Raw genomic sequence first — 72,089 nt, 5'->3', positions numbered from 1 at the left:
ATGTCTGAGCAGGTTGATTAACAATACCAACTTATACAAAGGTTTCACATGGATTCTATGAAGAAGAAAAGGTTTATATAACACAAATAATATATAAGCTGCTTCCTGGAGTGTTACAAAGGAAATTTGACACTGAACCATTTCAAACTGTAATAGCACAGATGCTGAAAAATATGGTCAAAGAGGAAGGTTTTGAGGAAGGTCACAATGGAGGAAGACAGTGAAAGGTTTGGGAAGTGAATTCCAGAGCATAAGGGCTCAGAAAGCACTGCCAGCAATAGTGGAGCAATTAAAATGAGGGATCCTCAAGTGGGCAAAATTAGACAAACACTGATATCTTTGAGATTTGTGGGGTTGGAAGAATGGGAATCTCAGTGTTGAGGCATTATTTAACTGGGAGTTATCATAAGTCAATAAATGTAAACTTGTTTGGGCCAAACTGCAATGAAATGACAGGTGAAACATAGAAACTAGGAGCAGGAGTAGGCCATTCGACCCTTCAAACCTGCCTCACCATTCACTATAATCGTGGTTGATCATGCAATCTCAGTATCCCACTCCTGCTTTCTCCCCATACCCTTGATCTCTTTAGCCACAAGGGCCACATCCAGCTCCCTCTTGAATGTATCTAATGAACTGGCCCCAGCGTTTCCTGTGGGAAAGAATTCCACAGGCTCACAATTCCCTGAGGGAAGGAATTCTTACTCGCCTCAGTCCTGAATGACTCACGCTTTATTCTTAGACTGTGATCCTTAGTTCTTCCCCAACATTGGAAGCGTTCTACTTTCATCTAGCTTGTCCAGTCCCATCGGGATTTTATATTTTTCTATGAGATCCCTCCCCCCCAATTCTTCTAAATTTCAGCGAGTACAAGTCCAGTCGATCCTTGTACTTTCTTTATATGTCAATCCTGCCATCCCCAGACTCTGGTGACATCTATATTAAAGTAATAGGAAAGCAATCATATCAAGTTAAAAGGAAACAGGTTTCAGCCAGATGTCCCACACAAACAGGGGATATCAGGGCTGGACAATAAATGTTCCGCTTGCCAGCAATGCTGACACTGCATGAACGGGTATTAAAAAGTTTGGCAAATTCCTGAGATAAAACTACCAATTGGGTACCATCTCCACCTCCCCCAAGTATACAATAAATTTCAGAGCAGCACAGAGCCCAGGTGGTGCCTCTGATAAATGATGGATTGCTTTGAAGACCACATTTGAAAGCAAGATAACTTTCCTCAATGACACACAGTCAAACATCTCACTAACATCTGTGCTGTGCTTCAAATGATTCGATCTTTTTAAGCATATCTTTAATGGCATTTGAAATCCATGTTCTTGTGAGAGGCATTAAATGACTGAAGAAATGCCAAAAAAACATCAAAATGTATAAACAAACAACATGCAGTCATATAGTTGTTGCTAGGGGCAACCCTCACTGATGAAGAAATCAGAACGTGCAAAATTTTCAGCATTTTTTGGTCTGCTGCAAGATTGTGCAGTCAGATTTCAATTTCCTGTTCCATTAGTTGTTATTTCTGACAGGCGTGGTGATTACATCCATTTAGAGGTGAATTACTCATTAAGATTTGTGATGAAATGACAAAACAGCTATTTGGTCCATTTCACAGACCAGCTACAACACAGCCTACAGCAGTCTCCACCCCATAGCATTTAATTGCCTGAGAGAAGTTATCATTGAATCCAGGAAGGTGGTACAATGAAGCTGCTGCTTCATTTTCTTTACTCTGTTCATGGGTTTCTGAAGAGGACAGTTTTGCTTCCTACCTCCAATTCTTTTGAACCCAGTGGCTTGCTGAATCAGGACAGAAGGAAGTTAAGATTCAGTCGGATTATTGTCGGGACAATAGGCTAGGCAGAGATCTGTTTTATTCATTCATGGGATGAGGACATCTCTGGTTAGGTCAGCATTTATTGCCCATCCCAGAGGACACTTTAAGAGCCAAGTCAAGATTAGAGTGGTGCTGGAAAAGCACAGCAGGTCAGGCAGCATCCGAGGAGCAGGAAAATCGACATTTCGGGCAAAAGCCCTTCACTAGAAATCGGGCAGAGGAGATGACCTGGGGGTTGCAGTGAGAGAGAGACTCACTGAAATCCTTGTAGAGAGAGGAGACTTCTTCAATGTAGGCATCCTTGCAAGTTTAAGAGCCAACCACATTGCTGTGGGTCTGGAGTCACATCTAGGCCAAAAATGGCAGTTTCCTTCCCTAAAGGACATTAGTGACCCATATGTCTTCTTTTCCCCTAGCAATGGTTTCATGGTCATCATTAGACCCTTAATTCCAGATTTGTTATTGAATTCAAATTCCTCCACCAGCCATGGCAGGATTTGAACCCAGGTTCCCAGGACATTACCTACGTCTCTGGATTAATAGTCTAGTGATAAAGCCACTAGGCCATCACATGACAGATTTCCTTTCCTAAAGGATGAAAAACAGGCAGGATTTCATGAAAATCCTGGTCTCTATTACTGAGGCTACCTTTACATTTCAGATTCATTAGTTGAATTTAAATTCTATCAGGCTAAGGCAGGAACTGATAATCCCTGAGCACTGCAGGATTACCAGCCCAGATCAATGCTATACCAGCCATTTCCCTGGCTCACATGCAACTATGTCTTACTAGCTGTAGCAACAGGTTTCTCCCCATTGTTGCCATGGAAGAATATACCTTTCTCCTATTCCTGTCTGATCCCAGCAGTCTATTGAATAATGCATTATTTCTTCAGCCCTTTACTGTCTAGAGATTTGGGTAAATCTCCTAGCTCCTCCAAATCTGATCTTGAGGTTGACACTTCAAATGCACCAATTAAAATCCAGGCTCCGCACCCGAAACAGCCAATCCAATGCCAGCAGGAGGATACGTTTATAATTAAATGGCTTTGTCAAACAGGGAAGCTGATGTAAGGTCTATTCTTTAACATTGTTCTGTTCAGCTCCACAAATACTGTCACTTCGTGACATTCATGCCCCAAATACAATCTCTGTATATTTATAGTACAGGACAACAGGCAGGACACCAGAAAGCTCAGATGAACAGAGGGATCTTGGGATGCCTACCCACAGAATCCTGAAGGTGGTAGGGAAGGTTAATAGAGTGGTTAAGAAAGCGTATGGGACACTTATCTTTAACAAGAATCGAGAGTGTGGTGCTGGAAAAGCACAGCATGTCAGGAAGCATTCCAGGAGCAGGAGAATCGATGTTTCAGCCATAAGCCCTTCATCAGGAAGCCAAGGCATAGCTTACACGTGCAGGGAGGTGATGTTGGAACTTTGGTTAGGCCACAGCTGGAGTACTGTGCGTAGTTCTGGTCACGACGTTACAGGAAGGATGTGATTGCACTGGAGAAGATTCACCAGGATCATGCCTGGGATTGAGCAGTTCAGCAATGACTACAGGCTGGGTAAACTCGGGTTGTTCTCTTTAGAGCACAGAGGTTAACGGAGGGACCTGGTTGAGTTGTAGAAGATTACAAGGGATGTGGATAGGGTGGATAGAAAGCAGCTGTGCACCATAGTTGAAGGGTTAAGATCAAGGGGACACATTTCTAAAGTGAAAAGTGGGAGGTTTAGAGGAGATTTACTGAAAAATATTTTCACCCAGAGGGTGATGGGTGACTGGAATATACCACCTCGTCAGGTAGATGAGGTGGGTAATCCCACAACCTCCTTGAAGCACTAGAAATGGAATAACATTGAAGATTATGGGCCTATTGGTGCAGGAAAGTGGAACTAGTGTAGGTAGTAGGTTTTTTTAAATGTCATAGACTCAATGGGCTGAAGGGCCTCTTTTGTATGATTCTCTACTTTGTTCATTTCAAAATGATGGTGCAGGTGAGTAAGGACTAAGTGATCTCTCCATAACTGAGTAACCAACAGACCTATTTGTTCCAATTGTCGTCAGAGAGCAACAGCCATGAGAAGAATTTGCACTTGCTCAATATCTCTGGATAGCTCTGATGATTAACTGGACAGTCAGAACAGTGCAGGCATTGGGACATTGAGTCAGACGTACATTGCCCTGTCAGTATAAATGCCATGATGCAGTCATGTAGTAGGGAAAGGGTAAGTTTGATCAGTGGTCTTCCTGTTGTCTCTTCCCCGCCGACTGCTTTTCTCACTCTGGTCATTCTATTGACAAAAAGTCATGAAACTCACAGCCTCCAGCTCCTTTCTGATTGATGGCACCAGAGTGCACATTCAGCAGCATTGCAGCCACTCGGATCAATACAGTTACAGCAGACGTGAAAGGCTACAGGTCAAGAAAGGAGTCTGCATTCCGATTAAGTATTCCTGAGCGCAGGGAGCAGCAAATGGAGAGGAGAGATCAGTAATAATTTAATATCAGAACATAAAGTGATAGCTATATGCACTGTGAAAGAGTTTAATAGATTGGCTCATGAGATTGGAGATGAGTGGATTGTAAATGAAAACACTTCAGTTCTTTTCCTGAGAGACTTGCCAAGTGAATCCCCACACAGTGGGGGAGCTTTTGAAAGCAAGTATTCTATTAAGCAGAGACAGCAAGGGAGATACAATCAAACTTCAATGCTTTGTAGCCTATCCACGTAGCGACCTCTGCTTGCTGACTGGCTAATCGTTAATCTCACCAGCCAGGGAAAATGCTACAAATCTTCACTTTGGCCTCACTGAACCATTATTGCAAGAATTGCTTTATCACTCTCCTTTATATTGTTTAATTTAATCTCATTTATTGCCTATCTCTGGTTCCCCTGAGATGGTTAGGGGGGCTTTCTGTAGCAGTTGTTTTTCAAACTCCTGTTGAATGAACGGAGAGTCAGCCACAACATGGCCATGTTGAGGAGCGATGACAGATTGTCTTTCCTGAAGCACGTGAGTTTTGATCTGAATTGAGCTTTTCTGATAATCTGGCAGTTTTCATGGTTTGTACTTTTATAACATCAATCCACAGTGAAAGGGTGATGTGATTTATTCTCAACATTCCCTTACCCTGGGGTTTTTCCACACAAACTGCACGTCTGTCAACAGAACATTGCTGTGATCTGTTGAACCATTTCTCTTCGTATCATTAGCTATAGAACTCATTCAAGTAGTCCCCTTTGGGCATCAGCAGTTGAAATAGACCCAAGCCGTGGTTAGACCAATGCTGGCCTATTTTCTTTGATGTGGCTTTTCAATAATAAAATAGAGCTTGGGTTCCCCCCAGAATTCAATCATCGTTAGATGAACATGTGATGCTGCCTGTGAGACATTACCATGTGCCAACTGCCTGCCACATTTCCCACATGGCAACAATGACGACAATTCCAAGTTTCTTAATTAAAAGAACAAACAAAAGAGAAGTACAGCGCAGGAAGAAATTCTTCGGCCTGCTAAGCCTGTGCTGACCATCATGCCCAACTAAAGTAATAAACAAACCTTCTGCCCTTATTTGGTCCACATCCCTCGACTCCCTCCCTGTTCATGTCACCATCCAGATGCCTCTTAAATGTCACCCATGTGCCTGCTTCCACTACTTCTTTTGACAGTGTGTTCCAGGCTCCTACCACTCTCTGCCTGATAAACGTACCTCACACATCTCCCTTAGACTTTCCCCCCTCACCTTGAACCTGTGCCACCTTGTAATTGAAACTTCAATCCTGGGAAAACGTGTCTGTCCATCCACCTTATCATAATTTTGTGGACTGTGAACATGTCTCCTCTCAGCCTTGGTCTTTCCAGTGAAAACACTCCTGGTGTGTTTAACCTTTGCTCACAGCCAATGCCCTCGGGTCCAGACAACATCTCGGTGAACCTTCTCTGCACTCTCTCTGTGCTTCCACATCCTTCTGGTAGTGTAGCGACCAAATCTGCACACAATGGCACCTAACAAGGGTTTTTATTATAGCTGCAACAATTGGCTGTAAAATATCTTTTGAACTTATGAAAATGTGCTATAGAAATAAAAATCGCTCTTTTCCATGCTTTAGCGTAGACATCCAATTCTCTTTACTCAATTTGATGCCAGTTCTTCAACTGAGACTAGATTGTGTTTGCCTTAAACTGTTTGGTAAAACTACATTTAAATAAAACATACTTAATTGTACTTTTTTTCACTGATGAAAGGTATGTGCAGTCAGCTAATCCCAGCGGAATCCCCATTGCAATACCTTGACCAGAGTCTATTTGCCTGCTTTAAATTTGAAATTGGTTAATCAAGACAGGTAACAGTTCAATAAAGAGTGCAGGAAGTCATACCATGAAAAATATGTATGCCGAACAACGTAAGACAGGGCTTAGCAATTCCACAACCAGATCTGCAGCTCTGCCACATCCAGTTGTGAATGATGGTAGACAATTAAAAACTCGCTAGAAAAGGAGGCTCCACAGATATCTTCACTCTCAATGGTGGGGGGAGACCAGCACATCAGTGCAAAGGATAAGGCTGAGGCATTCAGCCAAAAGTGCCAAGTGGATTATCTACCTCAGCTTCCCCCAGCAGCACAGGTATCACTCTTTAGCCAAAGCAATTGACTCCGTGTGATAAGGAAATGGCTGAAGGCATTGGATATTGCAAAGACTTTTGAGTCCTGACAACATTCCTGAAGACATACTCCAGAACCTGCTGTGCTCATGGCCAAGCTGTTCCAGGAAATCTATAACACTGGCATTTATCCAACGGCATGGAATACTGCCCAGGGTATCCTGTGCACAGGAAGTAGGTCAAATCCAACCTGATCAATTAACACACCATCAGTCTGTTCAATTCCAATTTCACCATCTATGTGTGGGATTTGAACCCGTGGCCTCAGAACAGTATCCTGGGGTTATTGGTTTGCTAGCCCTATGGCATTGTCACTCGGCCATGGCCTCTCCCTCAACCATCCATTTACTCTCAATCAGTAATGTGATGGAATATGTCATTAACAGTCCCATCAAACAACACTTGCTTAGTAATAACCTGCTCACAAATGATTATATTGTGTTCCGCCAGTGCCACCCAGCTCTTGATGTCATCAGTTCAAACATGGACTAAAGTACTTAATTCCAGTGGTGAGGTGAGAGTGACCACCCTTGCCATCAAGGCCGCATTCGACCGATTGTGGCATTAAAGAGCCCAAGCAAAACTGGAACCAGGGAAAATCTCTCCCCTGGCTTGAGTCACACTTAACACAAAGAAAGATGGTGGCGCTTGTTGGAGGTCAGTCATCTCAGATCCAGGACATCTCTGTAGGAGTTCTTCAGGGCAGTCTCCTAGACTCAACCACCTTCAGCTTCTTCATCAATGACCTTCTCTCCATCACAAGGTCAGAAGTGGGGATGTTCGCCAATGATTGTACAATGTTTAACACTGTTCACAACTCCTCAGATACTGCAGCAGTCCATATTCAAATGCAACAATATCTGGACAATATCCCGGCTTGGGCTGATAAGTGGCAAGTAACATCTACACCAGGCAGATGCCATGTTCAAGAAGAGAGGATCTAACCATCATCTCTTGACATTGAATAGCATTACAATTGCTGAATGCCCGACTATTGACATCCTGGGAGGTTACCATTGTGCAGAAACTAAACTGGACCAGCCATATATATATGTGTGTACTGTGGCTAAGGTGCAGGTCAGAGATTTGGAATCTTGCAACAAGAATCTCATCCCCTGCCTCTCCAAGCCTGTCCACCATCTACACGCCACAAGTGAGGAGGATAATGGGATACTGCCCACTTTACTGGATGGATGCAGCTCCAACTAAACTCAATAAGCTTGACACTATCCAGGACAAAGCAGGCTGCTTGATTGGCATCACATCCACAGGGATTTACTCCCCTCACCACCAAAGCACAGAGTAGCAGCAGGGCATTCCATCTACAAGATGCACTGCAGAAATTCACCATGACCCCCATACAGCACCTTCCAAACCCATGACCCACGTGATCTCTAACACCTAAAAGATTATGCAAGTGGAATTGCTCCCCATGTATGTTTCCCTCCAAATCACTCACCATTCTGACTTGGAAATACATCACTCTTCCAGCAGTATGATTGGATCAAAATCCTGGGATTCCCTCTCTTACAGCATTGTGCATCAACCTGCAACACATGGATTGCTGTGGCTGAAAACCACAGCTCATCACCATCTTCTCAAGGGCATCTAGCAAAGTACAATAAATGCTGGCCCTTCGAGCAACGCTCACACATATTGAGTGAATATAAAATATCCATGTCAACCATTGTCCAAAACATTAGCACCCTCTTTTCCTGCTGTATGATTTTCTCTATCCTTTCAAAAATTTGTCTTCTTGCGTTTTAATCCTGATGAGCTCAAGACAAAAGACTTCCACTTAGAACCCCTACAGTGTGGAATCAGGCCATTCAGCCCATACCAACCCTCCAAAGAGCATTCCACCCAGTCCTGTAACCTCATTTCCCATGGCTAACCCACCTAGCCTGCACACTATGGACAATTTAGCAGAGCCAATCCACCTAACCTGCACATGTTTGGACTGTGGGAGAAAACTGGAACCTACACAGACACAGGGAGAATGTGCAAACTCTACACAGTCACCTGAGTGTGGAATCAAACCCAGGTCCCTGGAGTGGTGAAGCACCAGTGCTAACCACTGAGCCGCCATGAACTTCAGGCCTTGTCTTGAAAAATTGCAGTATCTAATATTTATAAAGCTGCCAGCATTGTGTTGGTTATTCATCACATGAGAAGTTTTAATGGTTAGCAAGGTGCTAGAGCATCGTGAATACTTTTTCCATCATGAATTCTTCTTTAAAATTAAAAATGAACACATTTCTTTGGAAGTGCTGTTCTTGGTAGACTGATGAAGAATCCAGTGAGAACAGTGCAGTTTCTCACTGCCTTTTTATCATCCAAAAAAGCCTATTGCATTTTTCAAGCAGCTCGGTTGGTGGAGAAAAATGTGGCATGCCTGAAACAGGCCTCAAAATAAAAAGATCCAATGGGGGAATTCAGGAGAAAAACTATCACCCAAGCAACTTGTAAAAATGCAAAACTAGCACATGGAGCAGTTGAGGCAAATGGCACAGGAGCATTTAATTGGCAGGTTATCATTATTTCAATCAAAACTATTCAGATATGTTACAACACACCTTTGGGAAGGGGTGGGATTTGAGACTCTCTGATTCACAGGTAGGGACATTACCACTGTGGTGCAGAGAGCTTTATAGACAGCTCATAGTGTGCGGAGGAAAGGAGTGGCTGGATATGATGATAACATAGCTCAAGTCAGATTGGTAGGAGCATCAGCAATCAGCCTGATTCTGCCTGCTATCCCTGTACCAACGGACAACCGCAAAATCACTGAAAACGCAACTGGGAGATGCAACCAGTACAAGATATAGAATCCCTTGCTGAAAACATGGTGGAAGCAGAATGCATAGTTATATCATTTAAAAAAAAGACCTGGATAAATATTTTAAAAACAATAAAATGTAAAATAAAGGCAAATGGTTTTAATTGGAAAGATCTTTTGGAAATCTAATGAACTGGCCTGAATAGCCTCAATTCTGCTCCTATGTCTCTTGGTCTTATAGATCTTGTTGCACAGAAGGAAGCCATTCAGCCTGTCGAGTCTGACCCAGCGTTCAGTGAGATCATGGCTCACCGAATAATCCTCACATCCACTGTCCTACCTTATTCCCATGAAACAACCGCACAGAGGCTGTTATCCCATCACCAAGTCACCCTTTATTTACACGTGCACTGCATACTGGCTCTGACCAGCCAGCTCAACGCCAGTCCCTAGACTGAGGAGATCTTCTGAATCTCCTGTTTATGTCTGTCAGTCAGGGCTCCCTGATTGGCACAGGTTAACAACCCCAATCAAGGATCTCACAGTCAATGAGATCTCCGGCCTCTACAGCTCTTTGCAGTAAAGAATTCCATAAATTCACTATCATCTGAGAGACGAGATTCCTCCTAATCTCAGTCTTAAATGTGTGTTGCCTTATTCTGAGATTATACCCACTGGTCTTAGACTCTGTCACAAGAGGAAATGATGTCTCTGCACTGATCCTGCCAAGCCCTCTAAAAAACAGACATGACTGTAAATGTTTAAAAACTATTTATATTTCAAAATATATATGTTACATATTTTTTAAATAATTAAAACTTTTGAAGTAGTTTCCAATCAGACTGCAGCATAAATGTTACATTTAGGAAGTTAGTTTCTCATATCTGTGACAGTTTCAAGGAGATTAATTACTTTCCTAATATTATATTAAACATTCACTTAATCAGAAGTAACAGATGGTCATGAAAAATATTCTACAGAATATTAAACTGCTCGGCATTAACTATGCCAAATTAATTTCAGAAAATTAGCATATTCCTAGCAAATTAAAACTTGTCTTGTTCAGAATGCTAAATGAAACGACAAATCTTGATAGATTGAAGTATGTGAACCATTTTAAAGTGGTGTTACATCATCTGTCAAAAGAGAAATATTCTCTCACTGGAATTAGTACTAGAGTCCATGACTATGAAGTGCAGCAGTTCAGATAGATTGAGATTGGTGCTCCATTTGAAATGATCTTACTGCTCTGCATTGCACACCCACACAGATAATCCACTGAGGATACAACAGCAGTTTGCAGAATTTATACTGCTTGTTGAATGTTGGTGGTTTCCCTTGGGGATTATTGTTGTCTCAGTAACTATTGGAGAACTTAAGCAAAATACTCCAAAACTCAGCTGCCTGGAATTTATAAATAGTTGGAATGCTCAGGGCTAGAAATTTCACTGGTTTTTGGATTCAACCCAACCCCCTGAAACACAATATTACAAGAGTCTGAGGGATGTGGGCTATGGCAGGACAGGTGGTCGAATACGACACAAAGTCCACAAGGCCAGTCTGAGATCATTCTCGCTCCAACTTTTATGCTTTTCACAAGCGGCTTGCATGGCGCTCGGCAGTGGCGAGATGCTAACTGAAGGGGATTAACACTTGTCAAAGGCATTGTTAATGCCACTCAACTCCTTAGCATTCAGCATCCCATCTTACTAAACTTACCAATCATCTGTTCAATCAATGTGAAGTTATGTGCTCTGCTTCTATCTGTGCCCAACGATCTCTCCAGTTAAATCCAGAAAGACTGCCACCAGAGAGAGGGCATAAAGGTAGTAGCAGTTGGTACTCTGAGGAGTGGGCACAGATGGGCCAGGTGACTGTATTTAGCTCCTTTCTTTGCCCTTTCCACCTCAGACTATAGAGCATAAATCCCACTGCCCATGCCAAAGTAATATCCACTTTAAGACCAGGTCTCCTACTTGAAGAGGGAACCAGATAGAGTTAAACAGTTTTGGAAGCAAAGGATGAAGTTGTAGTGCTGAGACTGGTACAACATAACCTACTGTCTGAGTTGACAGGCATGAGTGGGCATCCTGAGAAACAGCCAAACCCTGTAAGATGTGTCAATTGTTTTCTATTAGCACTTTGGTGAAATTATAAACAACTTCTCAGTGGATATTAGTGACAGGAAGATCCTGAGTCAAATGTACAAGAAACCAGAAGTGTAAGTGGAGTTCAATATTAGAATTTAGAATTTATTCAGTATGTGGATGAACTTAAACCGTAAGACATAGGAGTGGAAGTAAGGCCATTCGGCCCTAGAGAAACGTACTAGAGATGGAGCAAAACGCGATCTATTCTTGGGAAATAAGGCAAAGCTAGTGACTGCAGTGTCAGTGAGGGAGAACTTTAGGGCCAACGATCATAAATCTATTAGTTTTTAAAAAGCAAAGGAAAAAGATAGACCCGATCCATAGAGTTCTAAATTGGAGGAAGGCCAAATTTGACAGTATTAGGCAAGAACTTTCAAACGTCTAATGGGCAGATATTTGCAGATAAAGGGAAGGCTGGAAAGTAGGAGCCTTCAAAAATCAGATAACAAGAGTCCAGGGACCGTATACTTCTGTTAGGTAGGTGTAGGCAATGCTGAATTATTAAAGAAATTGAGGCACTGGTCAAGAAAAAGAATGAATATTACAGAGGAGGAGCTGCCAGATGTCTTAAAATGCATCAAGCTGGATAAATCCCCAGGTCCGTATCAGGTATACCGTAGAACTCTATGAGAAGCGAGGGAAGTGATTGCTGGGCCCCTTGCTGAGATATTGAATCATCGACAGCCACAGGTGAGGTGCCTGAAGGTTATTTAAGAAAGGTGGTAAGGAAAAGCCAGTGAACTATAGACTGGTGAGCCTGACATCAGTGGTGGGCAAGTTGTTAGAGGGGATCCTGAGGGACAGGATGTACATGTATTTGGAAAGGCAAGGACTGATTGGGGATAGTCAACATGGCATTGTGCGTGGGAAATCATGTCTCACAAACTTAATTGAGCTTTTTGAAGAAATGACAAAGAGGATTGATGAGGGCAGAGCATTGAACATTGTCTACATGGACTTCAGTAAGGTGTTTGACAAGATTCCATGTGGTAGACTGGTTAACAAGGTTAGATTACATGGAATGCCAGAATAACTATTTGGAGCAAAATTGGCTAATAGGTAAGAGACAGAGGTTGGTGGTGCAGGGTTCATTTTCAGACTGGAGGCCTGTGACCAGCGCTATGACACATAGATCAGTGGTGGATCCACTGCTTTTTGTCATTTATATAAATGAGTTGGATGAACATAGAAGATATGGTTAGTAAGTTTGCAGGTGTTAAGAAGGTTACCTCAGAGTACAACAGATGGGCCAGTGGGCAGAGGAGTGGCAGTTGGAGTTTAATCTAGATAAACGTGAGGTGCTACATTTCATTAGAGCAAATCAGGGCAGGAGTTATACATTTAATGGTAAGATCCTGGGGAGTGTGGCTGAATAAAGAAACCTTGGAGTGCAGGTTCATAGTTCCTTGAAAGTGGAGTCACAGGTAGACTGGTACAATTTCAACTTTTAAAAGGCACCTGGATGGGTACATGAATAGGAAGGGTTTTAAAGGGAAATGGGCCAAGTCCCAGCAAAAGGGACCAGATTAGTTTAGGATATCAGGTCGGTATGGACAAGTTGGACCAAAGGGGTCAGTTTCTGTGCTGTACAGCTCTGTGTCTCTATGTGTTGCAGTTACATAAGTGCCAGCAACCAAACCCCAACAATCACTTAATCACTCCTCAAAAACACTCTCAGCAAGCTCGGTTAATGAGCAGTTCCTGTTTGATGTTACTGAATTCCATTGACATCAGAAATATCCTATATTGTATACATACAAAAGCAAAAGCACAATTAAATAAATTGCATGTTTTCCAGTGAGTCTGCAACGCAGGAAGTCTTTTGAAGTTTGAGTTGCAGGTTTCAAACACATTTTAGCTACTGAGTACAAAAAGAAGTTTCCTCTGTGTTGATAAAGAGAAGAAAATTCAATCAGACACTGAAAGTATCTCATTTCCAATGCAAGGCGGAGCTGTATATGACTCTGTGACATCACTGGCATCAAAAGCTCAGTGATTCTCAAGAGTGGGCAGCAATTGCTATGAAGGCAGTCTTTGAACTTTGACGAGTTAAATTGAATTACTGGGTTTAGCTGCCAAACAAGACATGGACTGACGCTGGTCTTTATAACAAGCACAAATAGACTCGCAGTGAGTCAGCAAGCTTTGCGGGTGGGAAGAGAAAGAATTAACCAGCAATTCATTCAGAACGAAAAGGCTTTACACTGAGCCTCTCATGACACCAGTATCCTGAAAGGCATTAGAACCGATTAGACAATTTTCGAATTGCAGTTTCTGTTTTAACGCAGGGAAAGCAGCAGCCAGCTTGTGCACAGCAAGCTCCCACAACCAGCTTTGGGATACGAGGCATGAGTGCCTTTTGTGTCCAGACTAATTCCTCCCACCAGTTTGCAGATTCTTTAACAGCTTTTGAAATACAGTATGTCATCAGTTTGACTGGGCCTCAGATCAGCCTGAAATATCCCTCAGATTTTCAAGTGATATCTGTCCAGAGTTCCCAGAAATTGGATCGGGCTGTTCTCCCTCTTCAACAATAAATCTACAAGGCAACTTTATCCTGTGAAGATCTGACTTATTGGAACATCTTATGAGGGTGAATTCATTTGCGAATTTGTTGATGTATTGTGCTAACATTGTTATATCTAATTTAATGCGATACTGGTTGGTCGGTTAGTTCAGATGATTAGAGCGTGGTGCTAATAATGCCAAGGTCAGGGGCTCAATCCTCGCATGTGTAGCATTGGGGTTCGCAAGTGGCAGGGTTTGGGGTAGCTCAGTGGTTAGCACTGCTGCCTCACAATGCTAGGGACCAGACTCAATTCCAGCCTCAAGTGACTGTATGGAGTTTGTACATTCTCCCGTGTCTGTGTTGGTCTCCTCTGGGTACTCCGGTTTCCTTCCATAATCCAAAGATGTGTAGGTAGGTGAATTGGCCACATTAAATTGCCTATAGTGTCCAGGGATGTGTAGGTTAGGTACATTAGTCGGGGTAAACATAGGATAGGGGAATAGGTTTCGGTGGGATACTCTTCAGAGGGTTGGTATGGATGTACTGGGCAGAAGGGCCTGTTTCCACACTGTAGGGATTCTATGGGGGATGTGGCGACTGATCATCTCTCTTAATTCATGGAAGCACATTCAGTCCTTTAATAAAAGAGCTACAGGTGCTGGAGGTCTGCAACAAAACCAGAAATGCAGCAGGTTTGGCAGCATCTGTGGAGAGAAAGCAGAGTTAATGTTTCAGGTCCAGTCATCCTTCTTCAGAAGATTTTGTTTTTGTCTTTTTAATGTTAGCTGCTGTGTTCCCTATTTTTTAGAAAACAGTCTTTCTGCTTTTGGTATAGATTGCAAGAAAGGCAATCAGAAAGCAACACAGCCCTGCCTCACTGCTCTCTGTTGAATTGTTTAATGAAGTCCTATTGAGCTGACAAAGTTCTGATTCAGAGACAATCATCCTATCAAATGAACAAAACATGACAATTGTCCTAAGAACTGAAAATGTGTTGCTGGAACAGCGCAGCAGGTCAGGCAGCATCCAGGGATCAGGAGAATCGACGTTTCGGGCATAAGCCCTTCTTCGGGCTTATGCCTGAAACGTTGATTCTCCTGTTCCTTGGATGCTGCCTGACCTGCTGCGCTGTTCCAGCAACACATTTTCAGCTCTGATCTCCAGCATCTGCAGACCTCACTTTCTCCTCAATTGTCCTAAGAATAACAGCCATGGGATATTGGCATAAAATCACTTAAAGTCGTTCTCCGAAATTTCACCCTCACTTATTTCTTTTTGTTTGTACAATTATTTCCGAACCAATCGAAATAATTAAAGCCAGGACTGCTCCTGAGAGAGTTACCAGCTCTCATATATCGGGACATGCCACAACATAAACTCCCACCTCCAAATACCCACCCCCGCCCCCAGTAGACAAACCTTTTCCTCCTTCTCCAATACATTTAGAAGTAATAATTCAAAAATTGGTCATGAAAATTTGAAGAGCTGAATCTAACCAGAAATGGGTTAAGTGTCAATATTGCATGAAGGATCTCTCGACGTTAGGCCGAGTGAGCTTTCTTATGGAATTGTCCTGAATTTACCTCACTATCTCCAATGCCTCTGTGCTTCCCCTCTCATCTAATGCTAACCTGATTCTCCCACTCACCATAATGGAAGTACTCCCCACTGCTGTGATATTGTGGGAAATCCTGGGATCTCTGTGGCAACAGCATTGTCTTGGAACGCCAGACGTGTACCCGATGATGTGTTGGCATACTGGGGCTGCCCTGCATCATCAGCATAATGGTGCAGCAGCACAGAACAACTTCTCAGGGCATGTAAGTGGCAAAGCTGACACTTCCTTGCACATACAACTGCACATCCTACACCTATTGCTGTTTAAACAGCAGGCCAGACCTGTCCTTAGCCACATGTCATCTTACCATAAGACCATAAGACATAGGAGCGGAAGTAATGCCATTCGGCCCATCGAGTCCACTCCACCATTCAATCATGGCTGATGGGCATTTTGACTCCACTTACTCGCATTCTCCCCGTAGCCCTTAATTCCTTGTGACATCAAGAATTTATCAATTTCTGCCTTGAAGACATTTAGCGTCCCTGCCTCCACTGCACTCTGTGGCAATGAATTCCACAGGCCCACAACTCGACACGCTCCAGTGCCAGAATGTCCTTCCTGAGGTGTGGGGACAAAACCTGGACACGGTATTCCAGATGGGGCCTAACCAGAGCTTTATAAAGTCTCAGTAGAACAACGGTGTTTTTATATTCCAACCCTCTTGAGATAATTGACAACATTACATTCGCTTTCTTAATCACGGACTCAACCTGTATGTTTACCTTTAGAGAATCCTCAACTAGCACTCCCAGATTTAGATTACTGTTAGATTAGATTAGATTACTTACAGAGATCCCTCTGTACTTTGGCTTTACGAATTTTCTCACTGTTTAGGAAGTAGTCCATGCTTGTATTCTTTTTTCCAAAGTGCAAGACCTCGCATTTGCTCACATTGAATTCCATCAGCCATTTCCTGGACCACTCTCCCAAACTGTCTAAATCTTTCTGCAGCCTCCCCACTTCCTCAGTGCTACCTGCCTGTCCACCTAACTTTGTATCATCGGCAAACTTTGCTAGAATGCCCCCAGTCCCTTCATCCAGATCATTTATATATAATGTTAACGGCTGCGGCCCCAACACTGAACCCTGCGGGACACCACTTGTCACCGGCTGCCATTCCGAAAAAGAACCTTTTATCCCAACTCTCTGCCTTCTGTCAGTCAGCCAATCCTCAATCCATACCAGTAGCTCACCTCGAACACCATGGGCCCTCACCTTGCTCAGCAGCCTTGCTTACAGCCCTAGCTAAGTCACTGCCACTCTTTCTCCAATGCCCAGTGTGGCCCAACATCTTCTCATTGTTCAAGGTGGGGGCCATCACTTACAGGAAAACCTTCTGTCATCTCATAACAGTTCACTAAAAAGTGAGCAGATATCAAACAAACAGAAGCTGCAGTTGCCTCGTGGGAACAGAAGCAAACCAATTGCATGCTGAGCACCAAAAACATTCCAGCCAATTATAGTTCACAGCAGCCAGCTCACGTTGGAGTTCATTAAGACCTGTCTGGCCGGAAGCTGCTGTATCCTATTGTCAGAACTGGTGTTCCTCCTGCTCAATGCCATCATCCTCAGAAGATGAACCTGACTCTCCCAGTGCATCAGCCTCCATCACATCCCCTTTGTTGCCTGTTCTAGCCTGCTGGGGTTGGACAGCACACTGTGTCAAGTCCCTACCCGATCCAAAAAGCATAATCTCATCTTAAGGTTGCGTATCATCTGCTTTACTATGGCCTGGCTGAAGAATGGGCTGTTCTCTACCTCAGGAGGTTGAGTAAAAGAGGGAAAAGCCAGCGTTACAGTGGGAAGCTCTTGTCTCACAGTAATCAACCTTGGAAGATATCTGCCTCCTCAAACACAGCAGAAACATGAAACATCTCAAGAATATAGGAATTATACTGGTTTCTGGGGTGCAGATTTCAAAGAGGTGGGCCCAATGATTACAAAGCACTTGTACGTTGATGGACTGGAATACTCTTCTATTGATGAACTGAACTGCGTTCTGATACTGCCCTTTCAGCACAAGCTGCATATACAGTCTATGGCACCCTGCACTTGGGGGAAGCCAGCTAAGGTATCAGGTAACTACTGCCTGGATGCAGCATGGGGAAACCAGATGAAGTGGTGTGATCTGATACAAATGGCATTGGAAACAACCCCAATATGTTTGTGAGTGGACAATTGAGAGCCCCCACACAGTGGCTCCTGAGATAGTCACAAGGATAGGATGGACGTCCATTCCTTCAGGTCACATCAGTCAGCATAGTTCAGTGACAGAGACCCGGAGCATGTTCAGTCTGTGGCAAGACTGTGCATCACTCATACATGGGAAACTGCACTGAGGACCTCAGACCCTGGCCCTCCTGCACATCCTGATGGGCCCTGCAGCTGCAATCTCTTCACGGTGGTTGTTTTGCAGACACTGGAGGCTGCTGCTGGTTCCTGGATGTTACTGACATATCTGTTCCTCTTCCATTTCCTTTCACTGCATCGCAGCAACTGACATTAACCCCGTGTGTGGCTGGATCCATTCAGCACACTTACAGCAAACCTGCTGTAGGGGAAGGAAGAAACAGAACAAGTTCTCTGTAATGTGAGCAGTCAGCATTCACATCCCCATGCACATGATAGCTCAACACACTCCTCTATACAGTGGGAGGACTCGACTTGGACCTTATTCTGATGAATGCAACACCAGACACTTCACAAAGAGTAGCAGAGTGGGAATGCCACATGAACCCTTCTCCTGCAGTCACACATGACCACAAAAGGCATCATTGCATAAGGCTGTGTTGTGTTCTCCTTACAGTTCAGGTGTTGAGGGAATCAGTCTTGCCCACCCAAGTGGTCTTGCATTAACTGCATGTTGTAGCAGACCTGAGGTACTTATTTGACATATCACCTGGGGAATTATTCTTCTTCATAGAGATGTCTACCTTCAGTCTGGAAGGAGCAGTGACATGGTTGACATTGCCAGTGACCAGCATTCGCATCCCACACACTTGTTCTTTGCGTGCATTTCACGCACACAATGACAAGACTGGAAATGACCTCAAGCTGCACTCTATTAAGCGTAAGATCTTGGTGCGTTAAGCACACCTTAAAGACCATCACATCACACAAAGGTGAAGCCTGTGCTTTTGGACAGCAAACAGGCACTGACTCCATGCACTCTCAGCGTGTTTCCAGCCAGTTTCCATTCGTAAGTCACATTTGGAAATAGGCAAATCGTGGAAAGCAGCGCAGGGGAGGAAATGGCTTATTAGTGCCAGACTGTTAATCCAGGGAACCAGGTACTGTTCTGGCAACCTGGGTTCGGGTGGAACTTGAATTCAATAAATATCTGGTCTCTAATGATGACCACAAAGCCATTGTCTACTGTTGGAAAAACCCATCTGGTTCACGAATGTCCTTTAGGGAAGGAAACTGCTGTCCTTACCTGAGCTGGTCTGTATGTGACTCCAGACCCACGGCAATGTGGTTAACTCTTAACTACCCTCCAGGCCATTAGAAATAGGCAATAAATGCTGGCCTAGCCAGTGACGCTCAAATCCTGTGGATGTATATAAAAACCAGGTCTTGCTGGACACTGTGAATACAAGGTTCTGCCTGGTTATCAAATCCATCCCACTTTCACTCTTAACCTCCATGATTCTTTTTACTTAGCACTCCTGGGAGAATCAATCTCTACTGAACATCCACAGGTCATACCCCCACCACCACCCTGAACAAATGTTTCCAACTCTCACTCTTAACGGCAAAAGCTGCACCAATACAGATTATCTGTAACCGTCACATTGCACAGTCTCCCCCATACTGAGGCTATGGCATCAGTGACAGCCTATAACCCCACCTCCCACAGCGTCCCATGTCCTCCCCACCCACTGCTGGCTCCCCCCTCTTCACCATCCTTGTCCCTTTGTATCTCAGTTTGCTACCTCCAAACCACAAATATTAAGATACCCCTCCAACAACTTCATTTCCAAAACAGTGTCCCCTTGAAAGCATTGCCCCCACCCCCCTCACCATGATATCATTCCACAGAACCCTAGGACTGACCATGCCTGATTGTCTAGACTAGATTGGACAGTCAGCTCTGAACTAGAGCTCCCCAGATCCCTGACTACTCTCTGTGCAGCTCCCCAACAGAGAGCCTATAAAGCCCCTAGCTGTGTGCACCACAGCTCCAGGACTGATCACGGCCCACTTCCCCAGGCTGATGTGCGATGGACCCCTAACCCTATTCCTAACCATCATGAGCACATGTCTGACCATATCCAAACCACCAATTTGATTACAAACTCTGCCTTTTGACCCCTTTGTTAAACTCATTCATGAGGTGTGGGCATCACTGGCTAGGCCAGCATTTATTGCCCATCCCTAATTGCCTAGAGGGCAGTTATGAATAAACCACTTTGCCGAGAGTCTGGAGTCATGTAAAGGCAAGACAATGTAAGGACGGCAGTTTCTTTCCCTAAAGGATATTATTTAGCCAGATGGGCTTTTCTTGATACTCACCAGTGGCCACCATTATTGCCAGATTATTACTGAATTCAGATTCTACCTTCTGCCATGCAGGTTTCAAAACCCTGGTCCCCAGAACATAACCCGGTTCTCTGGATTAATAGACGAGCGATATTACCACTAGGCCCATCACCTACCCTTGGCTGACAGCAGCCCTCTGCCTTGACATGACTGAGGGTTAAACCCCCTCAACCTTGAGACATAACCATTTGGTTGACGGACACATAGTGGCTTGCTTCATAGACTGCTGGCACATGCTGTAGGTATGAGATTGCCATCCACGCCATCAATGTGTCCACTCCCTGGACAGATAACTGCCCGCAACCAGGACCAAACTGCCAGGCTTTGTGTCTGCACTAAACAGCAAAGTGAGGCAGAAATACTGTGAGTCTTTAAAATATTTAAACTACATTTAGAGAATCGCACTTGATGATTTTACGATTGAAGCTATCAAATTTATTAAAGTTGAGAGAACAGTTCTGAAGATGGGTCACTGGACTCAAAACGTTAACTCTGCTTTCTGTCTCCACAGATGCTGCCAGACGTGCTGAGTTTCTCAAGCGATTTCTGTTTTTGTTTGCTTTAGATCTCCCACATCCACATTCTTTTTGTTTTATCCTACTGAAGTCGATGCTTTACATGGGACAGTGTCTGGCCATTTGGCCCAACCTGTCTTTACCAGTAACAAAAACAGAAATTTCTGGGAAAAACTCGACAGGTCTGGCAGCATTCGTGGAGAGAAATCAGAGCTAATGTTCTGGGTCGAGTGACCCTTCCTCAGAACTGTCTTTACCAGTGTTTCTGCTCCACCTCTTAAGTCTTGCCGCCCTTCAGCCAATCAGCACAACCTTCCATTGCTTCCATCCTCATTTACTTGTGTGGCTTCCTCTTCAGTTGTAGCTATATGGGTTACAGGCGAAAATCTGCTATTGTCTATCTTAATGGTTTTAAGTTGGTGCTGAGGGTCAAATATTGAACGTACCCTGAATGAGCTACTAACACAAACTGAAGAAACTGAGAGGCCCACTTCGGAAGAGAAAACTGTCCATTTATTTTTATCAGTTTGAAAGCAAGTAATCACTATCTCCATTTTGGCACTTAAGACACCTCAAAGTGCTGGCAGCGATGTGAAACTCACAAGATCTATAAATACATACAAAGTGTCGCTAAATTAACAGTGTCATACAGTGAACAGTAGCCGTACTAAGACGAATGCTGACAGAAGTGTCACAACAGTATTACGACATTTATTATATTTATTAAAAGCAGCGTCTCATTAGATTTTTAGACAAACAAAGGCGACCTGCAGAAACTTAATTAAAAATCTGTCAGCTCCAGTACTCCCACTCGCAATTGAATGCCATGTACATAAATGAATGGATTAGCTCCACAGCAGGATAAGTTGACATTTATACCAGGGCGTTGAAGCAATGAAGATTTCTTCTGATGGAAGTTCCCCTTTGCAAGTTTATACAGCATTTTGTGTCAGAACTGGCCTGATGAAAATCATTCTTTTAACGTACCCAACAGAGCTGAGGGAGTGAAGCAGACTTAATTTAAACACACAATATTTTGTTGGTACAATGTTCACACGTGGACAGTCAAGTGGAGTGCCATTTTTGAATGCCTTCCTGGATCACAAAGCCCGCTTGCTAATCGGAAAGCAGCCCCCGGTGTGTGCAATCCAAGTTGCCTGTGGGCTTGGAGAGCCCATACGTCACAATGCTGTGCACTCCAGTGAGATCTCGAGCTGAATTTAAAGTATGGATGCTTGGAGCTGCTCCAAATGACATGGTAACTTTCACCCAAACTTTCTAAGAACCCGATTATTGGAAAATCTAGGAACAGTGGCACGGATGAAGTGACTGTCTGCCCAAAGGTCATTCAGCCCGCTTCGAATATTTGCACATTTTGGCAAAGGACAAACCATTCCTTAGTGTCCTCATTATCCTTAACCCCTGGAGGGCACAGCCATTTCCTTACTCCTTGTCATTTATCTTCTGCTCTCCACCATAACATGTAAAAATATAATTACACTGAAAAAAAAGCTTTTGCATTTAGTCTTTAGGAATCTAATATGACTGCAGTTATTCACTCTTCTGACTTATTCAACTTTATACTTTGCCCTACCTGTTTATCTGCCTTCCAGCCACTCATTGTTGAAGGGGAATGTCACCTGGCACACTATATCGTGAAGCACAGCTATAACAGGCTGCATATAATGCTGCTTTGTGTCATCGCTAAAGTATAAAGGTTATAACTTGCTCTGGAGGCAGAAAACTGCACTCAATCACATGAAGTGTCTGCCAATGCACAAATTCTAAAGCAGCCAATGCCATGATATTTGACTTGCCATTTCCAGGACATTGGCTAGGAATTTCATAAACACCCCTTCAGTGATGAGGGCTTTCGGGAGAGGATGGAGTGAGGTGACACTGTGTAACTTCTCTTGGGAAATGCTCCCTCAGGAAAGCAGAGGGATTCAGGATTCCAGCTTAGAGGAAAGAATGATATATCCCTTCACATTATCAGGCTGGAAACCTTTTATCCTTCCATCCTGACAAGGTAACATCAAGTAACTCGGTGCAACAAAAGGAAAATGATGTAAAAAGATGCATCTGGCCATACTGAGGAAATACTGCCAAATCCCGTATTCAGATGAGAACTAATGAAACACCATTTAAAACTAATTAAAATCAAAAGAGCTAAACTGGTCGCAGGTAGCTTCTATTCATAGCAGACATTAACGAGGTTACATTTCATTATTACTGTGCAGCTGTACAATCATTAGAAAGAAATTGTTGCTTATATGTGCTCATCGGGCTGTTTAACATAGTGACGCCACAACTGGTAACTCTCTGAGACTGTGTCTTAGGACTGAAATAATAGTCAAAAGTATATCATCAATGCTATTAATGTGGTGGCACTGTCACAAAACCAGATATCCACTGCTGCGCACACACTAGCTTATTTGAAGGGAAACTAGAATTAAAAAGCAAATAACATTAATCATCTCAATAAAGGAGAGGAGCAAAGCATTGTTACCAGCAGCAGTAATCTTGGGTTCAATCCATTTGCTATTCAGGCAAGTTATTTTAACCATCCCATAGTTTGACAGCTTTAAAGAAAGCTCCCAAATGGGACCATTTGTATTTGAAAGAGCAGAAAGAGGGGGTATGGATTTTGTAAAACCAAATTCAATAATTATTACAAACCTCGGGCTCCAATTTGGAGTCAAAAAGTGTGGACTCTGATCTCCAGCATCTGCAATCCTCACTCTCTCCAGGTTCGATTTGGAGATCACCTTGTTTTCCCAGTTATAAAACCTGGGTTTATCACTAAGGTTATTGATTTTGGGTGCTTTTAGTATTGTTAACAGCCTTTTGCTATTGAATTTTGATGCTAATAATGAATAACAAAATTTGGGGTCATGGGAAGATTAAGATGATAATACTTGTAAATTTGAATTAGGTGGAATGAAATAATTGCAACACAGCTCAGAAATATCTGTGCACATTTCAAAGACACGAGGCCGAAACGGCCATCTTACATTTATATGATTCCATGATTCATATCTGGGAGGCCTTGTCTTAAAACTGGTGCCTCAAGCCTAAACTCCATGAAAATACTTTTCTGCTTCCGTTATCTTACCTTTTGGAGCCAGTTTGGATTTGTTTTTAGGGCAGACTCAATTAGCCTCCATTTTCACCCCAACACTGGCTCAACCCAACTAATCAAACTTAAATATGTCAAACGAAGGGATTGTGGTTTGCACACACATTCACAGATACACACACATGGACGTAGACACGCACACATACATACATATATGCACACACACATACACACACTCTCTCACACAGATATCCCGCACACACATACACATCCTTAAAAGTAAGAACTTTTCTTTGTAAAGAGGATCATGTAATGCTTGAGTACTTCAGAACTTCAATGAACAATGAGATGAATTTGTCTTCCTTCTTTAATCTTCTATTGATGGGAGCTGTTAGGTTCCTCTTTTGATTTTGCTGGTCCTTTCAAGGCAGGAAGCACTGGTAGCCATGGTGATGACAGATCAGGAATGGTTCTCTTAGCCTGGCTTAAGTGGCTAATAACCGTGTAGAGGCTTCCACGAGAACCAGCTTCCTGCTCCGAGTAATACATCTCCAGAGCTGCAGGAGTACAGTGCTTATGCTGCAACAAGAACAAAACGGAGTGTGACAGTTGTACAGCTCGCCAGATGGATCCTCACCACCACACCTCCCCCACCCCTGACAACCGTCCCTCGACCCCATTAAAAATTGCTTCACAATTACATTTACATATCATGCACTAGAAAGGTGCTGGATTATTCTTTAAGTGGGGATTTTTTTGGCTGAAGCCATGCAATTGCCCCCACTTTTCTTTGTCTTTTCAGGAAACGTGTTGTCCAATTATTGGCAAGAACGCAACCCATCCAAGCAAGGCTTTAACAATGAACCCGATGGCGCAGCTGTCAATGGCGGGACGTTTTGACGTAAAAATACTTCAGGGGCTTTGGCTCCCATGGGCTACGCTCTCTACAGGACAACAAAGTGAAAAACTCACTGTGTCCGACTGGTACCTATTAACATGCAAGTAGCACCTCAATTGTGCAAGAAATCCCAGTTCTTCCATCCAGTCCAACAGCTTTATCTTGTCTTCCCTGAGTAATGCATTAAATTTACATTCCGGAGGGAGCAAACCCATACAGGAATGGTTGGGAGCCTTTTGCGTAGCCTGATAATACATCCTATTGCACCGTTGTTGCTATGATGAATCATGAATTTACAACGTGACATATCACATTGGTGATATCACTGCAGTCAGGAACTCTCACATTCGTACAATCACGGTTTAAGTGTGACTGTTTTCTAGGCACAGGAACACAATTACTATTTTTACTCCTTAATAATTTGTCCTTCTAGTTTTAACTGGTTGTGCAGCCAAACTGTGCATTTGAAACAAATTAGAACTTGTATTAAAATTGTTTTATTTTACTATCTTCATTCTGTTGAGGATACTGCCAAAGCTTGCACGAATGAAATTTGATGCATATTTCTGAAATACTGTTGGACTGCTTCACAAAATCCTCAATAGGAAAAAAGGGGTTGGCAATTTCCAATTTGACTCCAGACAAATCTAAACATTTGTCTTGCAAAAACAAAAACAAAACCTCAACAGAAACATCAAAGCTTTAAGTGAACAAAAGCTCAGTTTTTGGCTCAGCTCTGTCCAGACTTTGTGAAATAAATTTCAACTTAGACAGACAACGACTCATTCGAACCCTGAGCAAGGTGGCAGTATTAAATCAGAGCATTTCATCAGATGGTGCGGAAACTAACTCACCAAGGAAATCCATGTACACAGGAGCCTGGATTATCCGAAGGACATGTGTGGGGTGTATTCATTCAGTTACTCGAATGCTGGATAATCAAACGCTGGATAACATAGTTTAGCCAAGCTTCGGGACCTTGCAAACTTGCCGGATAATCTGAAATTCAGATAATCCAGGCTCCTCTGTATTTCAAAATGGGGTAACTTTCCAGCACAGCCAGTAGGGAGACCATAGTACGGGATGGGATAAATAAGCAATTGAAGAAAAATAAGCTAATACTACAGTCAACATTGTAACAATGCTGCTCCTTTAACAAGGTTATGTTGTCCTTCATTTTTTTATATTTCAGAGAGGTCCGAAAAGACACAGACTCCGAAAGGTCTGGGGTTGAAGGCTTTTAGGGCCGGTTTGATAATAGCTAACAGATACTGCCTCAGGAAAAAGGCTTTCAAGTTTTAAAAAAGGAACACTTGTGCAATGAAAGGGGAGTAGCCAGTTCTCCCAGCTCAGCTTTTCTCTGGTTTGGTTTGGCTTTTGGCAGTAGTGTGAAAAAAGAACCAGGCCCATGCTGGTACTCTTTCTCTCTGACTTCTCTCCTATCAAACCCTGTGTTTGATTTTATCTCTTGTGCCAAAGGGTGTTGAGGGATTGTTGCAAGTATTAGGAACACCGACATTAGGTTAGTATAATTTGTTGGGTTTTCGGTGAGATTGTTATTCAGTATTCTGTTCTCTTATGTTTGTGTTTCATTCGGTAATCTTGCAAATAAATTTTGTTTTGTTTAAAACTAAGTGGTTTGAGCAACTTCATCTCCCCTGGAATATCCACTGTGCATCCGTTTAAAAGAACCAGCAAAGGTAAGGTCTGGGCTATTTTCCTGAAATGTTTTGAGGGGGTCTGGCCTGGTCCATAACAGCATGGCTTTGTCAAGGTTGGGTCTGACAAATCTAATTGAGTTATTTGACAAGGTGACACAGGCAGTGGATGAGGCTAGTGCCGTGGATGTTGTATATTTCGACTTTCAGAAAGCACTTGATACATCGCCACACAGAATCCTGACAGTGCAGAAAGAGGCCATTCGACCATTGAGTCTGTACCAACCCTACAAAGAGCATCCCACCCAGATCCAGTCCGAACCCTATCCTCGAAATCACCTACCTTGCGCACTACCAATAATTTAGCATGTCCAATCCACCTAACCTGCATATCTTGAGACCATGGAATGAAACCAGAGCTTCTGACAGGAAGTCTCGCAGACATGGAGCAAACATGCAAACTCCACCCAGACAGCCAAGGCGAGAACCAAACCCAGGACCCTTGCACTCTGAGGCAGCAGTGCTAACCACTGAGCCACCATGCAAATTGGTTAGCAAATTAGAATTGCTTGGGATTAATGGGTCCTTGGCAGAATGGATTCAAAGTCGTCTGAAAGGAATAGTTGGGCATTTCTCAGACTGGAGACAAGTTGAAAGTGGTGTCCCCACTTGCAACAATCGTTTTTCTGATTTTTGTGAACAATTTGAAATGGGTGTTGAGGGCAAACCTCTAAACTTGCAGATGATGCTGAGGTAGGGAGAAATAGTGATTTGTGAGGATGACGATGAGTGACTTAAGAGAGACATTGACAAGTTGGCCAAATGGGCAGTCACCTGGCAAATAAATTTCAATGCAGAGAAATGTGAGGTAATATGTTTTGGTAGAAGAAACATGGAGAGACAACACAGGCACATTGAAGTTCACGTGCATGATTCTCTGAAAGTGGCCAGGCAAGTTCAAACAATTGTTATGAAGGCTTTAGAGGATCTTTGGGTTTATAAATCATAGAATCCCTACAGGATAGAAGCAGGCCATTCCACCCATCAAGTCCACACAGACCCTCTGAACAGCATCCCACCTAGACCCACCCTATCCTGTAATCCTGCATTTCCCATGGCTAGCCCACTTATCCTGCACATTATGGGCAATTTAGCGTGACCAATCCACTTAACCTGCATACCTTTGGACTATGAGAGGGAACTGGAGTACATTCATGCAGACACAGGGAGAATGTTCAAACTCCACACAGACAGTCGCCCAAGGGTGGAATCGAACCCGGGTCCCTGGTCCTGTGACGCAGCAGTGCTAACCACTGAGCCACCATATTGCCCAAGAGGCATACTAGAGACAAAGAGCATAAAAGCAACAAAGTGATGCTATACCTCTACAGACCATTGGACAGACTATGTTTGGAGTACTGCTTTCTGTTTTGGACACTCTATTTAAGGATGGCTGTCAGAGCCCTGGTGAGAGTTTAAAGGAGATTTAGGAGAATGAATATCAGGAATGAGAGATTTTAGATGTGAGGAAAGGTTAGAGAAATTAGGTTTATTCTTCTTGGAGCAGAGAAGATTGAAATGTGATTTTATTGAGGTGCTCAAAATGATGAACAATTTTGATAGGGTAAAGAAGGATCTTCTGTTTTCATGAGTTGGTACGTCAGTAACTAATTTCAAGATTGTCGCCTGGAGAATGAGGATTGAGATGAGGAGAAACCTCTACTCAGAGAGTTTAGGATTTGGAATGCACTACCTGAGAGAGTGATGAAAGCGGATTCCAAAGGAGATTTGAAAGTGATGTATTTCGAGAGCTATTGCGATAGGGCTGGAGAATGGGATAAGTTGGTCGGTTCTTTCAGAAGCCGGTACAGACTCCCGAATGGCTGAATGGCCTCCATCTGGACTAAAAAAATTCTAGATTCTGTGCTTCTAACCACAGTGCAATGTACATTGATGAAATTCACAATAAATTACCGAGTAAAGCTAACAATATTAAATGCAGCCCAATCTTTGATGAAGAGCTGAAACTTGCTGTCATATATTCATGTATTATGAATGATCATTGTATTGCTTCTGTGTGATACGATGCACCTTTGTTCTCTGACCCAGGCAGAAAGAAAGCAAATGATGAAATCACAAGTTGGCTTTATGAAAATCTGCATTGGGAGTTACTGACGTGCTGTCAAATCAATCCTCTCTGAAATCAAAGGCACATTTACACTGTCTGGTTAGCAACAGCTAAACTGAACCTAGCCTTGCAGCAAGGCCAATTTGTCAGCTTGATTTGGCTTTAATTAGTGGAATTAGTGACCTGCTTTTCAGTCAAGTGACTTGAGATTCTTCTGGGTGGCTTGTCTCAACATCACCTAGATTTGATCCATAAACTAAGAGAGGCAACCCACTCACCAACATGCTTGCGATGAGGCTGGGTGCTTTGTGAAACCACCTCACATTAACTTCAATAGAGTTCTCCCATCATCAAACTCTTAAGAATTTAAGCCTCTACCTGTCAAGTACCTGGTCACATGCCCTGCTCCCTCCTAGACCAGCTATACAATTCCAGAAAGACAACAGCAGGTATCCAAGCTAGTCTTCAACCAGTGGCAGTTGTGGCAAATTATAGAATCGCACAGCACAGCAAGTACCTATTGTCTGAATAAAACAACTATCCAATTGGTCCCACCATTCTTTCCTCTTTTGAAGTGCATTTCCCAATTTTCTTTCAAATGTTGTTGTTGATTCCACTCCCTCCAGCTTTCGGACAGTGCAGTTCACATCATAACTCCCATCTGTAAGAAAAAAAACCTCATACCCCTCTGAAACTTCCACCAATCTTTCTTAGCCTTCCTTTGTTATTCATCTTGCCAGACTTCTTCCTACTCTCACTCCATGTTTACAATCAACCTGCTTAGACATGTTCTGATAGATGTCCAGAGGAGATAGGACTTGAACCCAGACTTCCTAGCTTATAGGTAGGGACACTACCACTGTACCACAACAGACCAAGATACCTTGACTTTTTTTTATATATCCAGATATATTTTTATGCACCATTGAATGGTTTTCCCACCACCATCTCACCCGTGTTACTTCTGACCTTTATCATAGAATCTCTACAGTGTGAAACATGCCATTTGGCCCAAGTCCACACCAACCCTCTGAAGAGTATCCCATCCAGACACATTCTCCTACTCCTATTATTCTACATTTCCCCTGACTAATGCATCTAAGCTGCACATCCCAGAACAATATGGGCAATTTAGCATGTCCAATTCACCTAACCTGTACATCTTTGGATTGTGGGAGGAAACCGGAGCACCCGGAGGAAGTGCATGCAGACACGGGGAGAATGTGCAGACTCCACATAGTCAGTCGCCTGAGGCTGGAATCGAACCTGGGTCCCTGGCACTGTGAGGCAGCACTGAGCCACTTTGCCGCCCTATCCTCCACCACTTAATCATCCAACCTTCTGATCCAATTACCAATGCAAACCCTCTTGTTCTATCAACAGATCTGATCATTTCGAACACCCATGTTAAATCTCTCCTTAACTTGCTGCACTCTGGAGGGCTTTTGTGATGTAATGGTAGTACTTTATCTCTGTGCTAGAAGGTCCACATTTGAGTCTCACCTGCTCCAGAGGTTTGTTGTAACATCGCTGGAAAGTGATTAAAAATAACTCTGTGGTCTGAGCTGGACAAGTTCCCCACCATCTCTATTGAGCCAAAGTCATTCATTCCTGAGGAGCATTCTGATAAATCGACACTGCGCCCACTCCAAGTCTCCTTCCTGAAATAGGCTGCTCAGAATTAGATGCAGTATCAGTAAGGCCCACCTAAGGGGCACATTTTTAGCGTGAGATGTAAGAGATTTAAGACAGACATGAGGGACACATTTTTTTTTACACAGAGTGTGACTAAAGCATGTGGAATGAACTTCCTGAGGAAGTGGTGGATGTGGGCACAATTGCAACATTTAAAAGACATTTGGATAAATACATGAAGAGGAAAGGTTTGGAGGGATATGGGCTGGTAGCAGGCAGATGGGACTAGTTTAGTTTGGAATTATGTTCAGGTATGGGCTGTTTGGATGAAGGGCCTGTTTCCATGCTGGATGATTCTAGTCAATGAATCTGAACACTTTTTGAAAAGCTGTGAAAGCATTCAAGAAGTTGCAAAAGAAATGATAGAACTACTGGGAAATCAGGAGCACTGTGAATTGAATGAGCTAATTTCTGCAGCCTGGTCTGTGCTTCCATGATCTGTGATTTACCATTGGCAACAGAGAATTGCTATGAACATCAGAAACCAGGGGGTGGGCAGGGGATTTGCCATTAGGCCTCTTCAGCCTCCTCCACCATTCAACAAAATCTTCACCCACATCTTCACATTTCCACCTTCCCTCCATATCCCCAATTGGCTGTGTGCCTCATTCCCAGAAAAGTAACATAAATCATGCTAGTATTCCTTTCGGCCTGACACACACATATGCTCATATGAACTTTCTTTTTTATATGGAGACTGTAATATTGGCCCAGTCAAAGTTCAAACAGACCTGCATAACATCACCCACTCCATTCTCCGCAAAACATGAGCTGACCACAATGCAAAAACCAAAATTAACTGAGTGTAATGATAAATTATCTTGTTGCACACTGCAGCTACTTCAGAAAGAGTAACAATTATTTCTGGCCCTGCTCTATCCTGAAATGAATCTGAACACCTTTTTGAAAAGCTGTGAAAGCATTGAAAAAGTTGGAAGAGAAATGACTGGGAAAACAGGAGCACTGTAAACCAAATGAGTTGCTTTGGAAAGGGCAGGAATTATTTCTGGTTCTGCTGTATCCAAATATACAGCAGATTAAGCTCCAAAAGGCCAGTTTTATAAAAAGCATTTTTGGCTCTCAGTAGCTTTTTTGCTGTATCTTTTATTCTTATTGTCTATTCTCGATGTAACCTTTATGTGGGAGATAACCAGTTTAAATTCACAAGGTGAAGAAAGGTCAGCAGCACAAACAATCGATGTTATGATCAGAATGACTATTCTTTCCTTGAGAAAAGCCCATGTCATCTCAGCCAAATCTGCTGTAATGTATGTGTTAGAAACAAAGACTGCAGATGCTGAAATCCAAAGTAGACAAGCAGGGGGCTGGAAGAACACAGCAAGCCAGGCAGCATCAGGAGGTGGAGAAGTCGACGTTTCGGGTGTAACCCTTTTTCAGGACCTGAGTGGTTCTAAGTGGGAGATATCAGTTGTGCACGTTGTTCTGTGCAAGCTTTTCCCTAACTCTGCTTGTTCTTAGCAGACTTTTCTCCAACACAACTGGTTCCTCACAGGCTTCCCTCAACTATACAGCATAAAACAAGGACTTCTGCAAGTCAATCACTGGTCAAAAACAGCTCAAGTGGAGTCTACCACATAAAAAGCAGTTATCACTGGTCATATAATTTCTATGCAAGTTAGTTTAAAAAAATCTCCAATGCCCACGTTGAACTTTCAATGGCCCCTTTTAAAGGAACAACACATTCCCCTAAATGCAAAATAAATCTATTTTCTATAAACCTTACAAAACACAAGAGTCCAGGTTTCCCATAACAGTTCTAGGAAGCACTGTTTCAGCTTGCCACTGGTTTGTTCTTTGAGAGTTTGATGGCAAGGTGTTCATTGTGCACATGCTGTACATCGTGTATGGGTTCTATACAGAGTCATTAGCCGTGCCGGCCACAGCTAGATGGTCTTTAATCATCCAGTTGGTCTGCTGACTCAAACATATTTGGCACAGCAGACTGCCAGGATATTGAGGTCTGACCCGCATGATCTATTGTTCAAATGCACAAACTAGCTGGAAGACGAAGGAGATACTGACTAATAGTGAAAAGAACTGAATTGAGATAATCACTCAGAACCTAAGGCAGTTCAGTAAGAGCATGCTCAGATTCATGGAATCGGCATAATACTGAACGCAGTAAAGGATTACCAGAGTTCAGGAAAACCAAGGACATTGTGAACAATTCACTCTTACTCATTTAAAATTCAAGTTGGGCTCCTCATCCATAAACAACTGAAATAACCTCAAGCAAGCAGGAGTAGTTATTCAAAGAGAGGAGGTTAATCTCAGAGCAGGCAAGTTATCATGCTAATTCCTAAAGAAATCCTAAATACAATATATGTGTAAATGAAATCCAGATGTGGTTTAGGTTAATCACAGTTGGAAAGAATCAGAGCATCATGTAGTCTTTTCGGACACTGTACAATGTGCAATCTATTAGTTTTTCAGAATGTCAGTAATGGCACAATGTGTTTCAGTATACTACAGCAACACACAGTGCAGTGTTCATTGTGCAATGTGTTGAATAATGTGTTTGTACATAATATCTAAGTGCATCTTTGTATTGTGCTGTGTATACAATGTGAAGCACGGTGTGTAACTGGGTTGAAGAATGTCAAGCATGTTGTGTCTGTGTTCCCTGTAGTGTTGCACTCTACACTGAAATGTTGCAGTACTTCTCAGTACAGAGTGGTAGCGTAAAGTATGCTTTTCAGAGCATCAATACACTATGGCATCAGATAGCCTAGTGTACAGTGAGTTGGTACACTTTATAACACCAAAATGGCATCAATAGACTGTGATATTGCACATTTGGTTGGTCATTACTGAACATACGCAGATCAAAGAAATTTACTTCTTTCTAAGTTCCTGAGCTCTCTTTATCCCCAAAAAAATATCAATGTTGCTAAATGGGTCAACATGCATGAGGCGAAATATCTCCACTCAGGATGAACAGGGTACCTCCTACTTCCCATTAGGGTTAAATATATCCACACTGCAACGACCAGAATCCAGTCCACATGAAGCAACTGAATTTTAATACCCGTCACACATAGTTTAGAGAGAGTGCCTGTGAGATATTGAGAGTTAGGAATCTGAAGATCTTTATTGCAACAACAAATAAGAAAATTTCCCCCATTCAGCATTTGCAAAGGGCTTTTTTCATTACCTAGTCTGCTGTGTAAAATCTGGAAGTAATAAGAGGAACACTGACTGTCATCTTACCTTAAATACAAAACCCTCTGGGCAGCTTAGCTGATCATACCAGAATGCCTTGTACATGACCAGCATTAACAGGCAAGCCAGGAATGCCATTGTAATGAGAATCAATCCAGTGAGCTAAAGGAATCAAATCACATTGAGAGTGAGAAACTGGCAATATATATTCAATATGAAGTGGCTGCTATTCCACTTTGATGTTTGATGATGAAAAATAAACTTTACTGAAGGTGTATGTAAGCTCTCTTTGCAATGATTTAACTGGATCACCTTGACTTTTTCCGAGACTTCATCATAAAGGTTAATGTTGAGTTTCTTAATTCCAGGGATGTGTAGCTTTTTCTTCTTCTTCTGTTGCAGCTGATATTCTGTCCTGGTCTTCACCACGACCTGCAGGGAGTTGGATAGAATTTAAGAACACAGCTCCTGAGAGTGTTCGAAATGTTGTTGGCAAATCAAATCAAAGCGAAACAACCAAATTTATTTTTTGCATTTTGCTTCCCCTCAGTAATTCTCGTTTGATTTTCCTGTCCCAATTTTAAAGAAAGCGCCCCTCCCCAACTCAATTTCAGCTATTCCAACTGACTGAGTTGCTCTTTGAAATGTCACCACAGATTTGAAGAGAATCCTTCTGCACTGCACTGTTCTCTGATTTGAGCCACACAGCAGACCTTCAAACTCTGGTGTATCCCAGCTTTGTTAGATATTGATCCACCTGCATGAGGTTTCACTATCTCACAGGGAAGGGGGCCATCAGCTAATATTGGAAACAGTCAACTCCAAAGCAAAACAAATCTTTAGCAGTAACAGTTGAAACCTGCAACTAGATTATTTGTTGATGTTGAGCAGCAATTACCGCTTATGGCGATAGTGCTTGAGATGAGATGTCAGGTCAGGCTGCACTTTGAACACCCTCAAGGCTTGTTTACCCCTTTCCTCATCTAGATCTTATCCAGTCATCCTCACCTCAGTAGGGCACGGACTCGAGCTGCTGCTTACAGTTGTAAGCCCTCTCGGACTCGTGTGTTTTAAAGGCTTCATTCATCAGATTCTTGTAATAGCCACATGTTCATCTACTTGTACCCAGAACGAGCTTCAGGTGAGCACATAGAAAAATCAGGGTGTCCACGTGCTCTGGTTTTCCCAGGAAGGCCGTAACATTCAGTGCATATCTTGAGCTATTGAATGGGAAGGTGCTAATCATTACACTCGTCACTCGCTTGATATAGAGGATTACAGAGGAGACACAGCACTGAAGCAGGTCAACCAGTTTATACTGGGCTACCCATCCTCCCTCCCACTAACCACGGCAAACAGAACTCTTGATTCTTGTCAGCCTCTGCTTTGAATAAGACATATGCCCATTACGCTGGTCGAGGGTCCACAGTTCTGTCCAGCCTCACCAGGCACCATCCCCTTACTTTCAATCCCCTTCAGATTAAACTCTTGAGCGCTTCTCTGTGAGGCTGAGGGGCTGTGCAGATTCTACTCTTACCCACAGCAGCGCTCTAAACGTCCTGACCGAAACGACTTTCTACTTGCTCATGGCAACACAATTACACACTTCCCAGCGACGAGCTGAGCTCAGAGGAAGTGCGTGTTGTGGAGGTAACTACTGAAGCATTGATTTGCCAACCTCAGCCGCCTTCTAGACCCTGCTGTCACTGGGAGCCGAATATCAGTCACATTGTCGGCATATCTCGACAGTGCTGTCAACTTGCTCTAACGCACTGGTCTAAAGATACAGTCACAGGGTACAGCAACAGGATCTAGCTAATCCAGCACATGGTGAAAGACTTCCACTTGGCATTAAACGTGAAAAGTTAAAGAGTGGCCTCATTATGAAATTAATTATCCATAAGTGGAGCAGAAATTCTTTCCTGATGATAAAGGTATGACAATGATCCCTGTCTCACACCAGCAGCCTATTCAGCATAGACTCTGTGTACAGTAAATAGGTTATCGTTATTTTTAGGACGAAGTGAGGACTGCAGATGCTGGAGATCAGAGTCGAGAGTGTGGTGCTGGAAAAGCACAGCCGGTCAGGCAGCCCTTCAACCTCCTTAAACGTGATGACACACCTACCTCCGGGCAGGTGGGAACCTGAACACAGACCTCCTGGATCAGAGGTAGGGACACTGTCAATGTTTAATTGGCATGAGGGCCAAGTGTCTATATTGAGTTCAAGGTGTCATTAATGCATTAAACTGAATTATGGTTTGTGCAATGGAGATTGTGCCACTAAGGCTACGAATTAAAAATTCACTCCAACTCAGTAGATGGATTTCCTACTTGTACTACCCGTTGCTCACCAAACACTCAGGCTCTGGTATGTCTCTAGCTTAACCAAGCGTAATGTTTGACAATAGGATCACTGGTATTCGAGCTATTTGCAGAAGTGTCATTCGCAATAGGTCCACTGTTAATAGGATAACTGGAAGAGGATCATTGGCTAAATGATCATCAGTGATGGGATCCTTGGTCACTTTTGAAAACACCTGAACAGTTCAGCATGTCACAAGGTCACCTTTGGCGAAAGTGAGTACTGCAGATGCTGAAGATTAGAGTCAAGATTAAAGTGGTGCTGGAAAAGCACAGCTGGTCAGGCAGCATCCGAGGAGCAGGAAAATTGACGTTTTGGGCAAGACCCCTGTTTACTGCTGCTCAGATGCTGCCTGACCTGCTGTGCTTTTCCAGCACCACTCTAATGTTGACAAGTTCATCCGTGATGACACTCAAAGGAATTGGAATTTCGAAACCAACTGAGATTGCAGTAATCAACACTGTTCACTTAGCAGCCAGCAAATAGAAATCTGTCTGGCCAATGCCCACAACCAGGAGGCCTCAGCAGCTATAAATATTGACCCTCCAGTTTTATCTGTATCTTCCTATCATTAGTTATACCTCCACAGGCAGCTCTCCATATAAGATACAACATCTCAGGCTTGTCCATGCCTCTGGCAACAACCACCCCTCCGGCCCTGTCTGTGGAGGAAAGGGGTGTGAATAGGCTACTGCTGGAGGACAGAGATGAATGTAATGCCTTTAGATATTTTCTAATCAACATGTTCAGAGATATTATTCCACAGAGATGTTTGAATTCAGCCTTTACTTTAAAAGCATTCTGCTCCACTTCTGGATAATTAATTTCACAATGAGGTCCCTGAATGGGCTCTGCATTAACATTGTTAAGTTTAACACCATGTGGAGGCCCCCTTATGGCACCGTGGTAGTATCCGTACCCCTGAGCCGAGAGACACTAGTACAAGTCTCACCCACTCCAGAGGGGTCTGATAACATCTCTGAACAGGTTGATGAGAAAAATAGGTTAAATGAAAAGATTAATATCATGTGGATGTCTTAAAAAGAGTCCCTAAGCTCTTGTGATGCACTGGTAGTGCCCCTAGCTCTGAGCCAAGAGGCTTGGGTACAAATTCTGCCTGCAATTGAGGTGTGTGACAAAGTTTCTGAACAGGATAATTATAATTTTTTTTTAAAATAGCTCCCTGAATAAAGGATACCTGTGACACAGTGTTATTGTCCCTACCTCTCGACCAGGAGCCCCATGTTCAAGCCCCAACTGCTCCTGCAATGTGTAACAACATCTCTGAACAGGTTGATTAGAAAATATCTGCGATTATCTTAACTAGGGAGTTTGTTTAACCAGGATGGTTAGATTTGTCAAGCCCTGGACCCTGGAGGGGGTCTCCCGGGTTAATACGGGTATGTTACAATGCTCCCGTTCCTTTGTTTGGGAGCTTTGCACCGAGCATAGCTGTTCTGTATTTTGTGGGGTTTTTTTTGTTTTTTGGTTTTGTTTTTCTTTCTTTTCTTTCTTTTTTTGGTCTTGCTTTGCACAATGTTACGGTTTGCTTTGTATTCTAGGGTAGGTTAGTAGTTAGTAGATAGTAGTTGTATTGTAATTTATGTTTTTTTTCTTTTTATTATACTGATATGTGGTATTGATTGATTTTTTCAATAATTTTATATGTCTGTAAAGTTAAAAAAATTTGCTAATAAATATATTTACAAAAAAAAAAGAAAATATCTACGAAAGGCCCTCAAGACACAAGAAATTTATTGGTGGTTGTTAGATGAAAAAAAAAACCATGAGTGATGGGGAAAAAAATATAGTTGTGTTTAAGAGCACTTCTGGATTAAAAATAAACAAAAAACAAATCCCTGTCAATTAAACAATGCCATTGCCATGCAGATTGGTCACAGGCTGTCCCACTCCTATGTTGATTTACCTTACCTTTAGCTTATGCTAAATAAAACCAGAATCCAGACTAATTTTCACCCATTAGTAGCCAGAGCCATTTAAAATTTAAATACTTACAAAGAATTACATTTTGCTTTTTGCCTGGCTCTATTGCCTGGTGTTTGGTTCAGTTGATTGCTTGCTGTCAAAATTGCAAGTGTTGATGATGTCACCAGGAAGCTGGTTAGGAGAAGTTTAAACTGAATTATATGTGGGAGACAGGTGCAAATTGAACGGTTGACTGTTTCAAAGTGATTCTAAGCAGCATCTGCAACTGTCCTTTTGTTTTACAGGTCCTGTAAAACTGATTTGACTTTATTAATGTGTTTAATAGCACAACAAGGCACAGAGAGATCTTATGAAGCAATGATAGTGTGCCACTTCTTCCAGAGATATGTCATAACATCTCAGAACAGATTGATTAAAAATATCTGCAAGAGAGCTCGGTTTCTATCTGCACAGAGATAGTGCAGGCCCTTCAACACAATGGGTTCACCTTCAGCTGTACAAATTTTATTCAACTACCTCCCACCACTGGCTCAGTATCTGCTGAAGATATCGTCTATGACACCATGTGACTGGAACTGCAGCATTGAAAATCCTATTTTAAGCTGTGAATTCTTCAGATACAAATGTTGCCACGATACATAATTTATTTTTCAGTTTCTGAGACTCACATTGAAGAATTTTCACAGCTCCCTGGCAGTTTAATGCTGAACAGCATTCAGTGACAAATTTCGGAACCAAAAGGACAAGATTTAGTCTTTCGCGTGCAATTTTATCTTAGTCCAGATAACAACAGGGTCTTTGAAACTGAGCTCAGTATCCCCGAACTGGATGGGAGTATTGGGCATGGTTTCCACTCTTTATTTTAAAATTTGTGCAGATGCTTTGTCATTAACATTTTTTTAACCACTTACTTCTTCATGAAGCCTTGAATCTGCCGAATTCTCAATATTTTTCAATCAACCTGTTCAGATATATATGAGATGCCTTTGGAGCAGGTGGTACTTGAATCTGGGTCTTCTGGCCAGAGACACTGCACTATGCAAGTGGTAGGCCATAGTTTCTGCTCTTCATTGCCATTATCTTTGGATAGAAGACCCAGTCGAGACTCAGGTTTGGTTTTGATGATGCTGCCCTAATGCTACATAGCCTGTAAAGCAGATTACACATGAGGAAGGCTCATTACAGGAAAGTGCCAAAGTCATTTGGAAGTTTAGAATTTGAGCCTTGGTGAAAGAAAGATATTTTGTCAAAAACCTTTTCATTTTGTACTCATCAGGACAATTCGCAAGAATATCAACTTAATATCTTGTACAAAACGTAAGTGGTGATTGGTTGGCAAGTGGTCTCTGATTGGTACAGGCATTGCCATGGAGATGCCAAGCACCAATAATAATTGACAGTTAACTGACAATGTGCGAACACCACTCATGTTGCCACTGGAAGTAGCAGGTAAAGCAGCCAATCACACAAATGAGGAATGTGGTAGATCAATTTCAGTGCCAGTGTGATGCCAGGTATGTAGGCCATACATCTCCAAGACTGACAGATCATATCAAACAGACAGCCCTTTGTTGTTTCCAACTAGCAAGGGGCTAACTGCCCCTGACCAGCTTCCACTTGTAAAACTCACAACACAGTATCCAACATTACATGTAATTCTATATTCTTTTATTCTTATGTGGGATCTGGGTGTGATTGGTATTGCTGGTGTTAGTTGCCCATCCTTTAATGCCCTTGAACTGAACAGTTCTCTGGGTCATTTCAGGGGACTGTTTGGAATTGCTGCGAGTTCAGAGTCATATGTAAGTCAGACTGGGTAAGAATGGAGGATTTCCTTCCCTAAAGGGCATTAGTGAACCAAATGGGTTTTTATGACAACAATGGTCACCTTTAAACTAAGTATTTAATTCCAAATGTTATTGAATTCAAATTTCACCATCTGCCCTAGTGGAGTTCGAACCAATGACTCCTGAACATTAGGCTGTGGCTCATGGATTGCTAGTCCACTTATATTACCAATATTCCAAACCTTCCCACCCATCGGATAGCACTTGCTGAATAATCCTAAGTGTGCAAATAATTCAACTGATAATAAATTTATGATTGTCACTTGGGCTAACGGTATGGTGCTTGTCTGTACTGGAAGCTCCATATAATAACGCATAGGGTTCCGTTCTTTGTAGGCAGAAAGGACATGTACACAAATGGTGCTTGTTTTATCTCAGCAAGATAGATGACAACTATTCACTGGTCCATTTCTGAAGGCTCTGACCAAATATTAATGTTGATCTCTTTGCAGTTTCTCTGCTGTGCACCACTGTATTCCATACACTATTCTGCCATCTGATGCACTTTGTATGGTACAAACTGCTTGTAGAGCATGCAAAACAATACTGTTCACTATATCTTGGTACATGTGACAATAATAAATCAAATCAATTCAATAATCCAATCAGACCAATCAGAGTCAATCTGCCTGGTCTAAAATTTAAATAAAGTCTAGCAGCATGAATTGCTGTATTCTCCATGCCAACACCTGCTCCAATCAAAGCCCACTTGCTAAACAATTAGCACTCTGCTCTAATGTTGGTTTTCCCTTTGAATTGTTAGTCTTGCAAATTGTCCTGATGTGTGCAAGGTGGAAGTGCCTCACCAAAATGGGCCATTGTCTAACAGTCATAGTGAAATACCAAGGGTCATTTAGACCCATTGAGTTGTCTTGTAGAATCAGTTGGTGCCTTCAGGAGATGAAAAAGGCAACTTCAAGAAAAGTATATTTTTGCAGGATATACACAGCAGATTCATTGCTTCTGACAGTTCTACACAACAAGTACTGAATTTGTTTCTTAGTGTTCAAAAATTGAGAATGTAAAGACAGAGACCTCTCAAACAGAGTTGCTGATGTTCTCCTTGCCATGCTAAAAGATAAGGATTTAAACTCCCCTTTGAACAAAAAAAAGTCAACATTAATAATGTGACTGGAATGTAAATTTTGCAGTTTAGCTGTATTTGTGCTATACAAAACATAGGGTCAATTGATAATCTGAAATGACATATGTTTGTTGAGCATTGTCCATTGAGAGGCATATATTTGACTGACATTATTATGATGTCTATAATGAATATATTTTTATGTACTTACTTTTATGAACAACTCTCGTTCCACAATTAACATAGATCATCATGAACACATAACGTATCACTATAGCAAAATTGCGTGTGTTATTTGATATAAATTCCTAATTTCATTGTGGATTAACTCACACTGTTCAATTCTGATGTACAATCTGGATATCACTACCTTTAGGCTTACTGCATTCACCCAATATTATAACATTCATGATTTTTCAAAGTGATTATCTTGTTTGTCTCTCTATTGAAATAGTTGAGGCATTCATTTTGTTGCAGTTTTTGATGCTTTCCATTTAACAGAGGGAGCTTAAATTGGAGTTTAAAAGAGTAGAGTAATTTTTACTTTGCATTTAATAGAGAGACCTCTACGTTGCATCTAACCCTGTGCTGTCCTTCATGCAGGAGGTTTTGATAGGAATAGTGTAGAAGAAGCATTAGTTTCAGATAGTTCATACTTTTTCTTTATTCACCTGTGGGACGTGGGTATCGCCGGCTGGGCCAGCATTTACTGTCCATCTCTAGTTGCCCTTGAGAAGGTGGTGGTGAGCTGCTTTATTGAACTGCTACAGTCCACCTGCTGTGGGTTGATCCACAATGCCATTAGGGAGAGGATTTCAGAATTTTGACCCACCAACAGTGATGGAAAGGTGATACATTTTCAAATTAGGATAGTGAATGGCTCTGAGGGGAACTTGCAGGTGGTGGTGTTCCCAGGTAGCTGCTGTCCTTGTCCTGCTAGTTGGAAGTGGTCATGGGTTTGGAAGGTGCTTTCTAAGGATCTTTGGTGAATTTCTGCAGTGCATCTTGTCGATAATACACACTGCTGACACAAAGCTTCAGTGATGGAGAGAGTGGTTGCTTGTGGTTGAAGTGCCAATCAACTGGGCTGCTTTTTTCCTGGATGATTGTCAAGCTTCTTGAGTGTTGTTGGAGCTGCAGCCATCCAGGCGAATTGGGGGCATTCCATCACACTCCTGACTAATGCCGTGTAAATGATGGAAAGGCTTTTGGGGAATGAGGAGGTATTTGCCATAGTGTCCCTAGTTTCTGTCCTGCATTTGTAGCCACTATATTTATATGGTGAGTCCAGTTGAATTTCAGGTCAATGGTACCCCTTGGAATGGTGATAATGGGCAGTAATGGTAACACCATTGAATGTCACAGGGTAGTGGCTAGATTGTCTCTGATTCATATCTTTAGAGATGGTTATTGCCTGGTATTTGTGTGGCATGAATGTTACTTGCCACTTGTCAGCCAAAGCCTGGATATTGTCCAGATCTTGTTGCATTTGAACATGGACTGCTTCAGTATCTATGGAGTCGCAAACGGTGCTGAATATTGTGCAGTCATTGGTAAACATCCCCACTGCTGACCTTATGATGGAGGGAAAGTCATTGATGAAGCAGCTGAAGATATTTGGGCTTAGGACATTACCCTGAGGAACTCCTGCAGAGATGTCCTGGAGCTGAGATGACTGACCTCCAATAGCCACCACCATCTTCTTATGTGTCAACAAGTTTACCCCCAATACCTACTGATTCCAGTTTTGCTCAGCTCCTTCATACCACACTCGGTTGAACGCAGTCTTGATGTCAAAGGCTGTCACTTTCACCTTCCCCTCTGGAATTCAGCTCTTTGTCCATGTTTGAACCAAGGCTGTAATGAGATCAGGAGCTGAGTGGCCCTGGCGAAACCCAAACTGGGCGTCACTGAGCAAGTTATTGCTGAGCAGGTGCTGAATGATAGCATTGACAATGACATTTTCCATCACTTCACTGATGATTCAGAGTAGAATGATGGGGCAGTAAACGGCTGGGTTGGATTTGTCCTGCTTTTTATGTAGAGGACAAACCTGGCCAACTTTCCACAATGTCGGGGAGATGCCAGTGTTGTAACTGTACTGGAACAGCTTGGCTTAATTTCAGGAGCACAAATCTTCAGTACTATTGATGCAATACTGTTGGGGCCCATAGCATTTGCAGTATCCAGTGCTTCCAACTGGCTATTGAACTGGCTGAAGACTAGTACTGTAAGGCTGGGGACCACTGGATCATCTATTTTGCATTTCTGGCTAAAAATTGCTGCATTGTGCTGGGTTCTTCCATCATTGAGGATGAGCATATTTGTGGAGCCCCCTCCTCCACTGAGTTGTTCAATTTTCCACCACCATTCATGACTGGATGTGGCAAGATTGCAGAACTTAGATCTTACCGGTTGGTTGCAAAATCACTTAGTTCTGCCTATCATTTGCTGTTTGGCATGTGAGTAGTCCTGCTTGCTCGCTTCACCAGGTAAGCCTGGTGCTGCTCCTGGCATGCCCTCCCCTCTCCATTGAACCAGGTTGATCCCCTGGCTTGATGGTAATGGTTGAGTGGGGGATATGCCAGGCCATGAGGTTGCAGATTGTGGTGGAGCACAGTTCTGCTGCTGTTGATGGCCCACAGCGCCTCATGGATGCCCAGTCTTGAGTTGCTAGATCTGTTCGAAGTCTGTCCCATTTAGCATGGTGATACTGCCACACAACATGATGGAGGGTATTCTCAATGTGAAGGTGGGACTTCTGTCTCCACAAGAACTATGCGGTAGTCATTCTTACCGATACTGTCATGGACAAGATGCATTTGGAGCCAGCAACTGGTAAGGATGAGGGCAAGCATGTTTTTCCCTCACCACCAATCTAGCAGCTATGTCCTTTCGGACTTCACCACCTTGATCAGTAGTGCTGCTGCTGAGCCACTCTTGGTGAGGGACATTGAAATCTCCCACCCAGAATATGTTTTGCACCTTTAACATCCTCAGTGCTTCCTCCAAGTGTTGTTCAATGTGGAGGAATATCAATTCATCAGCTGAGGGAGGACAGTACATAGTAATCAGCAGGAGATTTCCTTGCCCATGTTTAACTTAACGTCTTGAAGCTTCATGCAGTTCTGTTGTGGTGAGATTTGAACCAGGTCCCCAGAACATTAGCTGTGTTTCTGGGTTAATAGTCAATGTTGACAACTCCTAAAGCAACTCCCTCCTGACTGTGTACCATAGTGTCACCTCCTCTGCTGGGTCTGTCCTGCCAGTGGGACTGGACATATCCACGGATTATAATAGTTTTGTCTGGGATATTGCCTGTAAGTTATGGTTCAATGAGTTTGCCTCGTCAGGCTGTTGCTTGACTAGTCTGTGAGACAGCTCTCCCAACTTTGGCACTAGATCCCAGATGTTCATAGGGAGGGCTGTGCAGGATCAACGGAGCTGTTTCAGTCATGATCTTTTCTGGTGCCCAGGTTGCTGATAGGTGGTCTATCCATTTTCACTTCTTTGTCGAGACTTTTTAGCAACTGATACAGCTGAATGGCTTGCTAGGGAGAGAGTTGAGAGTCATACGACATTGTTGTGGCTCTGGAGTTACATGTAGGCCAGACCAGGTGAGGATGGCAGATTTTTTTCCCTGAAGAACATTAGTGAACCAGATCGGTTTTTCTCACAGTCTACAATGGTGGATTCAGTAAATTCTGAATTCCAGATTTTTAAAATCAAATTTAAATTTCGTCATCGGTTGTGAGATTTGAACCCAGGTCCCCAGAACATTAGTTGTATTTCTGGGTTAATAGTCTAGCAATAATACCACTAGGCCATGGCCTTCATGAAAGGAGTAGAGAAAGCTTTACCCTATATCTAATCTTGTGCTGTGCCTGTCATGAGATTGCTTGATGGGGACAGTGTAGGGGGAGCTTTAGTTTCAGTTTTTAAATGAATGGAGGCAGCCACATCAACGTGTCATGTATTTGTAAGTTGCATTGATTTCTCAATTGGTCATTATTGAAAGATTTAAAAAAGATATTATCTTTATATTCATGCTGGTTGCTGCCATTGTCATTTGAAATGCTCTTTCTCCTTCCCTCCTGTTTTGGTCAAGAACAGGACAAACAACTTACGCTGAGAGTCCTGCTCCTGAGAAGCTACCTGAAAATGGACAGGAATGTCTGAGGAAAACTTTACCTTCCAACTTCCATTTGGTTCCCAGTGAGAAAAATTCCCTTTCTAGGTAGCAAGATAGGGAGCTCACTGTGTGATGTATCACATCCTAAATTATATGTTACAGAAACCAACTCCTAATTCCCTCCTTTTGATTTTTAACCTCATAAATATCAACTTGCTGTGACAACCAGATGAGTTGATATAATCAACTGTCTTTTTTTAAGTCTGAATTTCATTGTTTTTTAACTCATAACATTACGTTCATGACATTTTCTACGAGTTATCATAGAGTCATACAGCACGGAAACAGACCCTTTGGTCCAACCAGTCCATGCCAACCATAATCACAAACTAAACTAATCCCACCTGCCTGCACTTGGCCCATATCCTTCCAAACATTCCTTATTTGTGTACTTATCAAAATGCCTTTTAAATGTTCTAACTGTACCCCCACCCATCCATCACTTACTCTGGATGTTCATTCCACACACAAACAAAGTTAACCCTCATATCTTTTTTAAATCTTTCTCCTCTCACCTTAAAAATATGCCCCTAATCTTGAAATCCTCTACCCTAGGGAAAGGACACCTGCCATTCACCTTATCCGTATCCCTCATGGTTCTATAAACCTTTAGAAGGTCACTCCTCAACCTCCTACACTCCAATGAGAAAAGTCCCAGAATATCTAGCTTCACCCCATAACTCAAACTCTGCATTCCTGCAACATCCTGGTGAATCTCTTCTGAACTCTCTCCAGCTTAATGATATCCTTCCTATAACAGGGTGACCAGAACTGGACACAGTATTTCAGAAGAGGTCTCACCATCGTCTTCTACAACCTCAACATAACATTCTAACTCCAATACTCAAAGGTCTGATCAATGGAGGCAAACATTCTAATCACCTTCTTAACCACCCTATCCATATGTGATGCAAACTTTAAAGAATTATGTACCTAAACTCCAAGGTCTCTCTGTTGCACAACACTACCCAAGGCCTTACGTTTAATTATGTAGGTCTTGTTCATTTTACCAAAATGCATTTAGCCAAATTCAACTCCACCTATCACTCCTGAGCCCATTGACCCAACCGACCAAGATCTGGATGCAGGTTTGCTCGCTAAGCTGGAAGGTTCATTTCCAGCTACCCCACCCCCACCTTGGCATCATGGTAGCCCACAAACCCGCCAACACACTAAAACAGCAGCTAATGAACTTGAAAGACCCTATACAGACAACAAGCAAAACTAATGTCATTTACAAAATACTGTGCAAGAACTGTAACAAACACTACATTGGACAAACAGGCAGAAAACTAGCCACCAGGACACATGAACATCAACTAGCCACAAAACGACATGACCCACTCTCACTACAGATAAGGAAGGACACCACTGCGACTGGGACAACACATCCATCCTGGGACAAGCCAAACAGAGACACGCATGAGAATTCCTAAAAGCATGGCATTCCAACCGGAACTCTATCATCAAACATATCGAGTTAGACCCCATCTAACACTCCCTGAGAAAAAGAACAGGAAATGACATCACAGGAAATGACATCACCAACCCAAAGAAACCCAAACATATAAATCGAAAGCAGGAATTATCAGCAGTGCTTTGCCTGGAGGCAGACTGAAGATATTACCTAGTAGGGTGAAGAAACATCTGGAAATAAACCTGACAGCTCAGTGAGCAAACCTACATCCAGAACCTCAACCTGAGCTACAAATCTTCTCAAACCTTGCTGATCAAGATCTCTTTGTAATCTTTGTTAACTTTCTTCACTTTCTTAACTTTCCTACCAATTCTGGTGTCATCCACAAATTTACTGACCATGCCTTCTATATTCTCATCTAGGTCATTTAGATAAATGACAAATAAAAGTGGACCCAGTGCTGGTCACAGGCCTCTAGTCTGAAAGCCAATCTTCCACCATCACTCTCTGTCTCCTGCCGTTAAGCCAATTTTGTATCCAATAGGCAAACTTCCTCTGAATCCTATGATATCTAACTTTATCAATTAGTCAACCATGCAGAACTTTGTCAAAGACCAATCCATTTCAATGTTACTGAAAAGCCACAGGGATTATTTCAGGGTGAGTGAAAGCACATTTGTCAAGCTATGACCATGGTTGCTGTACATTTCTCTGTACCTTTTCAGGGATAGGCTGCTGAAGCTGATTAACATCCAGAGGGGTTATCAGAGGGATGTTATCAAACCCATCATCTACACCGTGCTCTTTCTCTGCCTTCTCAGAGAGATTACATCCAGGCTTCACCATGTCTGGCTGGGATGGCGAAATCAGCCTGAAAAAGACAAGAAAAGATAATGAGGAACTTCTGATAAAGACACTTGTGTTTTAGCAATTATTAAAGAGCCTTTTCGTAGTCATATAATACAAGGGGCATATTTTTAATTCAGTAAAGAGCTTTCAGGTGGGCATCAGTACAGGAGACTGATGCTGGAGGTGTTGGGAATCTGAAAGGTTAATTCTGTTTCTTTGTCCACAGAGGCTGCCTGACCCTCTTAGTTATTACCAGCATTTTCTCTTTTCATTTCGGGGCCAGTCAATTCTCTTCGGAATTCTTTTTGAAAATCCTATTCTATAAAGTTAGACCTCTGGAGGCAGAATTTAATACCTCCTCCAACATCATGTTTGGAGGCAATGAGAGCATTTAATCGAGTATCTATTAAGAAGATTGCTTTGTCCTGGATGGTGTTGAACTTCTTGAGTGTTTTTTGGAGCTGCACTCACTCAGGCAAGTGCAAACTATCCCATTATACTCCTGACTTGTGCCTTCTGGATGGTGGAAGGGCTTTTCAAAGACAAGAGGAGAGTCACTTGCTGAAAGATTCCTAGCCGTGGAACTGCTGTTGCAGACACAGTATTTATATTACCAGTCCGGTTCAGTTTCTGATCAATGGTAAGCCATAGTATATTGATAGTGTTGACCAGATATTCTAAATTAATCTGGTCCCACTAGCCAGCACTTGGCCCTAAACCCTTCCTCCTCATATACCCATCCAGATGCCTTTTAAATATTGTAATTGTACCAGCCTCCAACACTTCCTCTGGCACCTCATTCCATATACGCACCACACTCTGCGTGAAAAAGTTGCCCCTTAGATCTCTTTTATATTTTTCCCTTCTCACCCTAAACCTATTCCCTCTAGTTTTAGACTCCCCTACCCTCAGCTATTCACCCTTTCCATGCCCCTCATGATTATATAAACCTCAATAAGGTCACCCCTCAGCCTCCAATGCTTAAATGTGGTGGGCCTTTGTGATTCTCCAATTGGGAGGCAAGGCTAGCATTAAAAATCACTGATCATCACCTTTGCCCCCTTCTCTTATTGATTTATGGTTTTTCTTCTTACAAGTTAGTATCCGCAGTTATAAAGCAATGTCACCACAACATATCAACACGGCTACTTTCACAGAGCTATCCAAGTCAATTCATTAACAGTCAGTTTCATTTGATAGTAAACAGTCAGTCTTTTCTCAGGATGCTGTAATGTAATTCTCGAGTTCTGTCAATTATTACAAAGTAATGAGTCATGCTGTACTAATCAAACCTAGCAGAATTAATGCTGTTGATATCTTGTTACAGTACCAACAGCAAGCTCAGAAACTGTGGGTTAGACGTGAGTTATTAGATGTTGTTCAGTGGGTAGCACTCTTACCTCCAAGTCAGAAAGGCCAAAGATTCAGGTCCCAAAAGGAAAGACTTGCATCTAATGCAGTACTGAAGGGTTGAGATAATAAACCGAAGCCTTGCCTGTGCTCCAGCAGCTAGTGATATAGTAATTGAGTATTTAATTGCATTATGGACCTTAATTGGGCATCCTTGGGCTGCAATATTTCGGAGCAGACTCACACTGGGGTGGTTGGGTTTGAAGGTGCATGTTTGTTACATGCCTCTCTGTACTTAAAAGTTTATAAAATAGATAAAGATTGTTCTATTCTGGCTTTCTTGGTGGAACAAAGAGGAAAGGAGTTCTCCTGTGAGTGCTCGCCAATGGTTGCCTCTCAATTAATTTAGCAAAAACAGATGACCTGGTCATTGTTACTAGTCCCATTTGCCAGCATTTGGCCCATATCCCTTCCTATCCATCCAGATGCCTTTTAAATGCTGTAACTGTACCAGACTCCACCACTTCCTCTGTCAGCTCATTCCACACATGCTCCACCCTCTGTGTAAAAAAAATGCCCTTTATGTCCCCTTTAAATCTTTCTCCTCTCTGACCTTAAAACTATTCCCTCTAGTTTTAGACTCCCCTCCTGTTGGCTACTCAGTACTTTTGCTATTTGTGGGAACGTGCTATGCACAAACTGGTTGTCCCATTTCCCAAGCTGTCAACAGTAACTGCTCTTCAAGAGTATCCAATTGGCTGCACACTGTCTTGGAACATTGTGAAGGGTGCTCTATCAGTGCAAGACTTTCCTCAAATTTCCTTCTTTCCCACGTCTAGATATGAGTATCACAACAGAGTCCACTATTCTCTAAACCAGTTTCCCTGCCAATTTGTACCAAGTTGGCTCAAGTTACACACATGAGCAACAGAGTTCAGTTTGCCCAATATTATTTCATATGGGACTTCTATAACTAATCATAGGAAATGCTGGTAGGTGAAGTCCAACAGATTGCAAGGAATCTGCAACTCCAGGAAACGGACAACATACTCAGTGCGCAACTTTGCCTCTTAAGATTAATTATGCAACTATTGGATGGATCATTACTCTTATGGTTTGATGCTTAATTTTGTCAGAGGCTGTTAGAGATTGGCATTCTTAGAAAATCCTTCCTGTTTTATTTGAGTAACTGGCATGCTTGATTGCTCCTTTCTCTGGGATTGAACCCAAGCTCCAGGGTGCATCGATTTTCCTTGGAGGGGTTCTGGATTATTGTACCATATTGTGTTGGCATCTGACCACAGATAAAAGAAAGAGAAGGATCAACTGAACCTATAGCTGGGTCCAGTTGCAGGGCAGATGTGGACATCTACTCGGAACCATATTCTCTTAGCAGCTGGACATTATACAACCACAATCCCAGGAAAACTAGACAGAAATCTTGTGGGTTTCCAGTTGTATCATCAGAGGAGTGCAACACTGACGTGTGGCTCATAGTCTACAAACTACCTTACCACAACTTCTCAAAAGAGAAGATTCAAAGAATATAGCCATGCCCCAGCAAACTGGGATTAAGAAACTCCTGAGAAGTCACCCTAAGTCCAATCTGTTTAGTGGTTGTATCTATGAAGATCTTGGGAATCTCATCAAAAGACAATCATGGAGATGTGCAAAACCAGTGGGGGTCAAGGACCGGAGCCACAGTATATAACTGGAGGATCAACAATTGGTTTTACCGTGCCATATAGAATACAGACCACATCAGAACTATATATGAGCACTGTAGCACACAATATATATATGGACCATGATACAAACCCTATGTGCCTTTGTAGCATGGACCATCTTAGAAGCCAATTCTCACTAAGATGGTACTCTGCAGAAGTAGTTTCTAATCATTTTACCTTATCAAAGACTGAATTGTTCATGCCCAATGAGTACATCAATAATTAATGCTGTTTTTCTTGCGGCAGTAACAAGAAGAATATATGGCCAGTAATGTTACTGATGTGATCATATTTAGTTTTTAACCTCCTGCATATATAAGCAGAAAAGAGATGGGAAGTTCACTTAGACATCATTGCATGGTTGTGCATTTACAAAAATGTAACAAATAACTGTAAAGTGTTAGAGATCTCTTGGTCCTGTTTTATAAGAAACAGTAGGATACAGATAGGAACAAGAATGTCCGACAAGAATGTTCAATGTCCATCGAACCTGCCCCACCATGATGTGAGAATTACAACTCTGTAATGCCTCACTGCAGCCCGCCAACTCTCCAAAATCCATCCTCAGACTCACCTCTCCAGGAAAATAATGAACCTCGACACTTCTAACTATCCGTGAGTCAGATTGTTGGTCAGAAATGAGATGTATCAATAATAATTTGTATCTTTAATGTAATTTGGCTAAGCTCACAGACAGGGGAGTGCAAGGTGGCTTGGTCACTGATGTATGTCAGCACCAACTATGTGGCTGTAACAACTGTATATTGTATTCTATTGTTATTACATTTATATATTGGTGTCTCAAAGAAAAAGACAACCTATAGGGTGGAAACAGGCCCTTTGGCCCAACAAGTCCACACTGACCCTCCAAAGAGTAACCCACTCCCCCACCCTAATATCCTACATTCACCCCTGACTAATGCACCAAATCTATACATCCCTGAACACTATGGGCAATTTAGCATGGCCAATTCACCTAGCTTGCACATCACTGGACTGTGGGAGGAAACCCACACAGACACGGGGGGAGAATGTGCAAATTCTACACAGACAGTTGCCCGAGGCTGGAAGTGAACCTGGGCCCCTGCTGCTGTGAGGCAGCAGTGCTAACCACTGAGCCATCATGCCACCATTTTGCTTTAGCTCATTCAGATCAGCATGAAATAATTAGTGTGCTGAACAGTTTAGGCAGAAACAGAATGGAAGTGTGTCAGCTTTTTATTTTTCAGGGAAAACGTGTACTGCAGGCAAGACCAGTGCTACATGCTCATCCCTCATTGCCTGTGAACTGAATGGTTTGCTGTGCAGTTTCAGAGGGCTGCTAAGACTCAATCATATTGCTGTGGAACTTGGAACCACATGTTGGCCACAGCAGGTAAGGACAGCAGATTTCTCCCCGCAAAGACATCAGTGATCCACGTGGGTTTTTGCAATAACTGATGTTAGTTGCCATGAGCAGATTGGCTTACCATTGCAAATTTTATGAATGTGACATAAATTTCACCAGCTGCTGTGACGGAATTTGAATCCACACCCTTAAAAGAATTAGTCTGATCTTCATGGATTGCAATGACATTACCACTTTCGCAATTCCACTTCTCAAAACAACATGGGTAAAATTGTCCATTGATTGTGGTCACACAGTGGTTGCACAGAGTTGAGATTATGTAAAGAGTTGGCTCATGGGCAGACCAGGAGAAGTAAACAAAGTCACAACATAGCCACTGGCGCAATATAAATGTGGAGATTGCATGAGCTTCACCCCAGTCTGGTGCTATTACACAGGCATTAGAGTGGAGGCAGTTCAGTTCCACTCTAGCCTGCAGGAGGAGCACATGTATTCTGTACAATTCCTAAAAACCCTAGTACGTAAGACAAACTGATGAGGAATGTAGTGCACTTATTGCTGTAATGACGTAAGTCATCTTGTTAAATAAGACAAGTGGCTTTTATGTTTAGAGTAACCAGAGGGATATCCACTATCTCTGATAATTAGGAGGTTGTAGACAGAGTATTAACAAAAGGTGGTAGTGACCTACCTCAACCACCCCTAGTCCAGTACTAAATACTGGCAGTGGTGGCAAATATCATATGGCAGCACCAATGCAGATGTAAATTCCATTTAGAGACCCCCACCACAAGTTCAAACTTACCAAAGAAAAAGAAAAATTTACAGCCAAGGTTACCTCAGGATACATCGTGATCAGGTGGGCTAATGGGCTGAGGAGTGGCAGATGGAGTTTAACTTAAATAAAGATGAGGTGCTGCACTTTGGAAAGGCAAATCAGAGCAGGACTTGTACACTTAATGGTAAGGTCTTGGGGAGTGTTGCTGAACAAAGAGACCTTGGAATGCAGGTTCATAGTTCCTTGAAAGTGGAGTCGCAGGTAGAAGGGATAGTGAAGAAGGCTTATGGCATGCTTTCCTTTAGTTCTCAATGCATTGATTGCAGGAGTTGGAAAGTCATGTTGTAGCTATACAGGACATTGATTAGGCTACCTGAGGAACGCTACGTGCAATTCTGGTCTCCCTCCTATATGAAGGATGTTGTGAAACTTGAAAGGGTTCAGAAAAGATTTATAAGGATGGTGCCAGGATTGAGAGGGTTTCAGCTGTAGGGAGATGCTGAACAGCCTGGAGCTGTTTCCCCTGGAGTACTGGAGGCTGACAGGTGAACTTATAGAGGTTTATAAAATCATGGAGAGGCCTGGATAGGGTAAATAGCCAAGGTCTTTTCCCCGGAGAGGTCGGAGTCCAAAACTATAGGCCATAGGTTTAAGGTGAAAGGGGAAAGATTTAGAAGGCACCTAAAAGGCAATTTTTTCACACAGAGGGTGGTGCATATGCAGGATGAGCTGCCAGAGGAAGAGATGGAGGCTGGTACAATTACATTTAAAAGGCACCTGGATGGGTATAGAGTGGTGCTAGAAAAGCACAGCAGTTCAGGCAGCATCCAAGGAGCAGGAAAATCGATGTTTTGGGCAAAAGCCCTTCATCAGGAATCCATTCCTGATGAAGGGCTTTTGGCCGAAACATCGATTTTCCTGCTCCTTGGATGCTGCCTGAACTGCTGTGCTTTTCCAGCACCACTCTAACCTAGAATCTGGTTTCCAGCATCTGCGGTCCTTGTTTTTACCTGGCTGGGTATATGAATAGGTTTAGAGGGATATGGGCCAAATGCTGGCAAATTAGATTTATTTGGGATATCTGGTCGACATGGACAAGTTGGAAGGAGGGGTCTGTTTCCAACCTGTACATCTCTATGACTTAAAGATACTCGAAGTGAATTTACTACTTTACGAAGACACAGGTAGTTTTTCATTAACTGAAATGTGAGAGACTGCATCAGCAGTGGAAGCAGCAACGGGGCAAGCTCAGCACTTCAAAGACAAACCATCACCTGGACATGGTAAGAGGTTCCGGGGACATCAATGGGGCATAGGAAGAAAGAGAAAACACCCAGCCACTTTTAGAAAAAGACAGATGAAATAACTGCACACAGGCTGGTATCATCAAAGATGGACTGGGTCCGAAGGGACTCGATGTATAAAGATATGGGCAATGGGGGAAAAAATACACCCAATGCCACCCTCACCCTGATGGACACCTTTGTGTGTGGCTGCATCAGGTTGTGCGTGGATCCCTGGTACGCAAACACCAAGTGTCACTCCGTACTGAGGTTCTACCTGGCCCCGGTGTTACGAAGAATGGGCCTGACCTCGCTGCCGCGGAACGCTCCGAGTAGTTGGACCATTCCGTATCACCTGTCCTTCGTGGAGAAGGTTATGAAGAAAAACACCTTTGACCACAAGTCCATCAGGAAGTGGTCAGCACGTAGTGTCCTTGAGACCCTTTGGGAAAAGGAGAGGGAAGATCCTGTCGAGCGGTTCCCTGAGCAGACTGTCAAAGCCATTTGGCAGAATGCCTCATCGCCAGAACTTTCCAACAAGCACCAAGACATGGCTTGGCTGGTGGTGAGAAGTGCTCTGCCTGTGAGATCCTTTATGCAGGCCCGGACTCTCAGGCGCACCACACGCTGCCCTCGAAGCGGCTGCAGGGGGGACGAGACTGTCACACACCTCCTTCTGGAATGTGCCTACGCGGAGGAAGTCTGGAGAGGAATGCAGTGGTGTTTGTCGAGGTTCGTCCCGAGCAGCGCCGTGACGCGGGACTCCATGCTGTACGGCCTGTTCCCCAGGACACACACCGAGACGAACATCAACTGTACCTGGAGAATCATCAATTCGGTGAAGGACGCTCTCTGGGCGGTCCGAAACCTGTTGATCTTCCAGCTGAAGGAGTTGACCCCGACTGAGTGTTGCAGACTGGCACATTCCAAGGTCCAGGACTACGTGTTGAGGGATGCGCTGAAGCTTGGGGCAACTGCCGCCAAGGCGTGGTGGGGAAAGACCACCGTGTAACATCTGCCTGCCTAAGAAGAACAGGGGGCCCACGCAGTCATTTGGGCTCTGCTGACACCTCAGCTAAATATATGGATATATGATTGATAAACGTACAGACCTGTAGATACAAATGGTAAATTCTGATCTCTGTATGCAAAGAAATTGAATGTTTACGTATTTATGGCATGACCAACTGTACAGACCATCAAAATATTTTATGAATAAAGTATATTTTTGAAATAAAAAGAACTGCACAGAGGCTGGAATCCCATCACCAGAGCCACCCTTTATTTACAAAGCCAGCCAGATCGGTGACAGCTCTCAAACTGAGGAGATTCTAATCTCCTGATTATACACTTTTTTTCTTTTTGTTTGTTTTTGTTTTCTTTTTTCTTCTTTTTTTTCAAACAGTCTCCCAATCCCAACACTACTGCCAAATAGCGACAGTGCTTATTTCTCTTGACTATATTTTTTCTCCAAACTGACAGGATTGTAAATCCCCTGTTTACATATTTTTTTAAAAGGGACACCTTTTTCATTCAGAGGGTGGTGTGTGTAGCTGCCACAGGAAGTGCTGGATGGAGTACAATTACAACATTTAAAAGACACCTGGATAAGTACATGAATAGAAAGGGTTTAGAGGGATATGGGCCAAATGCTGGCAAATGGGACTATGTCAGAATGGGATATCTGGTCAGCATGGATGAGTTGGACCAAAGGGTCTGTTTCAGTGCATATGACTCTGACTATAGGGCTTTACCCATTCTTTCAGAAGAATTTATGATCTTTCATGTCTCTTTTATCATGTGGAAATTTGAAGTTTCACATCCGTTACATTGTATGGTTTTCCATTATTAATTTGGCTTGTCATTTCTTCACAATTACCAACAGATTTGGTCGAAATGAATCTTCCCTTTCGAAATGTAAAAGTGGTTGCTGTTTATCTGGCTAATGTCAAGTACTTACTCCCCTAGACTGCTAAATCTATTCCGATTATGGGATATTGTTGTGAGATTAATGGATTAAGAATAGACCAGGTTTACTTCGATCACGTTTTCTCAAAATGTGACTGTTTGTAACCCAGCAAAACTCCCTAACATTCAAGTAACTCCCTCTAAAAAGGCAATTAGCATTTCACAAATCCCATCTCCAGTCTCTCCTAATATGTGCGGATAATTGTCCTGCATCTCTGTGGTTAATATGATTTAGTGCCATTTTAATGTCCTCCATCAATCTCGTTTATTTGGAATAAGACTGATTAACAATGATGTTTGTGCGCAATATTCTTGATGACTGTTTAGCAGGAGTAATTATTGGATTTATTAACTACTTTATGTTCATTCTGACTGCTGCATCCTCCAATGTTCTCATTTTATCTTAAACTTCCCTTTTCTTGTTCAGCAAATGGAAGAAATCCATACATTGTGCTTATATCTGCAACTTTGCTCATTGCCAAATGTAACATTTCCCCTCAAGTTACACTTTTTTAATTGTATTTTTTTTGAGGGTCCAAGTATTGATTTCAGTGTTTACATGTAACTTTCTCCCTGCAGACCTCATCGTTTTTTTATGTTCATTCCTTGCCCTGGTGCTAAATTGCTTTGCTGAGGAATTTAGGGTGGTGTTGTTTAGCCGAGGTTCATTAACCCTGTCAGAAGTCACCTGAAAACTGAGGGAACCACAAAGGTTTAGCATATAGGACCAGAAATGCTGATATCTTCAATATTTCACAGTAATACCAGCTGAAAGAAGAACATGCTGCTGAAGAACATTAAGCTCTTTAAAAATCAAGCCACAAGTTGGTGCAACTTGTGAAAGAGTTAATGCCACTAAAATTAGCAACAGTGAAGAATGGACAGCTTATTCCCTCTGCTCGCATTCCTGTGGCATTGACGAATGGAACAAGGTAACAGAAAATGGAACAAGGTGGTAGAATAATAGGACACAGAGGCCGTAGCGTTCACACCTGAACAGGTCAACACGATGCACGTGTTGTCATTAGACGTAATGTCAGATTAGCATCAAAAAAGCAATTGTTTCAGAAATATTGGAGTAACAGTATGTTTACAATGTTCAATTTCCTACCCAATCAATTAACAGCATGATGAAGAATGTATACATTACACAGAAGGGAGAAAGTGAGGTCTGCAGACGCTGGAGATCAGAGTCGTGAGTGTATTGCTGGTAAAACACAGCAGGTCAGGCAGCATCCAAGGAGCAAGAGAAGATTCCTGATGAAGGGCTCCGGCCCAAAATGTCGATTCTGCTGCTCCTCAGATGCTGCCTGACCTGCTGTGCTTTTCCAGCAACACACTCTTAACTCTATATTACACATAACACAACTGCCCATGTGTCCTTCAGATCTTTCCAATTCAGGGACCCAAAGTGAATGCATCAACATGAAGATCTTCTACACTGTGCGCTGTGTTGAAGCCACACTGCCCATGTGTTTATGTTGAACAATGTGGAAGGAATGCCATTTCCCTCTGGTTCCATTGTTCTGACACTCAGTGGGTCACTGTCTCCTCTGCAGTTGGGATTTTCAACCTCATTCGAAATGCTAAAGCATCAGTTTGATTCCATGAAGTCTGTGGCGTTTCCAGAGCTTGGGTTCATGAAATTGCAGGCTCATCATTGCCCTGATTTTCGTGCTCCTAATGTAAATTGTTGCAAAATCATGATGTGCAGCAGCTCAGCTCCCTAAGCAGTGCTCCACGTAATTGCCAAGCCTCACTGGGAGCCCTAGGCTTTGTGATGAAATTCATTTGAGGATCAGCCATACAAAAGGGCCTGGCACAAACAAACAGGAATTGCAGTCACAGCCGGAAAGTGTTTAATTTTTGGCAAGGAGTTGCATCAGAAAGAAATAAAACTCAATTTGCCAGCCCTGTCATTGTGATCTTGATGAATTGAAAATTCAATCAAAATAGTTATTAAAATAAATTATTTCTTTAATCGGGCACCTGTTGGTTATTAACTGATTCCAATGTGCTTTAGGTATGAATTGATATCGCTGTTGATTAATTGACCTTTGTTTTTGTGTTCTTGAATGAAGCAATTTCTAGCCCAAGCAACCAGCTTTCACAAAGCCCATATTAACATGTCAGAAATGATAACTTCTGCAGTGGTTTCCTACACAATTTCAATCCGGTTTGATGCTATATTGAACAAAGCAAGAAGGTTTCCGTCCTCTCTGAGGGTTGTGCTGAGTTAGTTGGTGCCAGTTAAAGAGAAAACTCTCCCTGAATAACAAAAAGAAGAAAATTAGCCTTAGTTTCAGTTTCTGACTGGAATGTGTGCATGCATGGATTGTTGCTGAAGGTGGGATCATTATAATATGAGATCTCCTGGTGTCCCAGATTTGTGTTCGATTTTTATCGATGCATAATTAAAAATATTGGGACAGTTGGATTTTCTTTAACCTGAAACAGCAGCACTTCAGTGGGCTGAAAGGCCTCCCTCTATCATGAATGCCTCTGAGGCAAAACAGCCTGCTGATATTCAACATGAAGAAAGCCCCCTTGGGTGAAGTGCTGGAAATGTAATCCGGCATCAATTAGCATCTTCTGGGATTATAGGAGGAGCAAACTGGGAAAGAAATCTCCACTTAGAGCATCAAGAAATTCTGGCATTGCTCTGCAGCTCCACTGATACCAACCAGCACAATCACATCAGTTCAAATACCATCTGCCTGGCAACAAAGACACAAGACACTTTTTTATATCATTGGGTAAATAATGGATCTATTATAACACATTCTGTTTCATACCCAATCAGCAGGGAAGATCTCCTCCACATGCAGCATCCATTGAAATTGTAAGTTTCTTTCTAAAGAACACATTTGCAACTTCACTACATGTTGTGCATGGAAGAAATCTTCCCTGCTGATCTCACAATGGGAGTGTAAAGGAAATTTTCTTCCCTATTCAGAGCTTCTATGCTTTGTGGTTTCATTTATACTATGATTCTGCAGTAAGTCCATGCACCTATCAACCCACATCATCACTGACCTACTCTGTCTTCCCGTACCTCAATACACTCTGTACAAAATTGTTCTACTAGTCTGAATACTTTCAGAGTGTTGATAGAGGTACTGGTAGTTATGGAGATGCATTGGTGATCATCTTCCAAAATGCTGGAATGGCCCCTACAGTTTGGAAGCGAATGACACCTCATTATTTAAGAAGGGAGAGAGAGAGAGAGAGAGAGAGAGAGAGAGAGAGAGAAACATGGGAACAACAGACCTATTAGATTTACATCAGCACCAGGAAAATTGTTGGAATCTATTACAAAACATGTGATAAATGGACAGCTGGATAACAATCAGCTGATTGGGTACGATCAGCATAGACTTGCAAATGAAAAATTGTGTTTGATGAGTCTGTTGGGAGTTTTTTAAGGATATGACCAACAGAATTCATAAACATGATGTAGAGGAGCCGTTGTTGGACTGGGGTGGACAAAGTTAAAAATCACATGACACCAGGTTATAGTCCAACAGATTTATTTGAAATCACAAGCTTTCGGAGCGCTGCTCCTTCATCAGGTGAAGTTGATAAGGTATTGAGGAATCAACAGTTAAAAGTCTCCATTTTGTAAGTCTCTATTTTGCAATAATAATCTGCCTGACAATTTCAAAATGGCAGCAGTACTCCCAATAACTGTGAGAACATGAATTGCAAGAATGCAGCAGGCTCTGCACAATCTTGGAAACGTTTCTGTATATGCCTCTTCCCAGTGCTATGATTAGGCTGATCAATACAGCATTGTTAAGTGGCTTGCTTTACCTACTCTTACGCATGAGAATGCTTCAGAAGTAGAAACATTTAAATCAATAGCTTTGTTTTGACTGATGTGAACAAGACTAGATGTATTGATTATCAACTTTTGAATTCTGAGAACTTAACTAGAGGTAGAAACATTACATTGTGTGGGAACTGAAACCTGTGAAATAGTTACACACATAAGGGTTATAAAATATGCTGCCTTTTTGCTAGAAATCAGAGATCTGTCATTTGTCTATCCAGAGATCGATACCCTGGACCATAGACTATTGATCTCTCGCTTGCTTAATCGAAATAAAGTGTTTGTTCACATTTAAACTTCTGTGTGGTCTGAGACTTTTTGAGTCAACAAAGTCAGCTAGCAACATTAAAGCACCCTGGATGAGGAGGTAATGTACTGGCATGGAAAAGGGATTGGCTCACAGGCAGGAAACAGAGTGTGGACATGAATGGATCATTCTCACAGTGGCCAGCTATGGCTAGTGGGGTACTGCCAGGATCTGTACTTGGGCCCCAGTTGATCACAACATACATCAGTGATTTGGATGTGAGGACCAAATGTAAAATTTCCAAATTTGTGGATGGCACAAAGCTAGGTGGAAATGTGATGAAGATATACAGTTGCTTCAAGAGGATTTAGACATATTTACAATGTAGGCAAGAACATGGAAGGTGGAATGTAATGTGGAAAAAATGTGAGATATCCACCTTGGTATGAAGAAGGAATGTACAGTGTATTTCTTAAATGGTAAAAGGTTAGAAAGTTGAATGTACAAAGGGACCTGCATGTCCTTGTCATTAAGCCACTGAAGACTAACATACAAGTGCAGCAGGCAATTTTACTTTAACCTTTATTGCAAGATGATTTGATACAGGAGGAGGAAAGTCTTGCTTAATCTTGATTAAATCTTGGTTAGACCTAATCTGGAGTCTTGTGATTTTAGTTCACGGACTTTTATTGCCATTGAGGGACCGCAACAAAGGTTCGTGACCATTTCCAGGAGTGCCCTATGAAGGGACATCGGGCAGACCGGGCTTATATGTGGATGGTTTTTACTAAGAGGATTGTGAATCTTCAGAACTTTCTATCCGAGAGTGTGATAGATGCTCAATTATTGAGTTTAAGGTCAAGATTGACAGCTTTCTAATACCAGTCAGAGACAAAAAAACTATAGATGCTGGATTCCAAAGTAGACAAGCATGAGGCTGGAAGAAGACAGCAAGGCAGACAGGTGGGGAAGTCGCTCTTTCAGGTATAACCCTGCTTCAGAAATGGGGGTGGGGGTAAGGGGAGCTGCAGATAAAGAGAGTGAGTTGCTACTTGCTGCACAATACTCCTGTAACCTTCTCCATTTCTATAATCCCGTATAAATATCATAGAAAAACAGAATTCTGACAGTGTGGAAACAGGTCACTTGGCCCATCAAGTCCACACCGACCCTCCAAAGAGCATCCACTCCACTATGCTGCATTTATAACTGCTAATCGACCTAGCCTGCACATCTCTGCACACTATGGGCAATTTAGCATGGCTAATTCACCTAACCTGCACATCTTTGGACTGTGGGAGGAAACCCAAACAGACACGGGGAGAAGGTGCAAACTCCCAACAGACAGTCATGGAATCAAACCCAGGTCCCTGGCACTGTGAGGCAGCAGTGCTAACCACTGAGCCACTGAGTACTGCCCTTGGCTGTTTTTCTTTGGGGTAAAGCCTTCAAATCTGAATTCTACTCTGCAGAACTCCCTCACTAAACTTGATGGCTGCTCCAACTCTTTCTGCATTTAAAAACCTCCTTAACCACATCTGTTCAACAGAGTTTTTGAAATTTTCCCTGATCTCATCATATCTAGTTCATTTTCATCATGCCAACTTACAGAGAGCCCCTAGGAGTTTGTTTTCTCTCTGTTAGAGGTGTTACATAATGCAAATTGGAGTCCAACTGCTTAAACACCATTTCTCTCAATTTAGCATATGCATCTTAAATTCAAATTTTATCACAGCAACTACTGATTTAGCAAATATTATTACAGATGTGAAAATTTTAAACTTGCACAGAATCACATTAGACATTATACATCATAACCTATTTGCATTCCCTTTAAATGTTATCTAGGTCAGTGACACATTTATGTATTGAGAACAAGTTCACAAAAACAGCAATACTTGAGCTGAAGTGCTGTTGTGTCATTTGAGACACGTCTCATAATTTAGAATATTAACAACCTGACATCTGTTCATCCCGCCTGTCTATGAAACCTTATGTTTTGGTTACGTTGTGTGCGAACTTTCCTATTATAAATTCCTACATCAACACTAATAATGAAAACTGTCCATGTAAATCTGTTCTGCACTAATTACACTCTCCTCCCAGTCGTGCCTCAGCAATGCGTCTTTGTCCTGGGCTGCAGGGAAACTTTTATGCTCCAACCAACTCTCTCCCTCTGTTTTCCAAGTCTTACCATCTGACCTCTAAATAATGTCAAATTGAGATGGTTTACAAAAATAGGGTTCAGAATTACTGCCGCAGTTCTCCTCCTTTGGATTGGCTGAAACTCTCGAGAAATGTTATCCAGAGCCATTCACTATTTCTTTGCATTTTCTGTAGGACGTTGGCTGATCCTCCAATGAACAGGTGTGGGAGTTGGGTGAATCCCAATGGGGACTCCACCCCACCCCCACCCCTGTTGAGACCAGAAGGAGTGATTATTAGCATGAGAATGGAAGCATTTTTTCAAATTTCATTCAAATCAATTCAATCCTCTAAGCCTCTTTCAATTATGTCAGCACTTTCCCATAGGCGATGGACTGTGGCACTGAAGATCTACTAGATTCGATTAAGGACTCATCTTTCCCTATTGCCCTTTTCCTTCCCTCTCCTTCTTCTCTTCCTGTTTCATGTGCTTAATTCAGGACCAAAAGGCTGAGTAGACGACTTGCCCTTGAACTTTCTCCAATATCACATTGGCCAGCAAGGATCAAAAACTGCACCTTATATTTATAGAGCACGTTTAACATAACGAAAGATCTCAAAGCACCTGAAAAGAACATTACAAAACAAAGCATGAGCCTCAAGTACACAAAGAAATGCATCAGAATTGTGTGCTGATCTAGATTTTTGTTTCTAACTTCTGTAAGCACCAACCCCTCTGCTGACTGCACCTTTGCTATGACATGGCTGAGAGCCGTAACTCAATGTGAGGAGGATTCTGCGTACAAGTCAGCATTGCTATCCAAGGGTTGGTTTGCTTTGTTGGCTGGACAGCTAATTTGCAACACAGACTGACGCCAACAGTTGGGTTCAATTCCAGTAGAGGGTTCCATAGAAGATTCTCCTTCTCACCTTCTTCCCTAAAGTCTGGTGACTCCCAGGCTAAACCACCACCAGCTGTGTCTCTTTAATGAGACAGTAGCCATAAGGTCTGGTAAGACTCTGGTGATTTTACCTAAATTTCAAAGTGCACTGGGGCTCCAGCAGGCTGGACCAGATGATTTTGACCATTTCTTGATGCTTTTTAAGATAAATAGTTTAGTATTTTCCGACATCACAGAGTGACACTTCAAATAAAAACCATTCGTAAAATATCAGAGGGTAGTGTCAGAGCTTGCTTTTCAGATGGAGGCCTGTGACAAAGATCAGAGCTGGGCCCACTGCTTTGCTTCATTTATATAAATAACTTGGTTGTGAATATGGGAGGCATAGTTATTAAGTTTGCAGATGACACCAAAATAGATGGGGTGCTGGACAGTGAGAAAGATTATCACAGAGTACAATACAATCTTGATCGGATGGGCCAATGGGCTGAGGAGTGGCAGATGTAGTTTAATTTCGATAAATGTGAAGTGTTGCATTTTGGTAAGGCAAATCAGGGAAGAACTTATACACTTAATGATAGGGCCCTTGGGAGTGTTGCTGAGCAAAGAGACCTAGGGGCGCAGGTGCATAGTTCCCTGAAAGTGGAGTTGCTGGGGGTATACAGGATGGTGAAGAAGGCATTTGGCATGCTTGCCTTCATTGGTCAGAACACTGAGTATTGGAGTTGGGATGTCATGCTGTGGCTGTGCAGGACATTGGTGAGGCCACTTATAGAAAACTGGGAAAAATTTTAAAAAGTGGGTAACTTTTTCACACAGAGGGTGGTGCATGTTTGGAATGAGCTGCCAGAAGGACTGGCGGAGGCTGGTAAAACGAGGTTGAAAAGGCAATTGGATGGGTATTTGAATAGGAAGGGTTCAGAGGGATATGGTCCAAATGCTAGCAAATGGGATTAGATCAAGTTAGGATATCTGCTTGGTGCAGACGAGTTGGAACAAAGGGTCTGTTTCCGTGTGGTATGACTCTATTTACAGGGGACCATATTCTTTTCCTTCAGTCATTGGATGTGGGCATCACCATCCTTATTTCCCCGTAAAGTGAGTGACTTGCTTGGCCATTAGCACAGGATAGTTAAAGAGTCACATTGCTGTGGGTTTGGAGTCACGTGTAGGCCATTCCAGGTGAGGGCAGCAGGTTTACTCCTAAAAGCAGTAGAAAGTGAGGACTGCAAATGCTGGATTCCTGATGAAGGGCTTATGCCCGAAACATCAATTCTCCTGTTCCTTGGATGCTGCCTGACCTGCTGTGCTTTTCCAGCACTACACTCTTGACTCTACTCCTAAAAGGACAATAGTAAATTAGTTTGACAACATCATTTCCCGTTGTCATGGGCAACTAACTTTCAATTCCAGATTTATTGATTGAATTGAATGGGATTTGAACGAATATTTCCAGAAAGTAACCTGGTCCTTGGATTACCACTGGCAGCCTACTCTGAAGTTGTCAAAGCTAAAATATAAATGTAAAGTCTACGTCTCTACCTCTCTCTCTCTCTTTGCATTTCCACCCAATGTCAGTGATAGATGGTTCCATATTAGATATCAGACAGATACAAAGAAGCCACCCCCAATCTCACAGGGTCACTTTCACAACTTCGATTTAATGCCAAGTTTTGAATAGTTTTGGTCATCAAAACTAACTTCAGTGTGAATTGGACTGACATTGCACATACGTAATCACATCAATTAAAACCATTGCGGCTGGAAGAAGTCTTTTATTATATTTTTAAACCCCAATCATAATCACCAGCCAATATGCACCCCCATTTTAAATTCAAAGCATGTAATGAGAATGCATCTTTAAGAATGTTTGGATGAAAATATATTAAGCATACAGTTTTGATTTTCTATCTGGTCAATCGCCTGAAGCTAGTCACCACCGAATGATAGAAGCAACGTGTAAAAATCATCTCATATTCCCTATCAATTTATATGCTTTGCATGAGAAAGCAATAATTCTTTATCCCCACAATAAAATCACTGCAGTGAAGCACAAATACTACAAGGACTGCAGCAAGATTCCATTGTTTTGCAATGACAGTCCCAGGTATGAGTACAGAATAACCTTAGTCAGTCAGGTTAGCATCAGTGATCAAAACCAGAAAGGTTTTTATTAAGCTGATGGAACTGAAAGCAAGATAAACTGCCCTTTAAAATAAGAAGGAAAAATGACTGTGTTGATGTCCTTGTACTCGTCTTCAAAACAGTTGTCTTATTTGTTCAATGCATAAGTGACATGGGATTTGGACTGAGGAAACCTTGAGAAGATAGCAATAGGATGGCAATCTTGAATGCAAAGCATTTGCCATGCAATGCCTGAAGTCAATCACAGCACAACCATGACAAATCCCCGCACCATGAGATTCTTAAAATTCCATTGCTTTATACGTTCTTCTAATTAGTTTCTGTTTGATCTGACAATAGAAGTTTATGGCTATGAAGCTATTGCCTCAAGCAACAAAGGGGCGAATATTGTCTCACCAATTTATGCAGGCAAGAGACACTAATGAGAAACAAGTTCCCCAAGTATGCTAGAGAGAATGGCTGACCTTCTCCACAGGGTATTATATGATACCCACTCCCATTGTTATCCTGCATCTAGTTAATTTTCAGTCACCACACTGTTAACGTGCCATAGAGTTTTCATTGCATGCTTTTAAACTCATTACCATAAATTTTCTGTCAGCAGTTAGAATCTTGCCATAGGTATCTCACTTGAATCCTTTGAAGGCTGCAGTAGTTTTTCTCTTTGTATAAGAGTTTAGCAGTACTGAATTAGGATGAGAGTTTTGCATATCCTTCTGTTCCATTCTTAATGTTGGAATTGTTGATATCACACCATAGTTAACTTACAATTCAACCTGTGCTCACTGACCTATATTAGCTCTTGATGAAGCAAGACATCAATTTTACAAACCTCAATTCCTGTGTTTAAATTTTTCTGTGAGCTCAATGCTTCTCACATCTGTAATCTCCTTCAACTCGACAGCCTCTCGACATTCTAGACCATAATCTCACTTTATCTCTCCCTCCCTGCCTTAGTCATTCCTAAAAATCTACTTCCTTCAACAAGCTTTTGGTCACATGCCCTTATATCTCACCAGGTGACTCTGTGTCAAATTGTGTCTGATAACCCTCTAGTGAAGCATCTCAGGACTCTTTACAATGTTAAGATTTCTATACAAATGTGAGTTGCTGTTATATTCTGGAATATATTGTTTCCGAGCCTCCTGGTGTATTGTTGCATGATAGCATGTCACATTCTGTATTCAGTTAGGGTTCCGACATCTTGCAATATTCCAGTTGTCTTATATTTTCTCTAGAATATTAGATTATAGGATTGTGGCCTTCCAGTGCATTTCTAGAATGTTATATTTAATACATTTTGTCCCCTGCAGGCCATGCATGTAATTCCCACTGGAAGGGTAAGATATGTTGCAACAAGTGTTGTTCCATCATTGCTGATCTTATTCCCTGGCCAGTTGATGTAATTTACAATTCAACTCGGACAAGGCAGTCAGCATTAAGAAGTCAGGTTCGATCACTCTATTACTTTTAAAAATGTCTTTATTTTTTAATTATACTATCATGGAAGGACTGTCATTCTGAACTTTTTACTTTATCTTTCTAATTTATTACTGTGATTTTATACATCTGAAGGTTTGTAATGCTGGATTTATTAATTTTCTTTTTTTGCCTAAGAATTTGTACTCAAGAATTATCCCCAGGTAGCTAAGATGGCACTGTAAGTGGTGAATTGTAAACTTTTCACTGCACTCATGTCAGTACATGGGACCATAAAGCTAATTCCTTCATTATGTTGGCTCCATTGAAATCATTGAAGTATCAACTGTGACTGTTCGCTTCTCCATCAACTGAGCCACCTTCACATTCTGATATCCTTCTGAATGTAACTGGGTCATCATTCTACTTTTTAATCTGTGTAACTTAGAGTCCTGGAGCCATACAGCATGGAAACAGACCATTCAGCCCAACTTGTCCATGTTGACCAGGTTTCCCAAACTGGTCTCACTTGCCTGCATTTGTCCCATAATCCTTCTACCACTGCTGTCTCACAGCGCCAGGGACCCAGGTTTGATTCCTGCCTCGGGTGACTGTCTGTGTGGAGTTTGCACATTCTCCCCGTGTCTGTGTGAGTTTCCTCTTGGTGCTCTGGTTTCCTCCCACAGTCCAAAAATGTGCAGGTCAGGTGAACTGGCCATGCTAAATTACCCATAGTGATAGGTACATTAGTCAGGGTTAATATGTAGGCTCGGGGAATGGGTCTGGGTGGGTTACTCTTCGGAGGGTCGGTGTGGACTTGTTGAGCTGAAGGGCCTGTTTCCACACTGTAGCTAATCTTAAATGTTGTAACTGTATCTGCATCTACCACTTTCTTGGGAAGTTCATTCCATATACAAACCATGTTCTGTGTGAAAAGGTTGCCCCTCAGATCCCTTTTAAATCTTTCCCCTCTCATATTAAAATTATGTTCTCTCATTTTGAACTCCCCTACCCTAGGAAAAAGACCTTTGCTATTTACCTTATCTATGCTCCTGAAGATTTTTTACACCTCTATAAGGTCACCCTTCAACCTCCTACGCTCCAGTGAAAAAAAATCCTCCAGTCCTGGCAACATCTTGATAAACGTTGTCTTAACCCTGTCCAATTTAATAATATCCTTCCTATAGCAGGGTGACCAGAACTGTACACAGTACTCCAAAAGTGGCCTCACCTGATTCAACATTGAGTTCAACAACCTCAGACCATGAATGTTGCCTCCATTTTGATGTTTTAAATTATTTTTACCCCAACTCTCTTTTTGTATTTTCTTTTAATATTTTGTCTTCAGGTGTGGTTTATCTTTGTTCCATTATTAACACCTACTCTCGACCAATGTACTCCCACTCCTTTTGTCTTTTGACCTTTAACCTCCCATTGTACTGACCGTACCTATGTTCCACTTGCCCCCCCTCCTTTATACCTTCTGTCTGAGGAGGTGTGGTGCCAGGTGGGTGAGAGAGGTAGGATTAGTGAAGACAGTCAGTTAACAGAGTCAAAAATAAAGCGCAGGCATGATTTTCTTTAAACTTACAAATGCCAGATGTATATTGGAAAGCCAGTAGCTTCTAAATATAATTCATCATAAAGCTCCTTTGGTTGCTTGATGCCCCATGTGATAATGAGTCATGCAATAATAGCAGCAGCGCAAACATTTGCATTCATATAGTGACTTCAGTGTGGGAGAACATCCCAAGGTAGAGAAACACTTGGCATTACATCTGAGGAGTAAAACCTTAGTTGAACATACAGGTTCAGGACGATTATAAAGGAGAGGGAGATAGAGAGGTGTGAAAATTTGCTCAGGGCCTACCAAATTCGAAGGTCTAGATAGTTTAAGATATGGCCCCTGTGATGAGCTAAAGAGGTTGGCGATGGATATTGGAGGAATGCAGAGTCATAGGACGGTTTCAAGGCTGCAGGTGGCAACAGGAGTAGGGAGGACCCTGAAGAGATTGAACCAAGATTTTGGTGGAACCAGAGCCTATTGTAAGTCAGAGTAGTGAGGCAACGGACGGGCAGAACTTCGGATACAGAAAGCAATTTTGGATGCAAACAGAATGAAATGTTCAAGGCCAGCCCAGAAAGCATTGGGAATATCACACCTGGTGGGAAGATAGGCATGGTCGAGAGTTTCAGCTGGTCTGAACAATGCAAGGAAACAGATGGGGGATATAGACTCATAGTGTTATACAGTATGTAAATAGACCGTTCACTACAACTCCTCCAGGCCGACCAGATATCCAAAATTATCTAGTCCCATTGATAGTTTTGGTTCATATCCCTCTAAACCCTTCCTAATCATGTACCCACCCAGATGCCTCTTAAATGCTGTAATTGTACCAGCCTTCACTACTTCCTCTGGCAGCTCATTCCTTACATGCACCACCTCCTGTGTGAAAACATTGTCCCTAAGGACCCTTTTAAATCTTTCCCCTCTCACCTCGGACCCATGCCCTCTAGTTTTGGACTCCCCTTATTCTGGTTAACAGAATCGGAAGCCAAACAGTCTGTGTGTGGTGATAAGATCCTAAACTGAGCTGATCTCACAAAGTGTAGCACAGAATATCATTGACTTTGCTATCCTTGGGCGATTCACAGTCAATCACTGTTTAGTGACCCCTGCAGGAAAGTGAGGGCATGCAATGAGGTCAATCCTGTCCAATTTCATTGTGCTATCTGTTAGTCTGAGTGATCTACCAACACTCAATATCTATGTTCCATTAGAAAATATGGAATTGGATAAATAGTAGCAGCCAGGGCTCGCGTGTATCATCGGAAGGAACCGCAGCAAAAAAAAATAATTTATTGACTTAAAATCATAAATTGTGTTCTTGTACTGATATTCCTGGCAAGGTAATTGCACCGTGAATCCTTCAAAAGTAGAATTTCTTAATAAATATTGCACAAACGGAGGCTTCGACATGCAGTTTTCTCAATCGAGAGTATTTATAGCATTGTTCGAAACAAGGACATCCACTCGATCATAATCGATTGCAAATCGATGTGCATATCCCCCTGAAAAGCCCAAGTCAATAATACACACTGATTCCAATCTCAATGCTCACACAAAGTGATGCATGAAACAAAAACGTACTGCAAATCGGTGGAATGTGCTTGAACAGGATAGTTTTGACTGTGACTGTGAGAATGGGCATAAGGTTGAGAATTCAGGGCGTGCACTCACAAAAATACACTCAGATCTGTACTGAAAGTAACAAATGCTAGAGATCACAGCGGATTAGCCAGCATCCAAGGAGAGACAGCGAGCTAACGTATAGATTGTTCATGAGAGCACCTCAGATTGATAATCTCCAGCAGGCCACTGGGACAGTACCTGCAATCTGTCTCCTGCTGGAGAGCACTTCGGATCATGCAAGCACCCTGCGAACTGGCAAGTTGATTGTAAAGCAGAGAGTCCGCACTCCTTGAAGATAATTCGAGCAATTCGCCAAACGCACAAGACTCACTACCATCCCTCTTTGTGCGCGGGAAAGGCTCTTCTCACAGCTCGTCCAGCTCTCTCTACAGAGCTCACATCACAGCTATGCAAATACATATGTAAAGTTTTTCACTAAATACAACAAAGCAGGTCGATTATTTTTCGAAGCAAGTTGCTGTTTGATAAGCAATGAATCGCTCAGGTATATAAAAAAAAACCCCAGCCTGCCTTGTGCACAGTTCAGTTCATGGGTGAAATGTTTCCCATATCTTACAGTGTTGTTACCCACGGCTTTCCAGAATTACCATTGAAAATAAACATTTTTTCGCGTAGAATTCGAGATAAAACCCACCGCATCGTGACGGCCAGGAGGGAGATTGAAGGCAGGAATTGCTGGAAAAACTCAGCAGGTCTTGCAGCGTGTGTGATGAGAAGCCAGAGTTAGTGTTTCGGGTCGAATGACCCTTGCTCAAAAATAATGGGGGCGCCAGGGCAAATCCTTCCAGTGAAACAATGGGGGGATGCTTGACTTTGGGAGTGCTGGGTGTTTTGTTCAGTAATTCTCAAACGGAAACCTCAATCTCCTTGCAAGCAAAAATGGGGGTCCCTGCATTCCCAGGTGCAGGGCCAATGTAACGAGGACTGATTGGGGATGGGGAGTCAGATGCGATGAGCTCACTGTCCCCAAACCCCAGTGCATTCTGCAGCCTCGGTTCTGATCACAGTCAAGCTGCGCTCTGCATTTCAGCTTCTCTATTGTCTCCTGTAACATGGGCGGAGGCTGCTGGAGCAGGAGGGGTGGACTCAACGCCCTGTTGTTAAATCTCCTGCTCTGCCTGAATGGTGTCTGGCGGGGGTTAAAACCCAGGTCCCTTCTCTGCCCAATGGTGCTGCAATTTACAGCACACTGAGCAGTGATGGACGCCACAGAGAGAGAGAAAAAAAAAACCCGAGTGCATTTTTGAAAGCGAACGAATATCTACCGCAATTCCGAGTGTTCATTCGCAATTTGCATTCTTTTAAAAATAAACAAAATCGCCCAAATAACATACATTCATTGAAATATCGTGCATTTTTTAGTCCTAACCCCTGCTTGGCTCCGGAATTGCAAATTACACATCATTTATCTCAAACTGACAGTAGTGCAAGAGAGAACAGTTTGCGTTTTTTTAAACAATACAAAGAATGACTGATTGCTGGTACTTACCAGGAGTCGAGTGTATGTGTGTGCTTTGATGGGGAAGGATTGGCGGTGACTTGCTGAGCTCTGGAAGGAGAGAGTCAATGAGAGGAAGAGACTGTGAGAGTGTGAAATAGAACGAGAGACGGAGAGCTGGTTGCCTAGGAGATGTTGTCAGCGTTATTTTCTCCTCAGACTTGGTGTGTTGAAGCTACCTGTGAGCTCGGCACTACTGACGTTAACAGAGGAAAGGTCAGCCTTCAGATCTGACCTCTTTACTCCATTAGGCAGGACAGAGAGGCTTTGGGAAGCTCCAAATATCATCCTAATTAAACACCAACTCCACCCCACTTAGTATTCAGGGAATGTAAAGGTGAGAGTTTTCTATTACAATGGTAATGTAGGTCTGCTTCTTTCTATTTCAAGGCACCATTATGTAACGTAGGATGCATTGGTTTTGTAAGCATGGAGAGCAGTGAATGTTGTGGTGCAGTGGTAGGGATTCGGCCTCCAGCTGCTGGTTTCCAGCCCTCTATGGGATTGTGTTGGCAATGGAAAGTCCATTTGATACAAGTTGCTCACAAGTTGCTGTGGGTCTTCCAGAGCAAGGAATTGACCTCAATCGAGTGTTGCAGACTGGCACATTCCAAGCTCCAGGGCAACATGCTGAGGAATGCACTGAAGTCTGGGGTAGCTGCCATCAAAGTACAGTGGGGAAAGACACCGTCTTTCTGCTGAAATTAAATGGGGGTCTGTTAAGTTATGGGACCCTCCTAGTGCCTTAAATGCATTTAAATATGGTCTTGTCTGTGGAAGATATGTCTTTGGTATATTTGGACGAAGTAAAACTCCAGTGTTTGTTTCCTTGATATGCTAATATACAGAACCGACTGTGTTTGTAACTATGTATATATATATACAAAGTTTTTTTTATGAAAAAAGTATATTTTTGAAATGTAGAAAAAAAGTTGTTTATCAGCCTTTAAATCCTGCCTAGAGGCAGGTGCTAAGACTGGGACATTATCCTGCTCAGCTATCCTGCAGGAGGCAATGACATACCGAGCATGGACCAATGCAAAGGAAGTCTATGGCCAGAAATGAACACAGAAGAGACAGTAGTGAGTATAGATCCTGAAGAGAAAGGGAAAAAGCCTGATTGACTAAGTTAGTTTTAATGCTAGTGGGAAGTTACTGAGTATTAACATCAGACTTGCAATAATTGCCTACAGATAATCTCAGCAGCAGTAGATATAATCTCCAACTCATCAACATTGTTGTCAG

General features: G+C 42.5%; 1 protein-coding gene across 1 annotated transcript; it reads right to left on the bottom strand.

Moving 5' to 3' along the window:
- Positions 1-23,072: 23,072 nt before the first annotated feature.
- Positions 23,073-70,989, bottom strand: caly (calcyon neuron-specific vesicular protein). Its single transcript, XM_043678876.1, has 5 exons — positions 70,836-70,989; positions 46,854-47,007; positions 33,597-33,716; positions 33,333-33,446; positions 23,073-24,301 (listed from the first exon to the last, which is right to left on the bottom strand). Exons 2-5 carry the CDS (start codon positions 46,980-46,982, stop codon positions 24,098-24,100), a joined length of 567 nt encoding a protein of 188 aa, XP_043534811.1. The 5' UTR covers positions 46,983-47,007; positions 70,836-70,989; the 3' UTR covers positions 23,073-24,097.
- Positions 70,990-72,089: the final 1,100 nt, after the last annotated feature.

The sequence above is a fragment of the Chiloscyllium plagiosum genome, chromosome 38 (genome assembly GCF_004010195.1).
Source record: "Chiloscyllium plagiosum isolate BGI_BamShark_2017 chromosome 38, ASM401019v2, whole genome shotgun sequence".
Classification (NCBI taxonomy): domain Eukaryota; kingdom Metazoa; phylum Chordata; class Chondrichthyes; order Orectolobiformes; family Hemiscylliidae; genus Chiloscyllium; species Chiloscyllium plagiosum.
The sequence above is the reverse complement of the archived record's forward strand: the minus strand, read 5'-3'. Positions and strand labels throughout refer to the sequence as shown.

What these genes read in the sequence shown, in the direction of transcription:
- caly (XM_043678876.1), bottom strand. Translation starts at nt 46,982, where the DNA reads ATGGTGAAGCCTGGATGTAATCTCTCTGAGAAGGCAGAGAAAGAGCAC. An exon ending in AGCAGCCTATCCCTGAAAAG is followed by an intron (nt 33,717 to 46,853) that starts GTACAGAGAAAT and finishes AACTCCCTGCAG; the next exon opens with GTCGTGGTGAAGACCAGGAC. An exon ending in AAGTCTCGGAAAAAGTCAAG is followed by an intron (nt 33,447 to 33,596) that starts GTGATCCAGTTA and finishes TGATTCCTTTAG; the next exon opens with CTCACTGGATTGATTCTCAT.